Below are 70008 nucleotides of genomic sequence, written 5' to 3'. Positions count from 1 at the left end.
GTTCTGAGTCTCACAGTGCCCGACTGCAGGCCCTGAGCCCCTTGCTTTGGCATCATGAGGGCTTTTAGCTTTTCCTTTCCTTAAACATTCCCAAGACTCTCTCCAGTTTATGGGCTATCCCTTCTCACATCATGGAAGAAAACCCACACCTGGCCAAGAGTGGTTGGATTGCTCAGCTGCGGAAGAAAGAGGCACGGCTGGAAAGGGGGAAACAAGGAAGGGGCAGGGGATGTTCCCAGCACAGTGCTGGCCAGTCATGGGACAGGAACAAGGAGAGCAGGTGGGAAAGGGCCCAGTGATCCCTGCACAGGTATTTCCACCTCCATCACGGTGGCCTTTCCCTGCCCTGTCCTGAGCTCTGGGCAGACACATCTGCCTTTCCTTCTGGGTCACTGCTCCAGTTTGGAGCCAGTCCAGGAGCTCCCCAGAATGCCTGCTGGGGACTGGAGAGGTCCTGGGAGCTGAGTGCCACGGCAAGGACAGACCTGGCCCATGCTGGCCAGCCTGCTAGAGTTGTTGGAAGAGGGACCAGAGGCATGGAGGGGTGCTGAGGGCTGGGGGGCTGCTCTGGTCCTGGTGCTATCTGCCACAGCCCTGCCCCAGCTGCCAGCGAGTGGGAACAGAGGAAGGTGCAGGTACAGCAGGGCAGGGGGGGCAGGTGCAGCCTGGCTGTGGCCCTGACAGGCCTGGGAGGAGGTGGTGCGAGGACACAGGGGCTGTTCCCTGAGATCTGTGGGCTGGAACTGCAAGGAACACCCTGGCCTGACATGCACAGACACCAGCTTGCCCAGTCAGTCCCTTGGCACACAGCAAGAGTTTTGTGCTCCCAAATGAGCCAAATGTTTTTTACATGAGTTGGTTCTACCCAGCACTCACTCCTGCAGCTGGACTGGATCACAAACTGAATACATTTGCTGTGTCCTCACAGCAGGGGATAAGCTCAGGTTGCAGGATTCATCAGAGAGAACTACATGTGGCAAACACCCATTTTGTTTCCTGGTCCTTCTCATCATCCCTCAGTGTTCTGTCCTCCAGAGCAGGACTGCTCCATCTCTGGCAGCTATGGGATGGAAAATATCATCTCCAGGGAATGCTTTCAGACTCAATCCCAAGTGAAATAATTCAAAACCCTGAAAGAGAGTCCCTCAGGAGCCAAGAGATCAGAGCCCTGCCAAGGAGGTGGCATGGGTGTTTCTGAAGAATAAATCTTAGTGGTAGCACACTGGGTACCTTGTTACCAGGCAGAGTGATAAATTAGGCAGCTCACGGAAGAGCTACAGAAATTATGAGGTAGGAGGAGGATCTATCTAATAAGCAGGGATTACATTACTGAAATCAGCAGGGCTTGGCTGAATGGCAGGTGATGAGGGAGAAGGAACCATACAGGGAAGGGGAGGGATGAGAGAGAGCAGATGATTTACAGGGACTCACGCTGGGCATTGCTGTTTCCAGCAAAGGGCGGCAGTGACTGTCTTTGCTCCATGGCCCAAGAAGGCCACATGAGGGAGAAGGAAGGGAGAAGAAAAGCACCTTGGCTGGTGCTCAGGGGGAGCTGAATTGGCCTGAACACATGGCTGCCCTGAACACACACATGGCCATTCCCTCTCTGAAGGCTACGACCGTGCAGGATGAGCAGCTCAGAGCAGGTGAGGTGGGGCTGGGAGGCTGCACACCTGCAATGGCATCTGGTCACAAACAGTCCTTGCTGGCCCGTGAGGAAGCACAGGAGCTGTCCTGCAGCAGGGAATGGGCTGTGCAGCATGTGGCCCATCTCCTTGGGCAGCCAAGCCACCCAGCCAGGGAGTTCTGGAGTGGCCCACGCAGCTGGTGAAGGGCATTTTAAAAAGCACAGAATATGTTGATGGAACATTTCTAATCCAGCCTCCTGATACTAATGTGGCAGCAGGCCATGCAGCAGAGGAGCTGTGTCCAAGGTGCTCAGCTCTGCACTCCTTGGTAGGTATGTCCCACTTCTTCCCATTTCAGATTTCCCCCAGCGCTTTGGGGACTCTTCCAGCATGGAGCGAGCAGGGCACTGGCAGTGGGAGTCACAGAGGGCAGGTGGCAGGGAGCAGAGGCCAGGTGGTCTCCTGGCTGTCCTGTTATATGTTTGTCCTTGGCTGACTGGCTGCATGTGTCCTGATGGCTCAGAATGAGCTCCCTGCAGCCAACTGTGCAGTGCATGGCAGCAGCAGGACAGGCCATGCTTGAGTCACAGCTGCCCTCGGTGTGAAGCTGCAGCCACAGAGCTGGGGCTGCTCTCTGTGTGATGCACCCTCTGTCTGCAGCCCCTGCCACCTCTGCCAGCCTCCAGCCCTGGGCATCATGCCCTCATCAGGGCTGGGATCGGACAGTGGGACTTCTGAAACTGGGATCAAAGTCACTCTGTGACCACGGGTGGCCTCTGTCTTCCTCCCTGCCTCAGTTTCCCTCATGACACACTCAGATACTTTGCAAATCTGGGACAGCTTCCCTGTGGATGCTGTCTTCCCCTTTCTGAGTATCACCACCGTTTAGCCCAGGATGGAGACGGCCAACTAACACCGTGTTCAGCACAGACTTGGCATGTCATCCTGTTGTGCAATCAGCAAAGGGCTGCCCGTGCAAACCCTGGTCCTCATTCTGTAAGAACCGAGATTAGAGTGGGAGATTATCTCCTGATCCTGAGCAGATAGAGCCACTCACCCACTGACAGACGGGGCAGGGGCTGCAGTGCCCTTGCCACGGAGGGAGCGGCCAGTCCCTGCTCAGAGAGATCGGGGGCACCCGGGAGGGCACCGGGGCTCGGACCCGAGCCTGCAGGGAGGGACGGGGCTGCTCAGGTGTCACCGAGCCTGCAGGGAGGGACGGGGCTGCTCGGGTCTGACCGAGCCTGCAGGGAGGGACGGGGCTGTTTAGGTGTGACCGAGCCTGCAGGGAGGGACGGGGCTGCTCGGGAGCTCGGACCAGAGCCTGCAGGGAGGGACGGGGCTGCTCAGGTGTCACCGAGCCTGCAGGGAGGGACGGGGCTGTTTAGGTGTGACCGAGCCTGCAGGGAGGGACGGGGCTGCTCGGGAGCTCAGACCAGAGCCTGCAGGGAGGGACGGGGCTGCTCGGCGGCTCGGACCTTGAGCTGCAGCCCCCTGAGCCCGGTCGGGCTCGGTGCAGCCCCGCTGCCAGGGCCGTGTCCGGGGGCGCTGGCTGGGCTCAGGGTGAGCAGGGCGCCACAGCCTCTGGGTGCCTCCATCTGCATCTCCCCAAGGAAAGACAAGGCTGGGCCTCCGCAGCACCACAGGGATCTGGGCTGATGGAAGGAAAAGCTGGGGGGAGGAGGGGGAGCCCCAGAACTGCAAGGGGAGGTTTAGAGGGAACAGATCGGTAATTCAGTTGTTCAACAATGGACAGAAAATTTCCTGGTTTCAGTATTTTCCTGACTTTCCTAAGGACTTGTTTGTCCCAACAGCGACAGAAGAAACCAAAGATCCTGATGCTCCTGCATTCCCCATTTTGCCATAGCTACTCTGATTGCTGGAACCATGGGAGCCAGGGTGTTAAGCACCTTTGAGTGTGCAAAGGCAGATTTCAGGAGCTGGTGGGACCTCGAGGGACCATCTGTGTCACCTGTGAGTGCCCCTTTCTCACCTCTGCTAGCACACACCTCTCAGGCTGACTGGCTTTCCTCTGGCTCCACTTTCAGGACTACACCCTGGATAAACCTCGTTCCACAGCATATTTGTGGTACACGCATTTTTCTAAGTCCAAAGCTGTCCCTTTTTATAGCAACTGTGAACAGCACATCAGTGAAACAGTGGGTTTGGTGCCTGAGCAGCTTGCCCAGTGATGTCTTCTTCCACCTTTGTAATTTTAGGTCAAAGAAATGAATGCAGGTTCCCAGACTGGGCCGTTTAGATCACTGGAGCTGCTACTAACAACCATCAGAATTACCAATGATTCTAAACCTGAAGCTGTTTCTATGAATGAGAAAATGGTTTGACAGAGTGGAATGCCACTGCAAAACATCTTGAGTGCCTTCTTTGACTGGAGTTTAAATGTCATTGCACTTTTACTGGGTTTTTTTGCTATTCAGTATATATTTACAAACTTTATTCATTCCCTGAAGGATGTAGAGCACTGTGTGCATTAATCCACTTCTTTTCAAGGTGTTTCATTGCTTCTGTTGACAAGTAAATAATGAGGAGGAATTATGGGAGGTTAGTCTATGAAGTTTGCTGAAAAATATATTTCTAGTGTTTGTAAAAGCCAGGAAATTGAGGTGATAATCTCTGGAATTTAGTCCTTAGATTCTCAGGCCAGAGACTGTCCTGCAGGGACCACATCCTGGCTCCCAGCTGGGCCCAGTTCTTTACAAAGAATTCCAGTTGCAGGGTAAAGCCTTCCAAGAGAAGTGTCCTGTGATATTCCTTCACAAATTACTACAAAAGGAAATTACTGCCCCTGTTAAAATACACCCTTTTCATGGCACTCAATGAATCTAATTCCAGATTCTCTTCAATGGATCTTTTTAAGGCTTTGATAGATTAGAGAGCCCTTTCCTGTTAGAGGGCTCCTGCTCTGATCGGTGCTTGTGAATGACAACAGGAGCATGGAACCAGAAGGGACAGCTTGGGCCATCAAATCCCATTTCCCTGCAATTGCTGGCAATGATGTTATAAAGTCCATTTCAAACTCAATCTTAAAACTAATTGCGTACCTTGCCCCCAACGCTCCTCTCAGGAATCTGTTCCAGAACAACATTTCTCCCACTGTTAGAAACCATCTGATTTCCAGCCAAAAGTTATTTGTGCCAACTCATACCTCTTTGGTTTTGTGCCAGTACAGACTATTATCTGAGGCCATTTTCCTCCTTTCTTGGTGCTCATCTGCTTGTGCATTTAGAGAGCAGGGACATGCTCTCCAGCTCCCTTCTCACTTGGCCAGATATACCCAGGCCCCCTCAGATGGGCTCTGCAGTCTGAAGATGTCCTCGGAGTGCTCCTCTCCCAGTTTCTGTTCCTGGAGCAAAGGTGTGAGAATACAGGAGCAGAAAATCCCATGTCTAAGCAGTGAGCGTGCCAGCACTCAGTCATCTCAGCCTCGGAGTGGAGTTCTGCTTCCCCCCATGGGCCAGGCCATTAGCCTTTGCACAGCTCCAGCTGGCCAGCAGCACCTCTGAAAGGGCTTCCCAGCCCATTGTGCCTCACACATGGCTCTAACGGGAGCCTGGTCACCAGCACGGGCAGTCAGAGCCTGGCAGCTGGTGCAGGGAAGGGTTCTCAGCTGCCAACCATGATTTACTGTCACGTGTCCCCATAACCAAGATTCTGGGACCAATCTCAGCACTGCTGTCCCTGTGGAGATGAGAGCACCACAGGCATATTGCCCAGGTGGGGTAGCCATAAGTCACTCCAAGTGACTGAACTTAGAAAAAACTGCATGCAAGGGGTGGCTGCTCCATGGTTGCCTAGATTCCTTTCCCTTTGTCAAAATCAACTGATCGTGATCCCTGCCAAAATGGGGGGCATGAACTAGGTGATCTACCCAACCAACCCACCCAGGGAATTCTCAGTTGGCCTTGCTAGATTGGCCTCTGCTGCCTGCCTGGAAGTGCTCCCATTGCTAATTGATGTGCCTTGGAGAGGCAGGTATGTAGGGTAAATACAGAGGCCTTTAAGAGCAGAACTGTCAAATAAAGTGTTACACTCCATCAGCTCCTATTGCATCCATGGCTGAACAGCACTAGCCAGCATTGGATAACACTCAGATCTGCTCATGGATGCATTTGACATCCACGCAGGAGAAATACACACTCTGTGATGAATCAGGAGCCGGAGCCCAGCAGCAGGCATTTAAGGATGAACCATTTGTTTTAGAGGGCTTCACATTCTGGTTATAAAATTTCCTCTGGGCTGGAAGCTGGTGCCCAAGAAGAAATTGTCTCTGTATTCTGTGTGGTTTGCTGTAAATCCTGTTGGTCTCCTGTGCAGCACGTCACAGGAGCTGGAGCCACAGGGATGTCAGGCTGGGGCATTCTGCTAAGCACTGCAGTTTGGGTGTGTTATCAGTGTCAGAAAGACCAAAGCACTGTGACTTCATTAAATAGAGTCTAGTTTGAGGTTTATCTTATTTTTGAAACTGAAAACTATTTGGGTTTTGGCTTGGGCTGAGTTAGGGTTTTTTGACATTGGGAAACTCAAGAGCAGGCTTGTGGCTGCCAGCAGGCTCTCAGTGGGTTCTCCAGTGTGGAATAAACACATCTCCATGTATGAGAAGGATTCATCTCTCTCAAGGTAAATCCACACATACCAGAACAGTTACACGAGAGGCCCTGTGTATGTGCTAAGCAGAGCAGCCAAGTGAAGCTGCTCTGCAGGGCCTCCTGGGAGCGTCCGTCTGTCCCCAGCCCTGACCCACAGTGCACGCGCTGGGATTCTCATTCAAGGTTCAAGCCTGATTTCCGAGTTTCAGCAGCCTTGCTGTGGGCTGGGGCAGCCCAGGACAGGCAGCGCGTTCCCCTGCTCAGTGCCTGAGGGATGCCCGAGGCCAGGAGCTCCTGCAGTGCCGGCGGGGACGGGCAGCGCGCGAGCGGGGACGCGAGGCCGCGCTCCTGTCAGCTCCGGTTAGTCCCCAAACGTTCACATTACTGTAATGCAGCTGAAAAGGAATCCACGAGTTACAGAAAATGATTTACGGGACACAAGACACTGCATTTCAGAGGTCTCATGTGTGCCATAAAAAATATATTATGAAGGAATTATCTCCATTGGAACTGGAGCTACACAGGGAGAACGCATGTCCAGCTGAGAGCAGCATTGAGCTTTTGTTCATTATGGGAAACATTGGTGCTTTTCCTCCTTTTTTTATGAGTACATTTCTCAGCTCTGGGTAGCTACCTAACATTGGCACTTAACTTTTTCCAAATGTTGCTTTTACAATGAGACCAAGCGTAGCTGGGACCCCAAAGGTGCATTGCTCTGTGGAGCTGGCAGTCCTGAGGGATTTAGGTCAGGTGAAGAATAAAGTTAGGGCTCTGAATTTTAGGAAAGCAAACTGCCAGCTCTTCAAGGAGTTGGTCAATGAGACCCCTGGGAAACTGCCCTGAGGGACAAGGAGCAGAGCAGAGCTGGAAAGTCTTTAAGGGCGCTTTCCATAGAGCACAAGAGCTCGTGATCCCCAGGCACAAGAAATCAGGCAACGAAGGCAGAAATCTGACATGGGTGAGGTGGGACCTGCTGGTCAAACTCAAGGGGAGGAAGGAAATGCACAGGCAGTGGAAACAGGAAGAGGTATCATGGGAAAAGTACAGGGAAACTGCCCAGTTGTGTAGGGATGGAAGCAGGAAGGCCAAGGCTGGAGCTGAGCTTGGCAAGGGACATACAGAATAACAAGAAGGGCCTCCACAGTTATGTCAGCTGAAAAGGGAGGTCAAAGAGAGCAGTGACAGGACAAGGGGAAATGGCTTCACACTTGCAGAGGACAAGGTTAGATTGGATATATGGATATGGAAGAAATTCTTCCCTGTGAGGGTGGTGAGGCCCTGGCACAGGTGCCCAGAGAAGCTGTGGCTCTCCCTGGATCCCTGGAAGTGTTCCAGGCCAGGCTGGACGGGGCTTGGAGCAGCCTGGGATGGTGGAAGATGTCCCTGGCCATGGCAAGGGCTGGACTCTATGACCTTGAAGAATCTCACAATTCAAAACATTCCATTATTCTGTGTCCCCTGTGCAACAGTAAGGTTTGGAGATGGGTTTCCTCTTTAAAACCTGGGCAATTCCTGGGCTTCCCCTGGAAAACCTAGGCCACAGCTCACAGCTGGGGCAGCAAGAGGAAGCTCTGCCAGCTCTCTCCCATCCAGCCTCACCCAGAACATCTCTGTACAGTCCAGTAGTTCCCCAGACTGGTGAGTGGAGAACTGTCACTGCCTCCAAATTCTCGTCCTGCTCACAGGCAGGAGTTACACGGCATTCACAGATGCACAAGGCTGGAGACACAGTCTGCATTCTCCCAGTGCTGGCTCAGGAGTGCACCTGTGGCCCTTGTAGGTGTGAACATGGAGCTGCTCTGCAGCTTTTGCCACTGGGGTCAGGCGCTGGCTCTTTCTGGGATCTGCTGCTCCCAGGTAGTGCTGGCAGGTGCACAGGGTTACAATGCTGCTTGTTCACCTGTGAGGGTTTTAGCACATGGCCGTGTTCCTCAATTCATCTCTGTGCATGGCACTGCCAGCCTTGTTCTGCTGTGGGGCAGGATGCCAAGGGCTGTGACATGCCCCAATATTCCAGGGCAACACTCATGATGGAGAAACACTGAGAGACCCCAGACGAGACATTGGAGAAAGCTGAGAGACAATAATGCATTCCTTCCCCTCACAAAACACATCCTAATGCCAAACCTGAGAACTGGAGGTGGGAAGTGACAAAACGTGGAGCTGGAAAGAGGTGACGGCTGCTCCAGAAAACTGTGAGGAGGGAGGCTGTTAGCCCCAACCTGCTCCACCAAAGCTGGGGACCGAGTTCCTGGAAGAGCATCGTGCAAGGGTGTAATTGGCCTCATCTACCAGTGCAGCTCCTGGCACCCAAACTATGAACCCTCCATGCTCCAAATTAAGTTCCTGCCTGCCCCTGCCCACAGTCTGCCACCTCTCCTCAGGATCCCAAGGGAAAGCAGGCTGCCCTGAGAAACTGTCCCAGATCCCCATAAGGCCAGAACCAAGGGACCTGGGCCCTGCTGTGTGGGGCTGTCCCAGAGGATCTGTCTCTTGGCAGCTGCAGGCTGTGTGCAGGAGCCATGGGCTGGGCACAGAATAGACTTCGGGGAGGTGAAGGGGAGCAGGCCAGAACATGGGGCTAAGGAGCTGTGGCGTGGTGATTTTTGCAGGGAAAGGAGGAGGATTTGTAGGGTACAGCTGACACTGGCCCTGTTTCTGGGGCGCTGCGCCGAGTGCTGGCACGGGCGGATGCGGCATGGCGGGTGGGTCTGGGCGCAGATGGGGCGGGCGGTGTGGGGCAGCCGGGAGCTGTCCGCGGCGAGCAGCGCGGGACCGCGGCAGCGGGGCCTGCCCGGCCCGGGGCTCCCCGGGCTCCCGGCCGCTGTCCGCGGTGCTGCCCGGCCCGGGGCTCCCCGGGCTCCCGGCCGCTGTCCGCGGTGCTGCCCGACCCGGGGCTCCCGGGGCTCCCCGGGCTCCCGGCCGCTGTCCGCGGTGCTGCCCGGCCCGGGGCTCCCGGGGCTCCCCGGGCTCCCGGCCGCTGTCCGCGGTGCTGCCCGGCCGCTGCTCCGCGCCGCCGCCGCCGCCGCTGCCGCCCGGCCCGGCCCGGCCCGGCGCGCTCCCCGCGCTCCCCGCGCTCCCCGCGCTCTCGGCGGCGGCGGCGGCGGGGGCGGGCCGGGCCCTCCCTGCGCCGGGAACGCGCTCCCGCCTCCCACCCGGCACAAAGTTTCGCGGCAGGAACTCGGGCGGCAACAGTGCGGAGCCGGTGGCACCGGAGCGCGGCCGCGCGGAGCCCCAGCGCCCCGGTACCCGGCGGGGGCCGGCGGCGACCGTGCCATGCGGGCCCCCCCCCCCACCGGCGGCGGCGGGGCGGGCGGGCAGCGGCGCCCCATGCGGCTGGGGCGGCCGGGCGGCGGCTGACACCATGTGCGCCCGGTGCCCGGGGCGAGGAGCGGGGAGCAGCCATGTCCCCCCCCGCCCAGCCGGGGGTGCCGGGCGGGCGCGGCTCTAAGGGGCCCCCGGCGCGGAAGCTCCTCTGCATGTGCAGCCTCTCCCTGTGCCTCACCTACCTGTGCTACAGCCTGATGGGGGGCACCGGCCCGGCCGCCCTGCGCTCCCCCGCCGCGCTGCCTGGCTCGGCGGCCCCCGCGGCCCCGCGCTCGCCCACCGCCTTCCCCGCCACGGTGGCCCCGCGCTCCGCCGGCAGCCCCGCGGGCAGCCCCGGCGCCCCGGGCCCCTCAGCCGCTCCGCCGCGGGCCTCCAACGGCAGCCGGGAAGGGGCGGCGGACACCTGGCTGCGGACGCAGCTGGCCCCCGGGGAGGTGATCACGGCGCAGAGCGGAGCCTTCGAGAGGGACCCGCAGGAGTCGAGCACCACGGACGAGGAGCTGAGCCGGGCCGGCAGCCCGGGCAGCCGCGGCGGCAGCAGCAGCACCACGCCGGACTACGGGGAGAAGCGGCTGCCGCAAGCCCTCATCATCGGGGTGAAGAAGGGGGGGACGCGGGCGCTGCTGGAGGCCATCCGGGCGCACCCCGACGTGCGGGCCGTGGGCACCGAGCCCCACTTCTTCGACAGGAACTACGAGAAGGGGCTGGAGTGGTACAGGTGAGGGCGGGGGGCTGCGGGCGCGATCCGCGGCCGGGGGCGGGAGGAACGCGTGTCCGTGCGGGGCGGGGGAAGCTCCGCGCGGTGCCGGGGGTCCCGGGTGCCCCCGGTGGGAGCCGGGGCGAGCTCCGGGACCCCGCGGGGCTGGGGCGGGCGGGTCGCCGGGGCCGCGCCTGGCAGCGGTGGCGATGGAAAACGCGCTGTTCTGGTGGGAAAGCAGGAAATCCCTGATTACATCCTCTCGGCTGCTCCGAGTGTGTGAGCATACCGTAGCAGTTCAGCTGCAGTTGGTGTAAAATACGCCTAAATAGGTTGGTAATTAATAATTACTGAAATAAACAAGATCGCAAGTTATTCCAGGTGCTGCTAGGGCTGAAGGATGCTGCCTTCATGGGAGCACAGGCTTTGCTTCACAAATAGGGTCTACTCTTTATTCAACAAGTTCCACGTTAGGAAGTTTTTTTCCATTGACAAGATCTAATTCTGTTTGTGAAGAAGTCTCTAAATACTGTTGAGTGGCGCTGGGTAGCATTTTAAAGGAATTTTATGCTAAAAGTCATGGTTATTAGAAAACACTGGACTGCAGTAAGGAAGTGCTAAATGTCTTGACAGGTTTAGGAAATCAGTGGATTGTGATGGCTCAGTGTTTTTCTCTCTCTTTAAAAATTTCGGAGCAGAATTCAGCACATCAGTAGAACTTAAAAACTCCCAGTAGCTCTGTAGTTCATTGTTCAAAGCAAACCATACTGGTTCTTGATAAAAAGGGGTCTGTGGCTGAGCTGGTGAAGTTCGTGTTGTATGGCAGCTTCTTAGTTGCTCTGCAAATGAAGCCAAAAATGAGAGGCTGCAGGCAAGTTACTGCCTGGATTATCTGGTCCCTTGTCATTAAAATAAAGTACATGGTCTGCATATCAGGGGTATTTAAAGGTGAGAAACTCCAGGCAGTCTTCTGTGGGGATTGTGGAAGGAAAGTCTTTGTAACGCTTGGTGTGGCATCCACTTGGCTCTGGTGAAATGCTGTGGGATTTTCTGGAGGGATTTCTTGAAAGTGGACATCAGCACTGAGAAAGTGAGGTTGTCCCTGAGAGTGTTTTTGGTTTGCTGCTCTGATGGGGGGAAGGACTAAAGGACTGGATATGGTTATTGTGTTTATAGATATAATTTCAGACACAGTATTTTATTGTATTGAATTTTCTTGGAGGAAAGGCTTAACCTTGAAAAATAAGTTTAGAAAACTGGCTAGAAGAGGATAGAAAGTGGCACATAAAAAAAGTTTGTTTTTGTTTAAAACAGGCAGAAGAAGATCAAGCACTGAATATGATGAGCAGTTGCTTTTTAGTCTTTAAAGTTGTGCTACTAGAAAAGGGCTAGTGAGTGGGTGTAGCTCCTCTCGTGGAGTAAGAGGCACGCACAGGTTTCCATTTGCAGAATGCAGTTTGGTATTTCCTATCCCTGCAGCAGCTCTCTGGGATGAGCTGCTCATTTCAAGCCCTGGAGCTCTGCTGCTGGGGCAGGAGAGGAGGGAGAACAGGTTGGGGCACCCGTGGTGTGTGAGGGTCTGGGCAGAGCAGGCTGTGGGATGGGTAAAGCATTGGCTGGTGCTCTGTGCCGTGTCAGCCCTGGCCCCCTGGCCTGCAGTTATCTTCACACCTGCCCAACACAAACAGGTGCTTCTTCCCCCCTCCTTCAAGAGCGTTCAGCCTTGCAGGGGCAGGACATTGCTGGTGCTCTGTGCCTCAGCAGCAGCCACAGCTTCTCTGGTGCTGCACTGGTGCCAGGCTGTCGTCATGAACTGGCCTTTAGTGCCATACAAGCACAAACCAAGAACAGAATGGGGAAAGCTCACCATCCATTCCAGCAGCTGCTTCTTCCTGACCTCTGAGATTACCTGATTGAGTGCACTAGGGAGGCTGACAGCCCATAGCTGTGTCCCAGGTAGAGTAATTACAGATTTTATTCCTGTCCACAGAAATGTCAATGTTTTTTTAGCAAAGAAGCAACTATTGAAGTCACCTCCTTATGGTGACTTCTTCATTACACACTGTGAGCTTTTAACACGGTCAGACTTTTTCTTACATAGTGAAAAGGGGAATGGCAGACCTTCAGGGTTCCTTGCTTAGTTGTTCAGTCGCCAGATTACCTCCCAGCCCCGAGGAGCTGGAGGAAAGGGAAACGCCTTCTCCACCTTGGTTTCTCCTGTAAAATGGAGCCGGCACCAGGGCATTGCCATTTCTTTGTGTGTACTCCATGCTGCATTACCTGTGTCTTTGCTGCCTTGAGATTGAGAAGCCCTAAACGCTCTGGATGTCTGGTCCAGGATCACTCTCAGTGGCCTGAGCTGCTGCAAGCACGGGCCAAGGGGTGCCAGCTCTGTGCTGCTGGGGACAGGGTGGCATGGCAGGATGGCAGTTCCACACTGCTTGCTCTGTTTATCCCTGGGAACCTGTAGGGAAAGCTGAAGGTTTGTATGCTGTCTCTGATCTCTTTAGCTCAGTTCATGTGGCAATTGCAAACACAGGTCTTTCCACACACAAACTGGTGCAAACTGGGCCAAGATTAGTTTTGGTTAGTATCTGTAATGCTGGCAGGGTTGTTTGTGTGGCTGCAGTTTATGATTCTATCCATCCTAATGCTGGGCTCTCTGAAGGACAAGGTCCATGGTACAGCTTTCCTTAAACAAGATCCAGTCTTCCTCTGCTGTTCCTTTGTAAGCCATTGTCTTTAACTTGCTCCTTCCCTCCCCAGGATGTGCCAGTTTCCTGCAGGAGCTGCTGCTGATTTTAGCCAGTGTCCAAGTGTCCCCCTGCTCTCTCATGTGCTCAGGCCCAGTGATCTCCACCTGTCCCCCACGGCCAGGCTGGACTGCAGGCATTTGCTCTCTCCAGTGTGATGCTCATGCCTCAGTGGGCACATCCCATGCCACGAGCTCTGCCCTGAGCTATCCTGCATTTGGAAAAGCACTAAAAGCCTTTCTCAGAGCACAGAAAGGATGGCAGAATGACAGAGAGGCCTCTGAGACCAGGGAATGGAGATTACATCCATAAATGCTCATTACAAGCACAGGCACAGCATTTGGGACATGTCTGATTTCCCTGCCTGGGCGTGTATCAAGGGCACACAATCGTGTAGGGATGTTGTGGATGTTGCAGACTGCCTGCAGTGTCCAACACCGGGACAGGTTTGTCTCCTTGTGCTGCTAGGGGCCTTGGCTCAGTCTCAGAGAGGAGAGAACCCGGGGAGGTGTGCAGGGGAGCCCTGCAGTCGGTGCAGTGCCAGTGGCTCTGTGTGACTGGGGAAGGAGGGGAGGTGATCCTGTCTGCAGGGTCAGTGGCCACACTGCCCTGCGCCTGTGGGTTTGCCTGTGCAGATCCAACACCTCGGGATGCTCAGATGCTGCTGGTGACTGCTCTGGGGGTTTCGGAAGAGAAACGCTGCAGGTGGCTGTGTGAGGGGAGTGGGAGCTCCAAGCCATGGTGGGGGGCTTTAGTTGTGTCTTTCTGCTGGTGCAAATGACCCACACAGGACACCTCATCACCTGGGCACCCTTGAGGTTTTCTGAGCTGAGTGGAACAGCCCAGTGCTCCCAGGCACCATCCCCAGCTGTCTGCAGGTTCAGCATGGCGAGTGGGTTAAGTTCTGTCACGTTACACTGTCAAGGCTATCTTGACATCCTACCTTTAGCAGAAAAACTGGGGATTTGTAACAATATTTTGAAAACAAACTTGTGGTTTTAACACGAATATGATTTCCATAACACAAAAAGGACACCTGATAGTGGTGAGTTGAAATTGAGTTTTAAGGTTTGCTGATTGGAAGAGTTGAATTCTGTGTGTACATGCACATTGCTTTACTCCTTGCTTCCTCCTCGGTGGAACCCTCATGGAGAGGCTGCAGCAATATCTGTGATTAGATCACATTCCCCTCTCTGCCCTGGTCTCCAGCGCTGAGTGCTTGGACGGGGTGCAGCTGTGTGCGTGGAGTGGCCCCACTGCAGGAGCAGTCACCGTGACAGGCAGTGGAGTGGCTTGCATGTCTAATGCTATTTGCACTGCTTGTCTGGGTTTTTTGGAGTGTTCTCCCGAGCAGTCAGGCCTGCGTGTTATTGGTGAGCTGCTGGCCTCATACAAATAATGAATAATGCCATGACAGGGAGCTCTTCCCTCAGTAATAAACACGTGCTCACGAGTGAGCGGCTCCGTGCAGCTGCTGGCCGTGGCTCTGGCTCTCCCAGCCCCGTCCCTGGGGATGCTGAGTTCCTCTGTATGGGGGAGGTGGCTGTTGTGTGTTGTTATTTCTGCCACGGGCTCTGCTCCCCCTGGGGCCATCTCACCTTCCTTCCTGTGCTGACCTGGTGGCTGGGGCAGTGGGGCCAGCCCTGCATGCCTGGGGATGATCCAGCCTTGGCTTTTGCTGCCGTGGCTGCTGGCAGGAATTGTGTCCAGGGATGTGTGCGGGGACCCTTCTTCAGGGTCCCCTAACAGCTGTTGGGCAGCAATAGCCTGGGGCCATTTCAGCCTCATCCCACACAGTGTCACCTCGCTGTGAGCTGTACCTTGCTGTGAGCTGTAATTGTGTTGCTGGCTAATGCCTGTGCTGTTCTGATCAGCTCAGGGCATTCAGGAAATCAAACCCTTTCCATCAGCACTGTGAGCCTGTGGGAACACCTACAATGGGGTGGGATGGACTGGGGTCTGCTGCTGCCCACAGGCACAGCTGCAGAGCCTGGGATGTAGGTGGGAATACCTACAATGGAAGGATGGACTGGGGTCTGCTGCTGCCCACAGGCACAGCTGCAGAGCCTGGGAACTGCTGTGTTTCTCTGCAAAAGGCCTTCCCAGAGTGTTGTACCCACTGCACTTCTGGTAACTTAGGGAAAGTGTATTGATTTTGTTTCTGGGCCCTGCTGTGAGTTGGCTTTTGCTGAAATGTAGTGACTCAGCTGCCTCTCTCCTCTGTGGATCCCGTGTATTGGACTTTGCTGACATTTGGGTCAGCTCTGGGCTGGGGACTGCGAGCAGGGGTCAGGCTTTGTGCTGGTTGGCTCCCATGTTTCCCCCATCCTGGGGACTGATGAGAGGCCATTCCAGCAGCAGGCATGGATTTTCTTCTGCATCCTGCAGCTACTGCAGTGAATCTGCTGTGTGAATCTGCTGTGTGCTCAGGGTCTCCTGGCTCTGCCCCTGCCTTGTGTGCTGTGCCAGGGGAACCCACCCTGCACCCTTCCTGGGCAGCAGTTGTCTCCCTCCTTTCTGCTCTGTTTTAGCTCAAGGAATGGGATGAAGGAATGAATTGTGTCTATTTGCAGTGTTTTATCACCTGATGGTGGTTATCCACATGCTGCTCAGTTGTAGCCATGGGAATGGCAGCTGCTCTCAGCACCTGCAGCCCCTGTGTGCTGCTCTGGCTCTTCCTGCAAAGAGAGTGAGAGAAGTGCCAGTGCCAACACTGTCAGGGGGGCTCTGGAGCACCCGCTCTGCAGGGCTTGTCACTACTTCTGCCTCCATGTGGAAGGCATTTGTGGTGGACTGTGAGCACAGGGTGCTGAGAGAAAGGTGGAGCGAGGGGGGGAGGCACAGGGCGCTCTCTGTGCCCCTTGGCAGCCCCCAGGCCCGGCCCCTCTGCCTTGGCAGGGAGGTGTCCGGCCCTGTTCCCTCAGATGGATGGGGTGGGTGACCAGGGTGACGTCCCAGCAAGCCCAGCTGGGCCTCTGCCCTGCTCCCTCTCTCTCCCAGGGTGTGTGAGGAGCCGGGAGCAGGGGCAGCCACAGCTCTCCTGGCAGGGCTATGGACACAGGGCTCAGCACACCAGCCACACATGCTCCGAGGGATGCCTCTTCCAAAGACTGTGGGAACATCCCTTGGAGCGTGCAGGAAACCAGCGCACGTCACCAGCCCTGAAATCACTGAAGTGTTGCACTGTAGTCTCAAGAACATCCTTTCTCTAGGATTTTGCTCAATTACCCACTTTGTAAACAGGCTGGTGCTTTGGTGCTAATGGTTTAAGTGTTGTCTGGGATGTCAAAATCTGTGAGCTTCGCTCTCTCTGTGAGTGCACTACTGCTCGTGCATGTAGAGCTCCAGAAAACTCAAAAACAGGCCTGGGGAAAAGCAGCCCCTTGGAGAAGCAAAAGGGGAAGTGTTGGGTGGTCGTGTTCTCTGGTTTAAATGATGAACCTGACCCCTGCCTGCTCCCTGGCTAGCAAGGCTCACTCTGCTCTGCGCCAAGCCCGGACTGGCAGAGAGGGAACAACAACTTCTCAAAGAACTTTATAGGCAAAGGCTTTAGATTTTCAAAGTCAAAATTCCAACACAAATTTGTGACACCTTGTATTGACGAAGGTCAGAGTCTTTTTCTTTTCATGGGTTTCTTTTACCTCTTCTTTTCATGGGGACTCCTTTTCTCTGAGTCATTATTTCATGCAGTTCAGCAGAAATTTTATTGCTTTGGGGGCTGGGCTGGTTCATGTGGGACATTTCTCACTGCTCAGACTGTGATACACAGAGGTAATTTCTTTCAAATGATTTTTGCTTGAAGGGTTTCAATGAATTGTGAAGGGTGTGAGGCTATGAGCATGAATGAATGGCTGAAACATTTGTATGGAGTCCAGGTGAGGAACCTCCATGATCAAACTTTCCAGAGCACCCAGTGTGGATACTGTAATTTCACTGCTGTGTGCATGTGAGCAGGAGCTCATTTTAGGCTTTTAATCCCCTCTTAAATGAGTATTATTTAGGGTTGTATGAGGTTTAAATTGGTTTCCCCTATATTTGAAGAAGTTTAAAGGAACCCCAGAATTACAAGAGTCTGTTCAATCACAGTGAGAAATTCCTGTTTAGATCAAGGTATCAGTCAGGGGCATGGGGGAGCGGCTGGGCAGGACTGGGCCCTGACCCTGCCAAGGGCAGCTCCTCTCCCTGGCACGGCCAAGCTGCTGCCCAGACTCTGCTCCATGATGGCGCACGGGCACTGCTCCCCCATTTGTTATTTAGGTAGCTGCAGTTTCCAAGCTGAAGGAGAATCTTGAAAGCTGACTGTAGAAGGCTGGGGAAAAATTCATATTTATGAAAAAAGAGAAGAAAAAAGCCAAAAACAGCTCTCAGAAAAACCCTCCAACCTTTTTTTCCAAAGTTTCCCATTTCCCTCCCCAGTGTTAAAACACCAATTTAGTAAATGTTGCAAGGCACAGTATTTCCCCCCTTGTCATATTATACATCCAGGCATCAAGGATGGATCATAAACTTGCTCTTTATGGCTTTAACATTTCAATTGCTAGTCACATTTTATGTAAATTAAGGTATTTACCTTGACAAGCTCTCCTGTGAAGTACGGTACTTCTTTACAGAATATATTTGGCAATATAAACAGGCCAAATGCTGGGGGTGGATGCAAAATTCACAATTGATTTTTACAGCTAAGTAGGATCCTCCCAAAATATACTGGAGTTGTCTGCTCCAATCTTGTCAGTTCCTGGAGAAACTGAGGCAGGGGGACCTGGGGGAAGAGGAAATAGCAAAGGGACATCAGTTATAGCCACCGACCTACTAAACAGAACTAGCTCTGGATAAAAATAACTCCATCTGCCAGACTTTATTTTGTATTACAGAGATTGCTATAACACATTTCAAGCCAAAATCTGATTTCCATTCCCTTCAGAGCCAGGCTGGACTGGACTTGGCCCCCTCCTTTATTAGCAGTAATTATTTTGGATCCGAGCAGAGCAGCACTGCTGTGATAGCCCAGATCTGCAGTTCTCCTTTGTTTTGAGTGTATTTCCTTTCATCTTGCATTGAGATGTGGACACTAATATATTTAGTATTAGTGCTCATCCACATCTGCAAATAACTTTATTTCAGCCCCAGCTCTGCCCTCTCTGTATTTGCTCTTGATGGACACTCGTATAATTAAGCTGAGCCGTGAGCACCTCATGGGAGGCCAACGTCAGCATCAGGCCTGGGTGTGAAACCATGGCTGGACTGCACAGCCCCAGCAGGAGTGAGCAAACCCACCCAGCCTGAGTGAAGCCAGCATGGGGCCGTGCCCCAGCCCCTTTGAGGCTGCTCCAGGTGCCTCTGTGCCCCGGGAGGCTCAGCTGCTGCCCACCCCTGCGCCCCAGACATGTGGGAAGGGGTCACCTCCAACCCAGCCCTGGGTGGAAGGTGCTGCCTCACCTGTGCAGGTGACAAACTGTCAATTACTCAGCCCTGGTCCTGCTTGTTCAACAACAAACTGAGCGTTTTCCATCCCAAGTGCTGACTCAAGAAATGCTGGTGGCAGACCTATGGATCCTAAAGTCGTTGCTACTGGAGGTCTTTAACTGGCTGTTGGTTCATCCCTCCTTGTCTGTTCCCCAGGGAGTGCCAGCATCGATCCCACAGTGCCCCTCCCCTGCACCGTCAGCACTCACAACCTTCAAGCTCATTTTAGGGCTCTTTATTTGTACCCTTTTAATTCCTGAATTACCAGTCACCACCTCTGCTTCATGCTCTGTGGCACTGGAGCTTGCGGAGCCAGAGGGTGCACTGAGGAGCACTGGTACATCAGGAAAGGGCTCTGGGTACCCCAGCAAAGGGCTCTGCCTCCTCTGCATGAGCTGTTCACCCTGCACAGAAAGGCAAATCCACAGTCTGCATGATCTGGAGGGGCTCTGGGGCACCAGGCCGTGTGGTGGGGATGGTGATTTCACAGCGTCAGGGAGGTGTTGCAGCCATGGGTGCTGCTGGTGCTGAGCTGTGCCGCAGAAAAGAGGATGTTACATCTGCCAGGGGCCTGGCCACAAAGGGATGGCACTCAGCAGTGTCCCTGCTCTTGGTCCTTGTTAATGGCTCCCCCAGAGAAATGGGAATCTGGCCGAACGAGCACAATCCAGGGCACCCAGGCACCTGCTTCAGTCGCTGTGGTAACCGTGTGTGTGACCTCCCGGGAGCTGGGGCTGCAGGGCAAGCCCAAGGGGCTGGTGCTGTGTGGAGGGCAGAGACCCCACGGCTGCACAGCCCCTGGGATGGGGCAGGGGGGCAGAGACCCCACGGCTGCACAGCCCCTGGGATGGGGCAGGAGGGCAGAGACCCCATGGCTGCACAGCCCCTGGGATGGGGCAGGAGGGCAGAGACCCCACGGCTGCACAGCCCCTGGGATGGGGCAGGAGGGCAGAGACCCCACGGCTGCACAGCCCCTGGGATGGGGCAGGAGGGCAGAGACCCCATGGCTGCACAGCCCCTGGGATGGGGCAGGAGGGCAGAGACCCCACGGCTGCACAGCCCCTGGGATGGGGCAGGGGGGCAGAGACCCCATGGCTGCACAGCCCCTGGGATGGGGCAGGGGGGCAGAGACCCCATGGCTGCACAGCCCCTGGGATGGGGCAGCTGTTGTTTGGCTGCTCATCCTGTGCTGCCCGTGTGGGGAAGAGGCTGCAGCAGCTCTGTTGCTGGGTCTGCTGCACACGCTGGGATCTGGAATGATAAGGGCTCCTTACTCAGCTCAAAATCATCTAGACCCTCCCCAAAAAATCGAAACACTGGAAAAATGCCTGAGGCAACAACTTCATTGGTAAACTAAAGCATCTTGCTGAGAATTTCATAGACCCAGCAAATCATAATGCAATTTCCTATGCAAAAAGGGCTTATCTCTATCTAAATATTATTCTGCACTGTTACTCATTGTAGGGAAGTTATTGCTCTCCTAGGTTAACTGATTGAACTTTGGAAATAGAGCTGCAAGCTTATTGTACAGACGGGAGCTTGACTTTTATTGCTCCTAAATTGTAGTGATACTATTAGATGTGAGTAAAACATACACTCCATTAGAAAATATTTAAGTTTGGTACCACTTTAAAATTAAAAAAGATTAAAAGAAGCATTTCTGCAGTCTAGCCCACCATGAAATTGGAGTCTATTTGGTATGTGAAATGTGTGATACAAATAGCCTAACAATTAATGACAAAGGAAGAGCTGGGATGGATTTATGGCTTAAAGTACCCTGGATTTCACAAGGCTGGAGTGGCAGCAAGGGAAATGTGTTATTAGATCATTACAGGCTTTTCTGCTAGAGCCACTGCTGCTAAAGTTACGGCAAGGTGTTTTATTATTACTCTGTTCCCACATAATACTCTGGAGCACTCTTGTCTCGGGATATGGTTGTCTCAGTGGGAGGCAATCCATGTCTCTGCTGCAGATGGGTTCCTTTGGAAAACCTTATCAGGAACTCCTCAGCCATTTGTTTGCAGTAGGCAGTGGTGAAGTGCTTTCATGGCCAGGCTGTGTAAGGAGCTTGCTGATTAGTGTGCACGTTCAGAGCTGCTGGCTGTCAGGGGTAATGGGTCTGGGGGCTCCGGCTGCTGAGGGCCCCATGGCCCTGTGGTGGGTCTGTCCCTGCTGCCCAGTTCAGGGTCCTTCCCCGGTGCTCTGCACGGCTTTGCCCAGTGCAGCTCCCCCGTGACCCCGATTCACTTTTTCCAATGCTTGGGGTGTGTTGCAAGCTCTTTGCTGTGCCCAAAGGGTAAGGATTTGGGATGCTGGTGTAGGGACGAAGGGAGGGCTTTGCAGAGAGGTGGATTTCACTGGTGCCTCTGTCTTCAGTGAGCCTGGGGAGAGCTGAGCCCCCAGTTACCCCAAGGCTGGGGGGACACCCTCATCCTGCAGCGCTGCTGCTGCTGCTGTTGGGGAGGGTCTCAGCTGCACCCTTCCCCTCCCACATGTGGCTGTTGGTGTCCAGGAGGGACCCAGGCACTGCATGTCCCCACCAGCACACCCAGCAGCCGTGTTGTGCCTTGGGCTCTCTCTCGGGGTGGGAAAATAGACTGAGGTAGGACTGGTGTTTTGGGTGCCTTCTGGGTGCAGATCCAGGGCTGTGGTGCCAGATGAACATTGTATGGCCCTTGGGAGTATAAACTGCGCTTCTAATCCAGCTTTCTCACCTTGCACTTTGTATGAGAGTCATTTTGTACAGGTGCCTCTGTGCTGGAGCATGCAGTGCAGGTTACGTATCTCCTTCTTCATTAATGGGATTTATATCCTTGGTGCTCCTCACTGGATGACTTAGTATTGTAATGAAGAACATGAGTGCTGCCTTAATTAAAATGTAACCCCCATATTAATATATATGTTGCTGCTGAAAATTGAAATTCACTGAAAACTGAGTTTAAAAGCTTGTGGCAGGTGTAACTGGTGGCACTGAAAGGGGAGGTGATTTGGGGGGCCCCAGCTCGGCAGCCCAGCCAGGCAGTGCCGTGCTCAGCCATGGCAGGGCTGGGGTCAGAGCTGCCTCCACAGCCCCCAGAGCAGGCAGGCAGGTGCCTGCCCCACTGCCTGGCACTGGGGACACCACAACTGTCCCAGGGCTGTGCGCTGCCGCCTGCCCCGCGCCCGGCGTGAGTGGGAGCCTGTGCCAGTCCTGGTGCTCTCTCCCAGGATGTTCTCTTTTACCAGGGAGGTGCAGAGCAGCTTAATGAACCAGAGAATTTGTTCCATAATATAACTTAAAAAAATCTTGTGAATGCAAACATTCCAAGCCTGTCTCCGAGCTGTGCATGCATTGCCATTGGCATATGATCAGTTATGAAGATATTTTGCATTCAAGGGTTTGCGGTTTCTAGGTCCATGAATATTCAGGCTCCAGCTCGCCCTTTTTGTCTGTGTTCCACACCTACCCTTTCCATTCCTTTGCGCCTTTTTTTTTTCCAGTGGATTCAATTAGTTCTATTTGCTGCTTTAGCAATAAAACAATTCCCTCTGTGGCATTAAAATGAGTTTCTTTCATTATTTCATTTGGCTTCTTGTTATATGTGGAAGGAAGGTAGGGAGCTGTGCTCTGTGCCCCAGCTCACAGGGGCTGCCAAGCCCTGGAGGACATAAGATGTACTTGGGGCAGCATTAGGAATTAATGAAGGGCACTGCTGGTGCAGAGCCGCCGGAGCTGCACTGACAGAGCCACATTCAGAGCCACCAGGAAAATCTGACCTGTCCCAGAGACCTTCGGTAGGACTTTGGCACCCGAGTCACTGCAGTCTTCAGAGTGCTGTGCTCCTGATCATGCTTGGGTTGCTGGGTCTGGTCGGTTCTCATATGGCCTTTGCAGTACCTGTTGGTAATGAAACACAGGGACCTCAGCTCCTCTTTGGCTTAGATGAGGCACAAGTCAATGTGAGCTGACACACCAGTGGAACCAGCAGGGAGGTTTGTGGAAGCAGTGCGGGTGGTGCCTGGCAGCAGGGGCTGAAGCTGGTCAAGGGTCCGGTCCCATTTCCTCCCTAAGGAGAGCCGAGTGCAGTGTGAGGAAAGCACAGGGGCACTGTGAGAGCCAGGACAGCAGGGGATGGAGTGGGCAGTGTGTACAAAGAATCACACCTGGTGCCAGAACACTCTGGTCTGGCTACTCTTGGAGTGCCCTTTCAGGGGGCTGCAGTGGCATTGGGAGTGTGCGGTGCGGACAGACCATAAATCATTCGTTTCGCACTGTGCTAAACACAAATCCTATTAGTGCACTGAGGAGCATCTGAGTAGAGAAAAGAAAAAGGCAAGATAGAAAGAGGAAACGAGATTTAAATCTAATTGTTTTTCTGCCTGTGTTTCACCACTGTTTGTATGGGGCATGATGAAATGCGGCAGAGGGGAGCCACACAGGTGGGAGTGGGATCCAGCGCTGTTCCTGCTCTGCTGCCCGGGACAGCTGACGCAGGTGCTGAAGGTCAATGAGAGGAGATGTGGCTTTGTGTATTCAAAATTATTTTTTTAATTACTTTTCCTCCTCTTTCTGTGACTGAGGAGGGTTAAAGCAGTTGTGCTGATTCCAGTTGCTTTTTCATTCTGAAGTTAAATCTAGAACCAAATGAGAATTTCCAGGCTGGCAGAGGCGCTGCAGACCCTGGGGTCTGACAAACACCCACATTTCTGGAAAAAGAGGTTTGTGCCTTTCCTTTCCCCACAGAAAGGCTCACGCCCTTCTGGAGAGCGAGTGGCCACTGGTGCTGGCTGCCTCCAGATGGAACTGCAGATTCAGGCAGGATGGGTGGCTGCCAGTGCGACGGGTCAGTGACAGCAGATTTCAGAGGGGCAAAGTAAAGGAGCTGAACAAGGAAAGGTGTCTATTAGGGATGGAAAGCCATTTTAAAAGGAAGCAAAATTAGAGCATGCAGTAGGGTAAGTAGGACTGCAAAGTTCTGTAATTAATCACACTGTTGGAACTTTTAAAGGAAATAAATGTGATAAAAGGATTTGTCCAAATAGATTACAGGCAAATTAGGAAAAAAAAAAAAAGGGTGGGGTCATCATGGCCATGGAAATTGTGCTCTTCAGAAATCTTCAATCATCCTCACAATCAATTCTGCATTTCTTTAACAGCACGGTCTTGGATTAACTGCTGCCTGCATCCAGACATTAAATGAAATATCGAGTATTTGTCTCTCAACAATACACTTGGAAATTGTTTATTTCCCTACTTGTCCTTTGCAATGTATTTCAGTCCTGTGACCCAAGCTGAAATCCAACCTGCCCGAGGTGCCCAGCACTTGGTCCTGCTGGCTCCCGCCCCAAGGATCTGCAGCATGGGAGGGTTTTCTCATAAACCACTTGTTTGTTTGTGCAGACGATTACACCGGCTTTGCTATACAACAGTGTGTTTCTCTGCAGCAAACAATCTGCTTTATGGGTTTTCCTAGGAAAATATCAGCTCGCTATGCTCACTAATATGATTCAATTGTGCTGTGTTATCTGACCTTTAAGGAACTTGCAATCTATAATGACATGGTTCTACAGCAGAGCCACTAGTAAAAGCCCTGGCTCCTGGGGAATTCCGGCTGCAAATAAGTGAGGCCCGGCTACAGAAGCAGTAACGAGGCACTTTAACCCCTTGGCTGCTGGCCTGCGGGGGCGGGTCGCCATCCCCCTGGCGAGGCGCTGCAGGGATGTGTGTGTGGGCAGCTGGAGGGGGAGCGCGGCTCTGTCTGGGTCTGCTCCCATCCAGGAGCACCCGGAGCTGGCGCCTCTCGCCCCGTCCCCAGAGGGCACGGTGGGAAACGGGACAGGGAGGGGACCCGCTGTGTGCCAGCAGAGCCGCGGTGTTGGCTGTGCTGAGTGGGCAGGAGAGGCTCCCCCGCGCCCCGTTCCTGGCTGGGCAGGAGAGGCTCCCCCACACCCCCTTCCCGTGCTCAGCCCTGGGTAGGGGCTGTGCCCACCATGGGCTGTGTCTGCCATGGGCTGTGCTTGCCACGGGCTGTGTCTGCTACAGGCTGTGCCCACCACGGGCTGTGTCTGCCATGGGCTGTGCCCGCCTTGGGCTGTGCCTGCCATGGGCTGTGCCCGCCACGGGCTGTGCCCGCCATGGGCTGTGCCCGCCATGGGCTGTGCCTGCTACAGGCTGTGCCCGCCATAGGCTGTGCCTGCCATGGGCTGTGCCCGCCATGGGCTGTGCCTGCCACGGGCTGTGTCTGCCATGGGCTGTGTCTGCCATGGGCTGTGCCCGCCACGGGCTGTGCCCGCCATGGGCTGTGCCTGCCATGGGCTGTGCCTGCCACGGGCTGTGCCCGCCATGGGCTGTGCCTGCCATGGGCTGTGCCTGCCACGGGCTGTGCCCGCCATGGGCTGTGCCTGCCACGGGCTGTGTCTGCTACAGGCTGTGCCCATCATGGGCTGTGCCTGCCATGGGCTGTGCCCGCCATGGGCTGTGCCCGCCATGGGCTGTGCCTGCCATGGGCTGTGCCCGCCATGGGCTGTGCCCATCATGGGCTGTGCCTGCCATGGGCTGTGCCCGCCATGGGCTGTGCCCATCATGGGCTGTGCCTGCTACAGGTTGTGCCTGCTACAGGCTGTGCCCGCTGCCTTGGTGCACGGTGCCATGGAAATGATTAATGCTGCTGTCATTGCCACCCACCCACCACTCCCGTCTGTCCACTGCGGGCACCCTGCCACTTGTGGGGGCACCAGCAAGCTCCGCTGCAGATGGGGACCCCACGTGTGTCCCCTTGTCCTCCTGGTGGCATGGGGGGTCACGTCACTGCCAGCGCTGGCTGTGTGCTGCTGCTGGAGAGTGTGGGACTGTCCTGATCTGGCATAACGTGGCCTCTGGCCCCCATGCTCCCTTCTGGCCTGCCAGGGTCCCAGGGCAACGTGACACTGCAACCCATTGGCCTCATGGCACAGTGGAAGTTCAGGAGGCAAACTGTTATGTGCCTACATCATCCTTTAGCTCTGGCTGTTCTTTTCCCTCTTGGAATTTTTCTGCATGGTGCTATGGGGAGGTCTGTAGGTCTTGGTCTCAACCAAGACTGGAGTGACCCCCAGATCGTAGATCAAACAGCCTGGTCTTCTCAGGAAGGGCAATGTCAGCCACCAGCTCCTGCTGCTGGTCCCTTCCCTGCACCTCTCAGGCTGGAGCAGGACATGGTGCTGTTGAGGAGGCCTTGGGAAGCCTCAGGGTGTCTGTCCACTGTGCTCTGGCTGTATTTTCAGCCCACTAATCAGTGTCTGATCCCTCTGATTGCTTCTGTCTGACCTCCCTCCACGGCTGGAATGCTTTACCTAAGAGGCATTTCAGGGATTTTATTCAGCGGAGTGAAAGATGGGGGATAGTTGGGAATCTGTCAGACCCAGGAAACTGGCAAGAGATAGGGAACTTGAGCACAGAAACAAACACTCTGGAGATTCACAGAAAGATTTGGGTTGGAAAGGACGTTGAAGATCATCCTGTTCCAACCCTCCTTCCGCCCAGGTGCGGGGTGGTGTGGCTGGAGCACTTGCTGGCAAAGACTGAGACCAAAAGACTTTGAAGGATCGGTTTATCAGAAACTAAGGACAGCCTGTGCCAAATTCTAGGTGCTGGGTTTTAAGAAAGTTTCCTCAGTCTGCTGCACCAGCTTTTGGCAGAAATCTTTGTGAAACGACTTTTCCACTGAGGAACAGGAGATCAGAGAACTGTTCCCTTTAACACTTGAGTGTGCATGAACTTGCAGGGATATTGTTTGAAGCTCTGCTACCCTTGTTAAAGGTCACTTTTTGATCCCATCAAATACCCTCTTTACCTGGAGATAAGATTTAAAAATGGAAGACGAAAGAGAAAGGGCTTAAGGAAGAAGGAGAAGCGGGGAGCTGGCTGAGCAGCCCGCGCCTGGCTGGCAGCGGGGGGGAGATTAAAGCGGGCGCTGGCACAGCCGGGAAAGGGCTCTGCAGGGTGGGATGGAGGGAAGCAGAGGGGCTGGGGCATCTCCAGGGCTGTGGGGCAGCCCTTGGCATGTCTGGAGCCAGGAGAACTGCCCAGCCCGTGCTGCTGGTGCTCCCTTGCCCTGCCAGAGCCTGCTGCTGCCACCGCCACAGCGCAGAGAAAGGAAACCGCGCTGGGCCAAGGTCGTGGCTGAGGTCAATAAATTATACATGACAATTAATCTTAGAAACCTGTGATTCGGGGGAGAAAGGCGAGGACACTGCGGATCCTGAGCCGGGCTGGCAGGCGGATGCCTTGGCTCCATGTCAGCCCGGGGAAGTCAGTGAAAAACAAGTCTGTGCTGGGATGCTGGGAGCCGGTGTGAGTCACTCAGCACGGCTGGCACACTCTGGGTGCCCTTCCCGGCTGGCAGGGGCTGCTGGCTCTCACCCCTGCCTCGGGGCTGCTCCCACGTCCCCGTGGAGTGGCTGGGCTGTGGTCCCAGGGTGTTTCCTGTGGGAGCTACTCAGCCGTCACGCAGACCATGAGCCCTCCATGCTGGGGTTCAGCGATTGTTTGCGTGGCACAATCAATTCCCATTTGAGATATTTTAGAATGTATAACTGTCTCCTTGAGACTACAGCATTCAGCAGGTGGTAACACTCAAAGCGTTTTTTTTTAATCTGTAGTAAGGATTTACAAAGGAAACCTTGACTTTTAGATTGATTTTTAAATAAGCATATATTTAGCTGTTAGTGCTTGAAGTACATATTGGATTATATTCTTCTGCAAACAGAATATTCTAATTGATCTCGCTAATAAATAATGAAAGCCAGCCCTGCTACATATAATTCAAGGTTACAATGCATTTTGTATCAGCAGCACTGGGGAGTTTTTTAATGCTTAAAAGATTATTTCTTTTGAATAAGGAAAAAAATGGGGGTGTGTGTGAGACTAAATGCTGTGTTTTTCTATAGAATTTCCTTTTGTTGTTTTCTAAACTGTAGTTAGCAAGTGTCACTGCTTGAGACCCTCCTATACATATAAAGCTAAACCTAAAAGCCTATCCCTCTCCCCAGTGGCTGCCCTCAGGAGGGGCAGCAGCCAGGGATGTGCAGCTCAGCCCTGGCTGCCTGCAGCTGGCCCTGTGGCTGCCTGGTGGGTGAGGTGAGGGCAGGAACCCCCTCCCACGCCGTGTCGTGGTACAGGAGACGATGGCACATCCACAGGAAGCCCTGGGAGGAGCATGGTGCTGGCCCTGGCACCTGGGAGCAGCTGGAGATGGGTGTTGATGTTCAGCCTGGCATTGATAAGCTCCTGGCTGGGGTGAGAGCAGCTTCGGGAGCTGCTGGGGTCACCCCGGGCGCACAGGGCTGGCCCTGGGGCTGGGCTGGGAGCTGGGAGCTGTGAGCTGTGATCTGTGAGCTGTGGGCTGGGCATGGCCGCGGCTCCTGGCAGGCTGCAGGGCACCTCGCTGCCCACTGCTGCCCACTGCAGCCCTGCTCTGGGCCCGTGGCCGGGGACAGCCGGGCTGTCTGCAGCTGGGGCGCTCAGGCCGTGCGTTATTGTGGTTTGCAGATGTGCTGCGGGTTCTCGGAGTGCAGAGCAGGCACTAATCACCCAGTGACACTGCAATTACCATGGCGGACAGGCACTTATTTGGCATTTAAGTTGCAATTAGGGGAAATATCTGTTTCTTCCCCATTCACAGAAGTTGTAAGTTGCAGCTGGCCAGCTTTGACCTGGTGTGTTTGTGCAGCTCAGCTGCATTGGCTTTGCCACAGGGCACAGAGCTCTTGTGTGCAGTGGAGGTGGCGCCTGCTGTCACAGGGACATTCACAGCAGCTGTCCCCACGCCATACCACAGCTCCGGGGTGGCAGCAGTGGCTGGAGCAGTGGAGAAGGCAGGGCACCTAGCCCAGGGTCATGCCATCCCACAGGCCCCACGGGTCAGGGACACAGGACAGTATTGCTCTCTATTTCAGTATTGCTCTCTATTTCAGTATTGCTCTCCATTTCAGTATTGCTCTCTATTTCCTACAGTATTTCTCCAATATCAGATGCCCTCAGCCTGAGGACCAGGACAGGGGCCAGCCAGGCGCCCAGTGGGGACTGGCAAAGGATGAAGCTGTCTGGCTTTGCATCCCACTGGCTGCTGGAGGGACAGCAAGGTCTCCGGGGCTAGGGCAGTGTCCCAGCTGGCCACTCAGGGCTGAGTGGATGCAAAGGGCTCCATTCTGTTCCCCGCCTGTGAGACCAGCTCCTCCCTCCCGAGGAGAACCCTGCGTGCCTCGTGCTGGGGCCTGCCACTCCATTCCCCACTGGGGACAGGGCAGGGAGCCGTGGTGGCTGCTGAGCCTCGTGCTGCCTCTCTGCTCCTGCTGCAAGAAGCCATTTGCTTGTGGAGTCAAGGGTGGTGCAGGAGGATGAGCCAGTGTAGGTCTTCCAAGCAAGAGGAGACATTCCTGTCATCCTTTTCCCATAGGCAGCTGGCAATCACTCTCCCACCAGCTGGAGTGACAACATGATTGGCCAGGAGAAGCAGCACAATATTAAAGAGCTGCTGACACCTCATGGGAAATTCACTTTAAAATATTTTATTTAGGTGTGTGTCTGTGGATTTTTCTGCTTCTCCTCTCCTTGCTCCACACCCCAGGGAGCACTCTCTGGGGAGCAGGCACTGTAGTGAATGGGGTCTCGTAGATCTCACTGGGGAGAGGACAGGGACACAGAGCCAAGCCCATGGGGTGTCTGGGAGCCTCATGCCATGTCCCGTGCCTCCAGGGCTGCCCAGCACTCCCAGGGGCGGGAGCAGACTGACATGGAGCTGCAGAGCCCTGTGGGCTGCGTGGGCTGCGTGGGAGCACAGAAACACAGGGTCATGGCATGAGGACAGATGGACCCTGCTGGGACTGGCCAGGATGAAGGGCTGCTGCTGGTGGCTGTTTATTAGCAAAGCTTCTCATGGTTTTGCCTTTTGTCTGTTATAGGAAATCATGATAAATATGGATGTGAGTGCACAGGGAGATGGGATGGTTAATTAGAGGGGAGTCCTGGGAGTGGGATCTCCTGGGCTGTAATTGCACCCTGGGGAGGGAACTGGTCCTGTAGGGACCCCCACACGCTGCCAGGCTGTGGGACCTGGGGCTATGGACTTCCCTCTCCACGGATCTAATTGTACCTGCCTCACAGGCTTGTTGTGTGTGTTGGAGTTAATTAACGCTCATAAAGCCACTCAGCATCTTTGGAGAAGAGCAAAGGTACTGTAGCTGCTGTTAGGGTTTACTAGGCAATGCAATTAGTTTAATTTCAGAGAGCTATCAGGCAGCCAGCCCTCTCCACAGCCCCTGTGCTGTCCCTGTCTGCCCACTGCCACAGACAGGTTCACAGAGAGCCAGCTCGTGCTGTCTGCCAGGGAGAGACAGCAGCACTCTTTGTCTGCTCCTCCTGAGCACCTCTTCCCCCCTGCCCCATCCCTGCTTCCTGCGCGATCCCAGCTGTCACTCTTTGTCCTGTTAATGGCCTGATGTCATTGTGACCCGTGGCTCTGGTCACAGCAGCCACCAGTGCTGTCATGAACAGTTGAAGAATAAAAGTCATCCCATTTATCCTCAGCTGTTTACCTCACCGTGGGCTCTGGTGATGTCATTCCCTCTTCTCCAGATACAAATGTCTCTGGTGACACCCCCACACTACAGCCCCAACTACTGGGAGCCCAGATGAAGGATGTGAATCCAAACTAGCCTTTGCTCTGATGTCAGTCTCCTTTTGTTTGTGCTGCTTCTGGCCAGCAGATGTGTTGGACAAGCTCTGTCTCAGGCTAGGTGCAAGCTCTTTTAGTGTTGGAATGTTGCTGTGTCCCAGAGACTTGGAAAAAACAGAGCATTAAATCCTTCTGTCACGGGAGGAGGCAGGCGTGGCTCAGCCAGCCTCGCATGTCTGCAGGATGAGGTGGGGTAGAGGCTGTATTTTTATATATCTATATGTATGTACGTGTGTCTCTGTGTGTCTGTATACATTTATTGGGTTAAGAACTTGAGGACCATCTGTTCCAGCTTTTGGGGGAAGCTAAAGCCATTTCTGGCATATGCTGAGGCTGGAGGTGATTAATCACTGAGGGCTCGGAGGTTTGCTGCCATGGAGAGGGGTTTGCTCTGCTCCACCACCCCATGACCTGAAGCCAGGGCGACCTTGGCCCCCTCACCCTCCCTGGCCATGGGCAGCAGGGGCACTGGTGGCTGGCAATGTCCCCTCCATGTGTTTTGCCACAGGACCACGCAGTTCCCAGCCCTCGGGGAGGGAGAGCTGCAGCCTCTGAGTTCAGCCTGAAGCACTTAGACTGGTCACTTCTTTCCAGGCTGCCTCAGGGAAAATGTCTGGCATCAACTTTTGTGCCCCATCTCTGCACAAACCATTCTTTGTCACCAGCTCTTTTTTCCTGCTGAGACATGAAAACTGAGACCTGTCGCCTTTCTCTTTGCCTTTGCAGCAGATGAAGATGTCAGGAGCCTGACTGGCTGTTGAAGAGATCTGCCATTACCTTTTTCCTCCTCCAATTTTTGAAATCATTTCATAGGAATCCAATTTTCTCTTTCATATTCACTTCTGCAAACAGATTTGAAAAACTCTTTGTTAGTCAGAATCATCTCTGAAATGTACTGCTGTATTTCTTTTTGCTATTCTAATTAGCCTTTTAACTCAGCACTGCTTGTATTTATAGCTGGCTAATCCTCCCTCTCCAGGCCCCATCCTCCTCCATAGTGGAACATTTCCACTGTTTAGAAGCCATTTCCTCTTTCCTGTTTTCTGTTTCCCAGTTCCTTTGCTGTGTCTGTTTCAATGCTCCAGCTCTTGACTGAGCTCCCTGATCAGAGGCAGGGTCCCCTTTGCTGCAGCACCTTTCCTGGAGCGAGATTCAGCTCCAGGCTGGCACAAGCCTTTGAGCAGCTGCCTTGATTCTCTCCTTCAAGATTATTTCAAGACCATCTATTTTAGCTCCTCAGCTCCCACCATCCTCTCCTGCAAAATGGGCAGCCCAGGGTGGGCACGGATGGAGATGCGATTGCCTTGCCCTGCCAGGTGGGCAAAGCGCCTCTGGCACGTTTTGGTCATGTCCTGCCATCCTGGGCAGTGCCAGAGTGGGACCCCTGAGTTCTGACCTGCCTGGGTTCCTCCCCTCAGACCAGTTCCTGCATCTGTGCAAAGGGGGCAATGGAACCAGATTTTTGTCCTCATCCATCATCCTAATTAATCACCATAGTGTAGAATACATTTTTACTTTTTGATGCTTTTATGTACTTAGGAGCCAGGAGGAATTGTTTTGCTGGAGTGTTTCAGTAAAACCCTTCAGCTTAGCATTGGGGAGCATCACAGTTTGCCCAGGGTTGAGGGGGGGTAAATACAGACTTATCCCCCAAAGCCAGGGGAGAGAGAGAGCACCCCCTAAGAACCCCTTCTGCTGTGCGCCTCTAACCCTTGACTTAGGAGCAATTCCCTTGCTAATGCTTTAGCTCTGCATTTATGAAGCTTAAGATAACTCAGAGCTCTTCTGGAGCAGCGCCAAATGCTGGCATAAAATATCAAAATGTCTTGTATGGTACAGAGCTTTATCTGTGGGCTGGAGCTGTGGGGCTTTCCCTTTATGTGGCCCTCCTGCCAGAACTCCTCAGAGTGGGCTTTCAAAGAGCAAATACGCAGGAGATCTGCTGGCTTAGCACAATTCCTAAATGCAGATAAGGCTTAGAGCCTCACACCAGGTAGGAAGATTCCAGCATCAGTTAAATGGGCTTGATTGTGCAAATCTCTGGCTGTGGCAGGGAGAGATGGGGAGCGCGGACAGATGGTCTGGCACAGGCAGCACAGGGCCAAGGCAGCACAGGTCTGGATAAGGCACCCTGGCCAAAAGACCTGGGGCTCCCAGCTCCCCATCCCTCTGGGGCTGGAGCCACCTTGGAGGCCACTGTTTCCCACTCCCTCAGCATGTCATCTTCCCCTGGGGCAGTCTCAAACTGCCCCCGTGAACAGCGGCCGCAGAAGTGTAAATCACTGAGGCTGAGGAGGATCCTGTGCCCAGAGCAGCCCTGGCACAGGGAGTGGGGCTCGGGGCAGCCCCTGGGGAGCTGTGGGGACTGGGGTGTGTGGGGCGAGCTCCTCTGCACCCAAAGCCCAGCCAGGACCCTGCCCATCAGACCTGGGGAGAAGGGGCTCCCTCTCCACACTGGGGAGCTGCAGCCCCAGGCCCATTCCAACGTGGCAGCTCCTCCGGGGAGGAAGGAGAAGGTCAGGGAAGGGGAGGGCGTTGGAATACGAGGCAGCACTGAGGGCAGGGTGAGGAGATTGTGTATGTCAGGGGCTTGGATGAAAAGTAGGGGAAATCAGGACTTTGTTCCTAATACCATGTTTTAAAATGTGCAAATCTGTTACTACTCAGTTATTTGCACCACATAAAATATTAGTTCTTGTCAAGATATATCTTTCCTGTGCATAAACTGTGTAGTTTGATGCCATGGTTTTTCTTATTCAGCCTCTCTGCTCCTGAAAATTCATCTACATTTTATCATTTGCTCAATTTTCATGTTTGTATGGCATTTCTGAGATAATCATGGCATCAACCCTCTGCCTTGGGAATCTCAAAGCCCTGGTGGGGAAGAGTGGCTCGTAGTGCCCCCAGTCACAGATCTGCCCTGGCATCAGCATCCACATAGCAGGGTTTGGTACTGCTGGATGGGGAGGGCAGATGTGGGAGGGAGCAGCTTCCCAGGGACGCAGGGATTTGTTCCAGGAGTGGTGCAGAGAGGCTCAAACGTGGGCTGTGGCCAGAGGCTCCCTGGGCACCAGGGCACAGTCCTCAGCAGCCTCGGGCTGAGGACAAAGCATCATTTTCAGGTTGAAAAATTGTTGCATGTAGCACTGGGTCACAGCATAGGAAAATATTAAAAGAGGTGAAGCAAGAAATCCCCCTAGGAGCATATTTAGCCACCAGGATTGGACATGGCTGCCTCGATGGCTGTCACAGGCATCTTCAATTCCAGCTTCTTGGTGTGGAGGCCCCAGTCTCCCTCATCCAGCCTCCATCAGATCTGGAATCTCAGTGCCCTGCACCTGCCTTTGGGATATCACATGGAGCTGGAAGAGATGGCTCAGGCTGCTCCCAACCCTGCCCCAGCCTCCCCACATTTGCCTCTCAGTCCTTCCCCCAAGCTGGCATTCCCTCAGCTGGTGTTCCAGGCTCACAGCCTCCTCAAGACCTTGCAGTAAAACTTCACACATCATTTATCACGAGATGTATTAATGGTACAAACAATCTCTTAGCTTCCTTTTATCTCAGCAGGCCCACCATGTGCTTTGCCCATGACTATTAGCAGCACAGATGACAGTTTAGGCAGTGAATGGATGTTTTCTAGCTCCTTTTCCTTACCCCCCTGTATTAGTGGGGGTTCTACTACCAGGCTAATGTGAGAATAGATGAGGAGGTTTATAGCATACAGGGGGTTAAAGTCCTGTGTGTCATTGGGGTTAAAGTCTTGTGTGTCATTATGCACAGACCAAGATTTCTGTCTCCTGGTCCAGTTGGTGCTTTTTAAGCATCATAAATCTGTCTTCTTGCTGCTGGAGCCAGCAAGAAATCACACCTCACTGTGTCAGTCTCCAGTTGGTCTCTTGTCCTGATTTAAGCAAAACCATGCAACTGGTGATACTGTATGGGAATGCAAACGTTAACGCCTCATCTGCGATGCTGCTGGTGGTTCTGCAATCATTAATCTAATGAAACTGGTAATAACTCTTGGGGATGTGGTTCTGGGTGAAATCTCAACTCAGCTAGAGACACGCTGTGCAGCCTGTCCGTTCAGGCAGTGATTTGTCATCTGCAGGATGGAGGCGCCTGGAATGAAACTCGATGCTGCTTCTTGGTGGGGAGCAGGCTGGGAAGGGTTGTTGGTGGAGCTGCACACTCAGCACTGCACCAGCAGCCCGGGCTGCCCCAGGACAGGGATGGGCAGGGGTGGCCTTCGAGAGAGAACCTATAAAGCCTGAAGTCTCCTTGTCAAACCTGACACTTGGAGCCAGGTGTGGCAGCACCTCTGCAGCAGCGTGAGATGTTCCTCCAGGTGGTTTCGCTGTCAGAGGCCAAGGGGAAATGCAGGTGCTCATTCCCACTCTCGGCAAGGAGCTGAGAAAGAGCAGCCAGCAGACAGGCAGAGGTTTCTGCTGCCAGGAAAGGGGCTTCCAGTAATTGGCCCCCTTTGCAAGTAAGCCTTGGAAGGGTTTACTCCTGCCTGGGGGTGATGCACCCTGGTGTCCATGGTGGCACCTTGGCACTGCTCAGTCAGGGACGTACCCCACACCAGGGGTGTCTGTCTGAGTGTGATGGGGGCCAGCAAGGGCCCGAGCTGCCCCTGCAAAACCCAGGGACACAGAGCCACAGCCGTGCTCTGTTAAACCACACACCATTTTGTTGTCTTTATGGCTGGAGGCTTTCATGAGAACATGCAGTTTTTGTCTGCGCTCCAGCAAGAGGAAGAAGGATGCTTATAATCTGGTGCTGGAGAAATTGGCTGAGAATCAGAGCTCTGTGCCAGCCCCCTTTGCTCTCCCAGAATCTGCAGCAGAGATGCCTGGGAGCTTTTCTTAACCGTTCTTTTTGCCACAAAAAAAAAAAGCTGCTAAGTCAAAACCTAAACAGTTTGCAAACTAAAGTTGATTTTGATGAACCTTCGGATTTTAAAGTGTTTGGGGGAAAAGTTCCATTGTTGACAGAACACCTTCTCTCAGCTGTGCTGGTGAACAGGCTGGAAAATGAGTCAGAATGTGAAGGTTTAATTGCTTCAGGCCTAGCATGTAAAAAACCCCAAAATTAATAGGGCTGAATTCTTGGAAGACTACATTTCCATAGACACCAAATAATTTACTGAGAGATGATAAGATGTTGGTCTTTCATTCACACAGGAAGAGCATTTTATATTTTAAAATCTCTTCAGGGAAAGAGAACCATTCCTGGCTTGTCTGTGAGCAGGAATTCCTTCCAGATAGGCCCTAAGAGGTGTTTGTGTGAGCCGGGCAGGCTCTGAGAGGGACCAGGGCTGATTTTGGGATGGCAGCCCTGTGTGCCCAGGGGTCCCACTCCCCAGCACACCCTGGCCAGGAGCCTTGCCCAGGGACACCCTCCCAGGCAGCCACTGTGGGTGTGGGGAGACTCTTGCTGTGCAGAGATCCAGCTCCCTTGTGCTGTGCTTTGCCTTCCCTCTCTGCCCAGGCTGGCACGGGGTGGGTGACTGTGCCAGCTCTGGGAGCTCCCCATGAGATCTGCCCAGCACTGAGCCCTGCTTTAGCTGCTGCCTCCTCAGAGGCCTCCCAGGATGATGCTGGTTATCCCGCTGGTTTTATGCACTTCCGAGGGGGCAGAGGGAGGAAAGTTTATGGCTGCATTTATGAGGAGCTTGAGATTATCTGCATACGCTAGAAAAATCACAGAGGCTATATAAAAAAGGGAAAGTGCCATCCCTCGGCAAGCGGAGTGAATTGGTATTAGCCTGCAGTCAAAGAGGATCTTAAATTATTGTTGTCTTTTTGTATTGCTGTACAGTAGTTTAAAGATAAAAGCCATCTGGGAAGAGTTGAGATAAGTTGTGGGGGGAGCCAGCCGAGCCCAGAGCGCAGAGTCAGACGCTGACTGCAGCGTGCTGGAATGAACCCGCTGCCTGCCAGGGCTTGTGCTGCACCTCCCTGGGCTCAGGGCCATGAAGCTGCAACACCCAGGGCTAAATCCTACCTGAGTGCTTCAGCCTCCTCCCCACAGCTGCCTCTGCGGGTCCTGCTAACTGCACCTGCCCGTTGCAGACACCTGCCCATGAAGCAGCTCTGGCTATAAATGCGCTTGCTGTCCTTGCTGTGTATTATCCCTGCTCTTTCCCCAAAACAGAAGCTGCACGCCCTGAGCTGGCTTGTCCCTATGTCCCTGTTGCCTGTGACATCTTCTCCATCACTGGCATCACAGATTAGGGGAGGTGTTTGTTCCTTCTCTCCCAGTGCTGGGGCGTGTGGCTGGGCATGTGGTGAGTCTGGCTGTGCTTGGGCACGGGGGACACGGCTGAGGTCTCACCCAGTGGAGGAAGGGGGACTGCAGGGCTCCATCCCAGCTGATTCTGGGGATGCAAGTGAGGCCCTTGCCTGGCCCAGTGCTGACTGCAGCAAGGCTAACAGAGTGAGAAGCCCTCAAATCAGCTGGCCCCTGACTGGGTTGGTAATTTAAACATGAGTTTATTAGAAATAATTAATTTAGCCTGCAGCAGAATGGCGCAGGTAGAGCAGCAGGAGGTGGCATGTGTTGGGAAGGGGAGATGGTGGCACTCCTTGTGCTGAGGAGCCAGGAGTGCCAGCCTCATTGGCAGCCCTGCTCCCCTCTCCCCTGCTGCTGCCACCCATGGCTCAGTCCCACAGGATGGTCTGGGAGCATTGCTCCAGGCTGGGGTCACTGCCTGAACATACCAGTGGCATTTTGGACCTTTCCTGGGAGGAGGGAGGAGGAGGTTTCTGGCAGTTTTACGCCATGCAGGGAGTGTGTTGGGCCCCAGGAATGCCAAAGCCATTCCACACGGCCAGGTGTGATGGCAGCCTGCAGAGAGTGGTGAGCAGGAGCAGCACACTGCTGGAGAATCTCCCTGCTGGGGCTGTTGGGAAGGCAGCAGGAGCACCCAGGGCTCCTCTGCCAGGGGCAAAGCCTGGGTGACAGCAGTGCTGGCTGCTGAGCCCCTTGCAGCTGGGCAATGGGGCACGGGGAGCACAGGGCTGGGCTCGGTCATGGCGCCAAGCCAGAGCACTCTGCTTTGCAGACCTGCCCAGGAGGGAGAGCCAGGGAGCAGCCCCAGCACAGTGCTGGGCTGGTGATGGGCACAGGGGGCACGATCTGTGCTGCCTGTTGGGCTGAGGGCTGGAAATCAGCCCTCCTGGCAAGCATGGAGGCATTACTGTAATCTAGTCTGCAGGAGATAAAAGCTCAACGAGCTTTGTGGAGTCAGACAAGGATAAGCACTGACAAAGTCTGGAATGTTTTTGCAAATGATAATGGCTCTCCTTAATAAAATGCCAATCACAACAGTGGGCAGGGCTGAAAGCAGCGGCAGCAGAGGCCTCATGGCCACCCCAGCCTGGGAGCAGCCGGGTGGCAGGGGCTGTAGCTGGCCATAACACTGATCTGGCAGCCCGAGGCTTGCCCAGCTCCACCTCAGGCAGCAGCACTCACCAACCCCAGCACCTCACCAGGGCCCATTGCCACCCTCCATCAGCTGGGAGCAGCAGCCCACCCCAGGGGCAGTGCCAGGACTGACCCTGCTGCTGCTGCTGCTGCCATGTGAGGGACAGTGCTGAGAGGGACTTCTGACCTGTGCCAGCCCTGCTGGGACTGAGTCACTGCACCTGCGGGGCTGGAGCACAGCTCAAATCCAACAGGACAGGCGCAGAGCAAGGGAGCCTGAGAAACTATTGCTGATTCCCCAACGGCCTCAAAATATGTCTTTGTGTGGTGCTGCTTTTTGAATTGCTGCATTCACACAGCAGCTTGAGGGGAGTGATAAGGCTCATGAATATGGAAATTTTTCTCAGATGGGGGAAGAGGGTTTGCTGGGACCTGGGGTGCTTTCCTGAAGCGCTCCTATCCTGCCTTTCTTGGAGCACAGGGAACTGATGTCTGAAGCAGCCCCGAGTGCTCACATCCACCCTGGCTCTTGAGCCAGCACTGTGCTGGACCAGGGGCCCAGGGAAGAGTGTGGGGCAGCTCTGTGAGGATAACATTACCTGTGCCTGTGTACAGAGAGCCAGTTTTCCAGCAGCCACGGTGGGGCTGGGCTGCACGCCGTGCTCTGCAGAACAGGCTCCTTCAGCTCAGCACACAGTGTCCCTGCCGGCGCACAGCCCAGCATCCTGCTCTGTGCCTGCTGCAAATGGCTTTGAGCGCTCCTCTCCTTGCTAATCCCCCTGCCAGCTCGAGGCTAAACTTCCCCTTGCTCCCTGCAGCCATCTGCATGCAGCCAGAGCCTATGGCTCAGGATGGACAGCAGGAGCCCTGCTGCAGGTGGGGCTCTGTGTGCCCCAGCCACGCTCTGTGGCAGCATGACTTGGTGTGTCCTGGAAACCCCCACCAGTGCTGGCCTGGGTCAGTTCTGCCCAGGTCCTCAGATGGCTCCAGGGCTCAGTGCCAGGAGCCCCCAGTGCCACAGGGCTCAGCATCCCAGTCCCTGGAGCCCTTCAGCACTGGGTGCCCCCAGTCTGAGCTGTGGGGGACAGTGCCCACCACTGGGCATGGGGCTCAGCACGGGTGCTTGCTGCACTGCTGCTGTCCATTGGGCATGGGGCTCAGCACGGGTGCTTGCTGCACTGCTGCTGTCCCCTCCTTTGGGCATGGGGCTCAGCACGGGTGCTTGCTGCACTGCTGCTGTCCATTGGGTATGGGGCTCAGCACGGGTGCTTGCTGCACTGCTGCTGTCCATTGGACATGGGGCTCAGCACGGGTGCTTGCTGCACTGCTGCTGTCCCCAGCCGTGGCTCCAGCCTGCTCTGCACACTTCCACTGGTTATTGATCGCTCTAAAAATCTTTAAAGATTAACTTCTGGGAACAAATATGACATCTTTATGGAGAGCCAGAACAAGCTGCTTTAACATTCGGGTGGCTGCCTTGCTGCACAGAGACATCTGTTTGCAGCAGGACACGCAGAGCAAATGATCTGTCAGCGTTCAGGGGGCGTCCTACGAGCAGCTGCTCCCCTTGATGGCAGGCACAGGTAACCTTGCCATCCGTGCAGCTGCATGACTTGCACTCGTCACACTTGTTACTACACCAAGCTCCTGGCATGTGCTGTGAAGCCAGCCAGTGTTTTCACTGTGCTCAGCCTCCAGCAGAAAGCCAGGTAGGGCATGGCCTTCCAGAAGCTTGGAGGAGGGAGCAGCTGGCAGCAGCTGAATACATCCCAATCCTTTGGATTAACTTCTTTGCCACAGCTCGAGAGAGCTTTTCTTGTGGCCACAATGCAGAGCACACCTGGGAGCAGGGGACTCTGGCACCACGGTGCAGGACACTGGAGTCTCCACAGGGTTCTGCTGCAGGAGGATAACCTGCTGCAAAGAAATAACTGTCCTGGTGCAAAGCCCAGCCTGGGGCAGGGCAGCAGACTGTGTGAATGAAGGCACCTTTACCCAGAGCAGTGAATTGTCATTAGAAATCACTCAATGATTTATGTCAGGAAGAGCAAGTCACATAGTAGGTCATCCTGCTCCTCTCACTAGCCATCATTTGTGCATTCCCTCTGGGATATTTGCCAGGGATCTCTGATCCACCTCATGCTGTGGAGTTTTCCCCCTTTCCCTGGGATGGCAATTCCCTGACCAACATGTTTGCTTCCAGAAAACTTTCTCCAATATTCAGTCTGCGTTTTCCTTATGTTAATTTCTTGCCTTTACAGCATCTGATTAATAACTCTGTCTATGCCACTAGAATATTTTGCAGGCCCTTGCCATTGATGCGGGGACACTTAATAGAAGAGAGGTGTCTGTAGGTCTAATTGCTAAATGAGGCGGTGAGGAACGTTCTCTGTTCCCTGGGTTCTGCAGGAGCAGCAGATGTTTCTGTGGTCTGACTGTGTCACAGTTATGATCCCCCGGGCTGGCTCCAGCTTTCTGGTCACCCTTGTGTTCCCTTCCGCAGGCTCCTTGTCCCAGGGAGTGCTGCTTCCACAATGCAATCCAGAAATGGGACAGGGTTTCTATATGGGTTCTTACTGACTTGCAAATTAGGGTAAAAACCCACAGGGAAGATGCCCAACCGTGAGTGCCTGGGGGTCCAGGTTCCTTGGCCCCACTGTCCAGGTGTGTGTGCGTTTGGCAGTCCCCACCTGTTGTTGAATCCGTCAGTTCTCTCTCTGTTTCCCCAGCTCTGGGTGTTGTTTTTGCTCCCCAGCACGTGGCAGTTCCTCCTCCACACACACATAATGCTGTGCATCCCCTAGCAGGAGCTGAAGTCCAGCCCAGTGTGCGTTTCCCAGTTAGCCCAGTTTCCCTGTGGCACTGCTGAGGCCGATGTCCCTGTGCAGCCCGGGGTGCCAGCTGGGCAATGCTGGGCCTGGGGATCAGTGTGTCTCCTGCTGCTGCCCAGGCATCTCCTCCATGCAGCAGATGCAGGAGCTCAGTTCCCCTCCTCGCCTGAGACTTTGCCAGCCTCAAAGTAAAAGGAGGCTCCAAAAGGTCTCCTGACCCCCCGCAAGGCTCCCCAGCTTCTTGAGTGGAAGGAAAGGATCCATTAATGTTTGGCTTCATTTCTGTTTATCAAAGAGAAAAAAGCTTTTGTCAAGCATCAAAGTGGCGATTCAGGACACAAAGCAACTGCTTTGCCGTGGGCTCCTGAGGAACCTGAGGAAGGAAAACACTTGTTCAAAATTCCCCACTAAACTGGTGAATCTGAAAACCCCAATTTGTTAAAAGAAGAGGATCAAGAAATTCCCTGTCTGCTGTAAGCCTCTCTGGAGTCTGGAGCTGTATCCAGGTCTGAAATCCTGGGCAAAGAGGATACCAGCCTTGCACCCTGAGGGGATTTGGGACTCCAGGCTGGAGCTGGAGCTGGAGCCAGCTGTGCACAGAGCCCTCAGACCAGAAAGCCCCAAACTGGCTGAAGCAGCTGCAAGGGAAATGTAAAATAAACATGTGGCCTGAAGTCCGGATGTGCAGTTTATTTTAAAACCTAATAACTCCAGATAATTGATAGTGGAGTGCAGTACTTTCCATGCGTTGGATTACGAGCGTCTGTCGCTCACCAGAAGCTGTAACCTTGAGCTATGAGACATTATTGGCAGTATTTAACACAAATCTGTTTTCCATCATTGTCAAATCCCACTTCAACATGCACCACAGGAAGAAAGCCGAATACTAAATTGATTTCTCTAATGGGAAGTGTTCTTCAGGAGATACCGACCCGTGTGGAGATGCATTAATAGGATTACAATGGAACCTTTTTATTTTGCGTTATTTTTAATGGAGATTTCCTATTCTGACACACCTGTGAGATGCTGCTCGGCCGCAGACATGGCAAGGCAAGGCAGGGCAGTGTACCGCGAGGGGAGCGTCTGTCTCTGGAGATGCAGCTCCTGAGCTACAGTGGGACTGTAACTGCGGTGGCTCTGCCAAGCTGCGGCTGCCGGGAGCAGCCTGGAAACAGCAGCATTCACCAAACACCAAGGGAGAGCTCACCAGGCACTGCAGACTGGGAGCAGGTGCTGCATCCTGCTGGCACCTGACAGCGCCCAGGACATCCCTTCCTCTCCTGACCCAGCAGCCCTTGGGAGGGCCTGGAGAAGCATCTGGAGAGAAGCAGAGGAAAAGGAGCCCAGCCCCAGCATGGAGCTGGGTGTGGAAGCCAGGGGCCCAGCACCAGCCTGGCCCAGGCAGCCAGTGGCCAGAGCAGTGGTATTGGCAGCACTGGCCACCACCGTCCCCACAGGCTCCAGGTGATCAGCCTGGGGATAGCTGGTGCCAAGCAGGCAGGAGGAAGGTTTGCCTTCTCCAGGAGAGTGGGAGCTCTGTAAGCGACAAGGTAATTACCTTGCTTCAGCGTAAGCTGATTGACAGGGAGCTAATTGACATTTTAAAAGTTACTGTTTGTTCTGTCCGGGCTGGAGAGAGCCCCATGAACTTCTCTCACTTCCTCCTGCTGACACTGCCTGAGCTGAGGCTTGGCTGGGAGTCCCAAGCCTGGGCAATTGAAACCTCACAGACCCTTCTGGGGTCTGTCCAGTGGGATGAGGAGCTGGGAGCTGCACCCACCCCGCAGGGCTGGGGGCTGTGCCTCAGCCCTTGAAGAGCAGGTTCACCTGGCAGCTGCTGACTCTGACATAGCTGGGCGCATGACAGTGCCACATTAAAATGTCTGTGTCAGAGCTGTGGGCCACTGCAAGGTTGTTTACAAGTCTGACAGGCAAAGCTGAACCTTTCCGTGTGATTTGCTGAGGACTGATGTCTGTAAATACCGAGGGGACGTGCAGGAGGCGCGATGGGTAACGGGGCCGTGCAGGGCAGAGCTCCGCAGGCAGAGGGTTCGCTCCTCACAGCTGCCTGCAGGGCTGGATGCTGCTGCCAGCTGGGTGGGCAGCAGGGGCTGGGCTGGGCTGCACCCAGGGATGCTGTTCAGGCAGGAAGAGCCACCAACCAGTTGACAAACAAGGCTTTATAGAGTGACAGGGGCACATTACATGTTTCCAAAGGCAGTATGGTATGCTCTGGAGCTAATTTGAAGGAAGGTTTTGGATTCAGAGACAATGCCGCTCTGGCATACCCTGACATAAGTGATGCTGTTGCCGTGGCAACTCCCCAAATCTTCTCTTCTGCTCTCAAAACCCACCTGGGTCTCCAGCTGCCCTGGGAGTGCTCAGGGCTGGTGCTGCACACCCTCTCCCCGGGCAGCTGCCTTTGGCTTTGGTCAGCAAGGCTCATCCTGCTGGTCCTGTGGCTCCAGCCCATCAGGCACCTGCACTGCTTTGCTGCAGCTGCCCCACTTCTCTGCTGCCTGTGCAGCACTGGGCCCTGGGTAGGTATAAACAAGCTGCCACTGTGATGGATAAGAAAATCACAGCGTCAGTTAGAGCAGATTATAGCTTTTTTCTCCCCTGACAGGAAGGAGATGTCTCTCCATACAAGCCTGAGGTTGCTCAGGGCAGCCACAACCTTCATCCGTCACTGCTGGTCCCCAAGCACTCCTCAGCCAGAGATGCATTTGGTGGGAAATGCATCCACGTGGGCTGAAGCTTTTAAGGTGATCGGAGCTGATGCAGACCTTGCTGCCCTGAGCTCTGTCTCAGGCAGGAAACTTGTCCTGCTGCCTGCAAAGAAGCATGGCCCGTCCTTTCAAGCTGCAAAAGGCACAGCAAATATGGAGAGTCTGGAAAAGTCCCAGGTGACAGTGGGAAAAGTGACTTGGCCCCAGCCAGCATGTGTGGCCAGACTGGCTGCAGCTCTCGAGCCCATGCAGCTGGGATGCAATGTGAGCACCTGCCCGTGCTGTGGGCAGCCGTGATAGATTCGGACTGAGCATCACCTTAGGGAGCCAGAGGAGCTGGGTCTGCCTTAAAGCAAGGTGTTCATGACCAGTCAGATATCACAGAAACATCTAATGGCATTACTTGTGATGCTGAGAGTGTTGGGTCTGCTTCAGCTTTGTCCTGTGCTCAGCACAACCATGAAAGGCAGAGCTGCCAAGTGTCCCGGGTGGTAGAGCCCCTCGAGGACATGGGGGTCACACAGGAGCAGCAGCTGGGACTGGGTTGGGGTGATTGTTTCCGGCAATGTGAGCAGGTTTCCCTGGAGGCTGGTGCCCTCCTGGCAGAAGCTGCAGGTGCAGATACGCAGTGCTGGCGGCACAGCACACCCGTGCCAGGGACATCCCTCCCCACGGTGTCCCGGCGACACTGGGGCCCCTGGGCTCCGGGGGATGCTCTCCTCGCTGGGTGCGAGCCCTCCGAGGGGCACAGGCCGTGCAGCATTCGCTGCGAGTGCAGCGGAGTGCATCGCCTGTCAAGCGGCATCGACCCGGCTCTGTCTTACCTGAACGAGCCGTGGCCCCGAGCAAGTGCCAGGAAGACATTCCACTTAACAAGCGCAATTAGGGCTGTGACACAGCGGCAGGAAAGGAGCTCGGCAGCGGTGATTAATGTTCTCACACCTCTGTGTGCTGCAGTGGGGCTGCACGCCTGCCTCTGGTGCAGGACGGCCGACCCTAGCCCTGCTTACACCTGTTTGCTGGAACCTTTCAAACACAGAGGAGAAACGTTTCCTCTAGGAAAGTCTGTGGAAATGCAGCGCTTGCTGCTGGAACCGGACCTGTCCCTGGCAGCCAGGAGCCAGGGCAGGCGTGCCGTGGTGCTGCCCTGCAGTGACAGTGCGGGAGTGGCACTGGGGTGTGTGTGCCACAGTGGCTGCCTGTGGCAGGACAGGCTGGTGGCACACGGTGCCACTGTCAGCTGGAATGGAGCCACTCACGTTACAGAACTGTTTCCTGCTGAGGCTGTGCCCGTTTTCTTTCCATGTAACCTGGGGCTTCCTCAGCTCCTTCCAGCCGTGCCGTCCCAGTGCTGCTAGCCCCGTGTCTCTGCAGGCTGTGCTTGTGGTCCCCACCTGCTGCTGGTGAGTGCCGGAGATTTCCTTGTCTCTTCGCTAATGGATGTGGGCATTAACATGATTATTTTGCATAGTAATTGGTGGCGTGTGTAGCAAGGAGATCACCATGTGAGGAATGAGAAGTGGAGAGGTTTAGGGAAGCAGGATGCTTGGGGGTTGAGGCAGGGTGTTTGAGTGCCACGAATGGGTGCTCTGTGGCCAGGAACCTGCCCACTGCGAGGAGCCTGCTTGCCGTGCTGCCCTGGCTGGGCTGTGGCTGCCCTGGCTGGGCTGTGGCTGCCCTGGCTGGGCTGGGGCTGCCCTGGCTGGGGCTGTGGCTGCCCTGGCTGGGCTGGGGCTGCCCTGGCTGGGCCGTGGCTGCCCTGGCTGGGCTGTGGCTGCCCTGGCTGGGCTGGGGCTGCCCTGGCTGGGCTGTGGCTGCCCTGGCTGGGCTGTGGCTGCCCTGGCTTGGCTGTGGCTGCACTGGCTTGGCCATGGCTGCCCTGGCTGGGCTGGGGCTGCCCTGGCTGGGCTGGGGCTGCCCTGGCTGGGGCTGTGGCTGCCCTGGCTGGGCTGTGGCTGCCCTGGCTGGGCTGTGGCTGCCCTGGCTGGGCTGGGGCTGCCCTGGCTGGGCTGTGGCTGCCCTGGCAGCCGCTGCAGTCGGGGTGCCAGCCCCGTGGTGGCAGGTGCCCAGTGCGCCGGGTGGCATCCGCCACAGGCAGTGGCGGGCGGAAGCTTTCCCTCCCACGGCACCATACGGAGAGGCTTCTGTCACTGTGCCACTGCAGAGAGAGGAATTTAAAAGTGTGACAAGGCAGGTTCCTCTGAACTGCCTCCAAATACCCGCCTAAGAATAGCATCTCCCTCCAGAAGGGTGGCTGGCTCCGGGCTCTCGGCTCCATCCCTCCTCCTGTCAGCCTGCGGGCTGTGACCAGCTGCTGGCATCGATGTCTGAGGGGCAGGGTGGGATTTGGGAGTCACACAGACTGCACGGATCTTCTGCAACAGAAATCTGCACTCCACCTGCACAAAAGCGGGAGTCGTGGATTTATTCTCCAGCTCCTTCCCCTGCTAATAGCAGGCCCTCTGCTCTGCCTGTGATGTCTGGGCACAGCAGCTTTACCAGTGATAAACCTGGCTCAGTGAAGCCAGACCTTGTGTCAAACACAGCAATATTCCCCAAGCACAGCCCCAGCAGTGCACAGCCTAATGCAGCTCAGGGGGTTAGGCAGTGGAGCCCCTGTGTCCTGTCAGCTGAGAGACAGCAAATCCGGTGCATGTGGCACGGGAAAGGGGGAAAGAAGCTGGCAGGGGTTTCCTCCCTGTGTGCCTTCCACTGCAGACATTTACCTTTGAAGCAATGTGCTGGAAGGTTTCCTTGCTGATTAAAGCCCAGCATTAGTATGCAGATGAAAACATGAATCAGCCTAGATGAGGCTTTCTGGGCAGTAGTGGAAGTCAAGGATTTAATCTAGCCTGATCTTGGACATGGTTTAAACTCTTCAAAACAAGAGCACATAACCTGCTGAAAAGGTTTCATTTCAAGAAACCTCCCTGCCAAGAAGCTCCAGCAGCCTCTGTTTGCCTTTGCAGTGATGGCTGGCAGAGGTGAAGGGCCTGGCATTAGTCCCTGCACCCCGTGCTGCTGCAGCAGTCCCCAGCTGCTGCCAGGACAGATCCTGGCGCCCCTCTGTGCCCCTGGGCTGTGCTGCTTCACTCCAGCCCCTGGCTGAACCTGTTCGTCTGAAATGCAGTGGTGTGAGCCTTCAGCCAGCTCCAACTGAGCCACCACAACCCTCTCCCAGGACTGTGGTGATGAGCAAGTGAGCTTACTGCTGCTGCTCAGGGACCTTGAGACCTCTCTTCTGTTTGCCTTCTATTGCTTGTGGGAAAGCCCTGCTTCATGCTCTCCCTGTACCTTTGCAGGACCCCCACAGCTGTTTATGGGACCAGGACAGCTCCAGCCATGCTGGAGTTCTGAACCTCATCCTTTCAAGCTGTAGTATTTATTCATAAGAAACTAATTGTCATCTCTGTGCCAGGTTCTGGAATTTCTTCTGCCAAATCCTGCATACATCCCTTTGATAGAGAGGCCAAAGCAGTGGAAGTGCCAGCTAAGTCACAAGTTTTGATGAGAATTTGCAGAAGCTCAGATTGCCTTGAGAGTCTCCAAACCCAAAGAGAATTCATGGGCTGCAAAGTCAATGAACTGCCCCCGCTGAGGGCACTTGGGGTAGGCAGCGGTGATAATGTGTTTGGTGGCCACAGCTCACAGGAGCAGCTCACAGCCAGGGTGGGGCAGAGAGAGGGGCCCCTCCTCACTGCCCATGGCCCCAAAGGTTCCTTGGCCAGGCTTCGGTGTGGCAGGGGTCCTGCCTTGCTCCCGGGGAGCCGTGGGGAGCATGGGCTGCCCTCAGCAGCTCCTGGGATGGCGCGTGGGCACAGCAGACCCCAGGCCCAGCACAGTCAGGCTGTTCGGGGCAGCAGGAGGGGGCAGGCAGAGAGGGAATGTCTCTGGACAGAAGACAGGCTGGCTCGATCAGCAAGCACTTAATTAGTCTCTGTGTAAAGCCTCCATCCACAGCAGCTGTACACAGGAGCTGTGAGGACAGGAAGAATCCTTCAGCAAGAACAAGCAGCGAGACTGTGGCTTCCCAGACCTTCCCTCCAGAGTTAGAAAGCCTTCACACCAGGAGCACAGCCAAGAACTGCTGGCAATGCCAGGCAGCCGAGCACAGCCCTCGCTGCTCCATCCTTGTGCATAAATTACCTCCGGGCTCTGAGCTAAACAAAGGGCCCTGAAATAATTCTGCATTTTAATAAAGTCAGCATTTGTGCCACTGTCGTCCTTACAGAAAGAGAATTTGCATTTCCTGCTGCCAGCTCACCCCACACAGCCCGCTGGCACTGAGGCCAGAGCACTCGCCTGTGTTCACACCAAGGACAATGTTAGATTTTGTTTCTTAATCACGGTGACACGGGGTAGAGCCTCCCAAAGCCCCAGACTAGAGAGCACACCAGCATCTCCAGAGCCCTCCAGTGTTCAAGGGTGTCTGAAAGCAGCGCTCTCCACAACACTTGCTCTGGTGGCTGTGCATCTCCTTGTGTCCCCCTGGATCCCCTGGCAGCAGCAGCTCCTGCCCCACAGCTCTGAGAGCTGGTGCTTGCACTGCTGGTCTGCGTTCCTGGGAAATCTGGAAAGAAACAAACCACAGTTTCTCCTCCCAAAGGGAAGGGATCCCCTGGGCTTAGAGTCTGCCAGCAGCTGTGCCTCCAGCAGGCAGCATGCACTGAGCAGGTGAGCAGCGTCAGCATTCTGTGCAGGTGCTGATGGTGCTGGGCAGGTGCTTCCCCAGGCAGGCAGAGCAGAGCTGTGTCTTCCTTCCCTGTGATGGGCCTGTCACCCCTCTCATTGCCCTTCTCAGCCCCCTGTGCTGCACACACAGGCCAGGGGGGCTTGTCCGGCCTGAAGCACTCTGCCTTTGCACTTGGAGCTGGGGCCAAAGCTCCAGAGTGTGTCCTGCTGAGGGCTGTGAGGCTGCTGCAGCAGAGGGGCCCTTGCCTGCTCCAGGGTTTACTGTGAGGGTCCCCAGCCCACCAGCGCTGGGTTGCTATGGGCTGAGCAAAACCCTGGCTGCAGCAGCCCCCGTGCATCCCTGCAGGGCCCCCCTGGGCCCCCCTGCCAGCTCTGAGTTCCATCCCACTCCCCTCTGCTGGAGCCAAGCCCTGCTGTGGGGGATAGCTGCGATCACAGCTCTCAGCGTGTTCAATTACTGCTGGTTAATGATGATTAATTTACAATTAGGGGCCTCTAAAGGGTAGTGTGTCTGTTAAATAAATATTGATCTTTCATTTGTGGCCACAGATATATTGCCCCAGTTATGCGAAGCACTGCAGCAGCAAAGCCCGGCTCTCCCAGAGAGGCTCCCTGCAGAACCCGAGCTCGCAGGGCTCTTGGGGACTGGGGGCTGCCCAGTGCAGGGGACTGGCCTTGCCTCATCTCGGGATCCTGGGCTCCCAGGGCTGGACAAGGATCACGATATCTGGGGTGTTTCAGTGCTGACTGGACGTGCTCAGTCCCGTTGGTCCCGTTCCCATTTGCAGAAGGGGTGTGGGAATGGGGATGCTGGAGCTGGTGCTTCCCTCTTGCATGACCCTTAATTGGCCTTGTAAAGTAAACAAATTGTCCAGAGGCTCCACTAGCAGCCTGACGACAAACTCCTCACTGAACATAGAATGTGTTTTCCACCCCATCCCAGCCATGCTCTGGAGTCTCTGGCCAGCGTGGCCATGCCACTGCCCACACATGCATGCCACACTGTGGGCTACCTGACTTCTGTCTGTCTGAGCCCACTGTCCAAGAGGTATTTTTCTAAAAATCCCTCATCAATTACTTGTAGCCATACAGCTCTTGCCCTTTCCTGAGGCATTGACCTTAAATAAACAAAGGCCATTTCAACTATTTGCCAGAGCCACCCAGTCCTGAATGCTGGAGCTCAGCAGGGATTTCTGCAGGAGGGTAGCACTCTTCTTTCTCACCTGTGATTCTTTTCCACATGCAGATGAGGTAGAAACACCATCCCACCCCACCTCCAGCTGTGTCCCAGGAGTCCCTGAGTGAGCCCTGCTCCTTCTCCCTAGCACATTCCCAATCACTGTTCCCTCATCTCCCTTCCCCTCTGCAGTGCATTCCTTGGAAGCAGTCTCACCAGGAGAACACTCTCTGGCTTTCTCTTTTATTTGAGGCATGTGTTTGGAACAGTGCTTTTGTTCCAAATGAACACGTTGATTCATTCAGAAGTGCAGTTTCTGTTTTTGAATCAGCAGAGCTGTTTATGCTCATAGTGTCCATAAAACTGTTATTTTAGTCCTGACACTGATGCTTATGAATAAAATTTAGATCTCATTCAGAAGAACATTAGCTGTAGCTATTTGGCTTCTTGTTAAAGCATTAATTTTTATTGAGACCACATTGCCAAGCAGCTCCTTCTGCATTTTGCAGCAACCAAGTACCTCAAAGTGGAGACTTGGGTAGGACCAGATTGCAGCATGTGTCCCCCAGCCCCCTGGCTCCAGCCACTCCATCTGCAGATGCTGGATGATGGTGGGAACCTCCCAGTTCCCCAGGTGAGCAGGGCACCATTCTCAGGGCAGATGCTGGGGTCTGCCAGAGGCCTCAGGAGCTGACGCAGCAGTGCTTGCTCGTGCTGGGTGGATGTTGGATGTTCTGGTGCCAATTAGCTCTCCTATGTATTTATTGCACCTTTTTGCTCGAAGCAAGCTGTTAAATGTCAGAAACACTTTAGCATTTTAGCAGAAAGATAATTTTTAATAGATTCCACCTACAAAAAGGAGCTGACTGGCAGAATATTAAACTCAGGGAGATTTATTTTTACTCTGTGCCTCCAAACAGCTTGAGATAACCATTTTTGCATGGCTCCTTGCTGATTAATGCTGCTGTCTCTTGCCTGTCCTCCTCACTCGGTGCTGTGGCAGCTGTGGTCTCTCACATCCCATTAACCTTGTCTGCAGAAGGGATACCTGGCCAAAGCGAAGAATTAGCCCTTGTAATTAGGAATGTAAACATCTCACACTGCCTGCTAACATCCACACGTCCTTCCCTGCCTGCTACCAGTGCTTGTTAGGGCAGGATACCCCCAGACAGGCTATTCCTATCATCAGCTTCCCTCGTACCAGCTTTCAATAATTTCTAGTTGAAGAAAAGCCCAAATAAAGCCCAAATCAAACCCAAAGTAGCTTTAGTTCTTCAGGGACTAAGGTGGATGTTCTGTCAGTGCTGGTTTTGCTCTCAAAAAGTGCACTGGCATCTGGTGGGGTTTGCTGGGACTGTGGAGTCTTTCCTCTTCCTCAGCAGAGCTGATGGATGCCTAGGATTCATGGCTGGCACTGGCCAAGCAATTGTTGTTAGTGGTGGTGATGTTTTGTCCTGGGCACTGTAGCTGGTGGCACAGCACCAGGCCAGCTGCAGGGATGGCACCTGACACCTCTGCCTGTGGTCCAGGTTTGATTTTTGGGTGAAGCTGTATCAGTCTGTTCTCAGTATGAGCAGTGACTCCCTAGTGCAGGATGGAGCAAATGAGTCATTGTTCATAATACAGCAGCTTCTGAAAATTCAGGTGACTTTATTTGTTTCTCGGTGATATAATGAGCTGTTTTGAGTGATGCTAGATTTAATGGCTAAATCAATGTGTGTGTTTAGTGTTAGCCTTTATTTTAGCACTAAGTGACATGAGATAAGCAGACTTAGAGAGTGTTAATTGGTTTGTGTTTAGCATTTACACTAATCAGACTGTGCAGTGCTGCCCAGAGCTCTTCAACACTAGTGATTCTGTTTATCCAAACCAGGAATTGTTTACTCTATTGACTGGAGTGGCATCAGGCTGTTTTTTCACTCACTTGGATGTTACACTACATGTGTGAATTAACAGAGAGCCCTGGCTAACCCTGAGTGCTGCTGCACACAGCGTGTGGGGAAAGGTGGCTGAGCAAACCCTGCTGAGACAGAATGCAGCAGGGCCCCTGTGCAGGCACAGCAGGACCAGCAGGGCAGCCCCCCTGCCTTCGTGCTCCTGCCCTCACTGTGAGCAGGGAGGGAGGCAGAGGAGGCTCTGCTCCCCATCCCAGATGGAGCTCCCATCACTGTGAGCAGGGCAGGAGGCAGAGGAGGCTCTGCTCCCCATCCCAGATGGAGCTCCCATCACTGTGAGCAGGGAGGGAGGCAGAGGAGGCTGTGCCCCCTGTCCCAGATGGAGCTCCCATCACTGTGAGCAGGGAGGGAGGCAGAGGAGGCTCTGCTCCCCATCCCAGATGGAGCTCCCATCACTGTGAGCAGGGAGGGAGGCAGAGGAGGCTCTGCCCCCCATCCCAGATGGAGCTCCCATCACTGTGAGCAGGGCAGGAGGCAGAGGAGGCTGTGCCCCCTGTCCCAGATGGAGCTCCCATCACTGTGAGCAGGGAGGGAGGCAGAGGAGGCTGTGCCCCCTGTCCCAGATGGAGCTCCCATCACTGTGAGCAGGGCAGGAGGCAGAGGAGGCTGTGCCCCCTGTCCCAGATGGAGCTCCCATCACTGTGAGCAGGGAGGGAGGCAGAGGAGGCTCTGCTCCCCATCCCAGATGGAGCTCCCATCACTGTGAGCAGGGAGGGAGGCAGAGGAGGCTGTGCCCCCTGTCCCAGATGGAGCTCCCATCACTGTGAGCAGGGCAGGAGGCAGAGGAGGCTCTGCTCCCCATCCCAGATGGAGCTCCCATCACTGTGAGCAGGGAGGGAGGCAGAGGAGGCTGTGCCCCCTGTCCCAGATGGAGCTCCCATCACTGTGAGCAGGGAGGGAGGCAGAGGAGGCTCTGCTCCCCATCCCAGATGGAGCTCCCATCACTGTGAGCAGGGAGGGAGGCAGAGGAGGCTCTGCCCCCCATCCCAGATGGAGCTCCCATCACTGTGAGCAGGGCAGGAGGCAGAGGAGGCTGTGCCCCCTGTCCCAGATGGAGCTCCCATCACTGTGAGCAGGGAGGGAGGCAGAGGAGGCTCTGCTCCCCATCCCAGATGGAGCTCCCATCACTGTGAGCAGGGAGGGAGGCAGAGGAGGCTCTGCCCCCCATCCCAGATGGAGCTCCCATCACTGTGAGCAGGGCAGGAGGCAGAGGAGGCTCTGCCCCCTGCCCCAGCCCCCTGCCAGATGGAGCTCCCATCACTGTGAGCAGGGCAGGAGGCAGAGGAGGCTGTGCCCCCTGTCCCAGATGGAGCTCCCATCACTGTGAGCAGGGCAGGAGGCAGAGGAGGCTGTGCCCCCTGTCCCAGATGGAGCTCCCATCACTGTGAGCAGGGAGGGAGGCAGAGGAGGCTGTGCTCCCCATCCCAGCCCCCTGCCAGATGGAGCTCCCATCGCCCCATTCCTGCATGGAGCCACTCAGCAGCAGGATCACAACACTCTCTTCCTATGGACCCGCACTGGAGAGCTGTGACACTGGGGTTGTGGGCTGAGATGTGGGGCTGTGCTGCCCAGAGAGGGGAACCCCCAGGTCTGCTGGGCACTGGGGATGTGCCAGGACCCTCCTCCGCAGTTGTGGCTGGGCTGCCTGGCCTGGGCTCACATCCATCCTCTACTGATGGGAGCAGATGTCTGGGCAGGAGCCCACCAGCGCATCCCAGGAGCCAGCAACAGCACACTGGCCAGCCAGCAACACACAGCATGGCTGCCTTCAAAATGGCTTGAAAATTGCCTCACCATTGCTCTGTTCCCATCACCTGGCTGGTTTTATTAGAGTTGGTTTTGGATCATTTAATTTTTATCTAAACATTCACTTCCCAGCTGAGCTCTTGGAGAGCTCTGGCTCCCTGGCTGCTGCTGAGCCCCTGGAAATGGAACTGCCTGTAGGATGTGCTGACAGCCCTTGCTGCTGCTGGGAGCTGCCTCCTGAGCTATCCCTGGCCCTTCCCTGTGCAGTTCCAGTGCTCACTTTGCTCTGGGGCCCTGGCTCCTGCAGGGGTAGGTATGGCTCACCTGTGAGAGCCCACGGTGCGCTTCCCCAGCAGGGATGCCCTGGGTAAGAGAGGTCAGGCAGGCCACAGGCTGCTCCTGCTCCAGGCTGCTCTAGGCTGCGCTGGGAGGCACAGCAAGATGAATTCCCTTTTATTTTGCCAAGTGCTGTTTTACTGATTTCTGCCAACCAGCCCCAAACTGGGTTGCGGTGCCCCTCAAGTGCCACCCCTGGGGATTCTGGAGAGAACCCAGAGTCACCATTATCTGCAGGGGCACGGTGACAGTCCCTGGGATGGACGTTAAATCACTGTGTGAGGGCAAGCAGAGGGATGTCACTGGGGCTCAGGGAGGAAGCTCTGCGGTACCGTTTGCACTGACTGTGTGATCCGAGTCAGAATGAGAATCATAAATCTTGATTATTCTCTGTCTCAGCTGATTTGAACCAAATGCCTTGGACAGGGATATAGTTCACATCTCGCTGAAAACTGCAAAAAAACTGATTAAATGTACAAACTGATATCAATAGCACTCTATCTCTGTTAATGCCCAAACTGTCAGAGTTTGGGGAGAGGATCCTGTGTGGGCGGGCTCTGTCCCAGCCCAGATCAGCTTCCTGAGGGCTTTCAGGGCAGCTTTCTCCTCACTGTTACTTATTTTGGTACTTCGTTCCTGCAATTCTGGCTGTTATTATGATGCTGTCAATTACAGATGGCATCTCTGATTCTGATTGCACTTTGCTTACAATTAAGCATCCTATAGAAAAATGGAAATGCTGGGTCATTAACATAGTGTAATAATAAGGTAAACCATTCAATTATGGAGGAAAAACCACTTTGAATAATAAGGATATTGTATGCCTAAAAGACATTCAGATGCCAGTGTATTACCATTCTTGCATACATAATAAATGAACTTAAACCCAAAAATAATCAACAGAAGCAAATAATAAATAGCTGTGCCCTCGGCAGCAGCCTGGCTGGCATCACTCCCTCCAGGGGCAGAAGAGCAGCTCTGGGGTGGGAATGGGCAAGTCCTGGATCTGTGCAGTCCTTGGCAGTTGTTTTGGGAGATGCCCTGGCCACTGCAGGACTTGTCTGATGCTGGAACTGATGTGGTTCCCACTTGCATGGGGAGGAGGCAGAGGAGGGGCTGGGGCACTGGTGTGCACTGCTGCCTGCAATGGCAAGGGGAGCACTGGGGCTCTGCCCAGGCAACCGCAGGGCTCCAGAGGCTGGATGCAAGCACTGGTCCTCTGCAGAATAAGCAGTGGGATATCGTGCTTTGGGCAGTTGAGAGGCTCATGCAGCTGGGAAGATCTCACCACTCAGTGTCTCTGTGGAGGGATTTGGAGCTGGCTTTGCTAGGAGAGCAAAGAGAGAGCCCGTGACCTCCCCACCTGCCCCTTCAGCTGCTCTGCCTGCAGCACCGATGGCTTGCATGGATCCATCTCATTGACAGCTAAAAAGGAACAGGAAACTGCAGGTGTGAAGGTGCAGAGGGTCATGCTCCTGCCACCACCTCTGACCTGCCTGGGGCTCCTGTGGCAGCCTTGATGGTGGATTTGTGTCCGGCCTCTTTGTGCTGGTCCCTCTGCCGTGCCCGGCTGCCAGCGGCGCTGGAGCTCAGCACGGGGTGTGAACGATTACTGCTGTTTTCAGCCTCTTTGGCAGTATCGCTACTCCATAACAATTCCCAGCCTTTTAGCTGTTGATGGCTTACCTATTACACTGGCACTGCGTTAGGATAACATCCAGATACATCTGAAGAATAGAATTTATTTACTCTTTTCCCTGAAAAGCTTTTAGTATGATACAGCTGTGGTGCTTTCACTTAGGCAGCCATTATTGCCAGGGTGTTTTTCCTGGTAGAATTAAATTTTCCAGAAGATGAAAAAGGACTCCTCAGGATATGCAGCTCCAAACCACTATATTTTAATATTTTATTTCCCTGGTCTTCTCTGGGAAGGGCCCATCCCATCTTTGGGAAACCGGAGTGATTTGGCCACCCAGTTGAGTCTGATCAGTGTTGGATGTCAGCTGCACGGTGTGCACAGAGCTCTCCCCATGAGCTGTGGCTTTCCCACATCCAACTGGCTGTTCCAGGTACTGCAGCCTGCAATGCAAACAGCATCTGTTATTGACAGAGATCTGAAACTTCCACGGCACCACTCAGCAGCCGTCAGAGCCGCCCGGGCGGGAGCAGCCCCGGGCGGGAGCAGCCCCGGAGCAGGCCCGGGCGGGAGTAGCCCCGAGTGGGAGCACGCCTGGGCGAGAGCAGTCCTGAGCGGGAGCAGCTCCGAGTGGGAGCAGGCCCGGGCGGGAGCAGGCCCGGGTGGGAGCAGCCCCGAGCGGGAGCAGACCCGGGCGGGAGCAGCCCCGAGCGGGAGCAGTCCCGAGCGGGAGCAGCTCCGAGCGGGAGCAGGCCCGGGCGGGAGCAGCCCCGGGCGGGAGCAGCCCCGGGCGGGAGCAGGCCCGGGCGGGAGCAGCCCCGGGCGGGAGCAGCCCCGGGCGGGAGCAGCCCCGAGCGGGAGCAGGCCCGGGCGGGAGCAGCCCCGGGCGGGAGCAGGCCCGGGCGGGAGCAGCCCCGGGCGGGAGCAGCCCCGGGCGGGAGCAGGCCCGGGCGGGAGCAGCCCCGGGCGGGAGCAGCCCCGGGCGGGAGCAGCTCCGAGCGGGAGCAGGCCCGGGTGGGAGCAGCCCCGGGCGGGAGCAGCCCCGGGTGGGAGCACGCCTGGGCGGGAGCAGCCCCGGGCGGGAGAGCTCCTGCACGGGTGTCCCTGTGGGCTCCTGGTGCTCTGCTTGGGGCTGGTGCTGGGGGCTTGTCCTGCTGCACGTTGGTATTGATCGCCCAGACAGGAATCCCAAGGGGGTGGGAAGGGAGTGTGTGTGATGGCTGCGGCCAGCAAGGTGCACTGGGCTGCATGTTTCAGAGAGGTTTCTGTCCTGCAGAGATTGAGTGTGCATCAGCATTTCATGTAGCTCTGCCCCATACCTGAGCACTGGCATGGGGCAAGAAAAAAACAGTGGGAAGTGAGTGAACTGGCACCGAGAGGACTTGAACTCCTGTGCTGAAGGGAAATCTGGACTGGGAGCAGACTAGTTGGACTTGAACATCCTCAGTAAGAGGAGGCAGGCCCCACCCCTGCCTGCCCGTGAGTCCTGTGCTATAACTGTGACTAATACAGTAACTAAATCCAGCAGACAACACGGAGATTCCCAGTGAATAGGATCATGGCCTTCTGTAGGGAATGATAGTGAGACTTCATAAAAATAATTTTGACAGCAGAGGGGCTAGAAATATGCATTTCCAACCTTTCTCACAACCTGTTCCATACATGCTGACCAACAATAAATCTTGCACTAAAATTGGAGAGATTGGGCCAAATTTATCCCTGGTCAAACAATGTCAGGCACTTCCCCATCAGGAACCCCACGGCACTAACCTGAGCCTATCCAATTTGTGTGAGAGCTGTACAGGCAAGGGATTTGGGCACAAGGCAGCAGCCATGTCCCAGAGGAGATCCACTTGAGGGAAGAACAGAAGAAAGCAAGATTTAGCATTAGGATCATAATTTCAGATTACATTGTGCAAGTATCAACAGTCTATACTCATGAGAGCCTTGGGGAACACAATGCTGCAGCAGCTCTCCCAGCTAGCCTGATCAGTGAGGGTTGGTTTTAATTGCAGCTGAATGGATCTAACCTTGTGATGTCTGTTCACAAAGCACTGCCAGATTAATATAGGTTCCATAGTTGCTTCTGCTAAAGGACTTTAATGGATCAGCTTAGTACTCTGCTCCATGATTATAGCATTCCTACCCACCTATCATGCCTGAGCCAGATGGTCCCAGAGAAATCAAAGCATATTTATATTTTTGTCTGCTATTCAGCCACCTGCCCACTGATTTTGTTGCATAGTGGTAGGAGGAGAGGAGACTTCCTGGGTGCAGTTTGCTCCCCCAGCCCTTTCCCAACCCCGGTATCTGCCCCACCTTCTAAAAGACCCCAGAGGAGCCACAGGCCAAGGAGGCTTGCCCGGCCCTCTGGAGGGCAGCCACTCTCCTGGGCAGCAGCGTGGCTCCGACTCCTGGCACGGAGACAGCTGTTCCCAGGGCGCTGGGGGATGTTTCCAGTTCCATTGGTGATGAGAGCCATTAAGAAGGTACAAGTACTAAAGAGATCTTGAGCGATGCCTATAAAACCTTTGAATCCTTGACAGAATCAATAGCAGGTCTCAGGAGTAACTTATCCAGGCCAACTTAAGCACATGCCAATGAGCCGTTAAAGATTTTGCATTTCGTGGAGACACAGAAGCCCTTTCATTGGGATTGTTGGGCTCTAGACTAGGCGATATTGTGAAAAATCACGTTAGTAATGGGCTGTGCTCCGAAGGCACTTTCCTCCGTGTCTGGGGGTGCGGCTGCAGGGGTGCCCCTGAGTGCAGCCTCCCTGCGGGCACCGCTGCGGAGCCGAGCCCTGCCGGATTGGGCAGCACCGACCCCTCCGCACGGCAGGGGACAGGGAGCGAGGGAGGGAGCCGGGCAGCTGTGCCCGTGGGATGGAGGCCCTGGGGGTGGCGGCTGGGATGCGGCGGGAGCAGCGGGCACGCAGCCCCTGGAGGTGGATGGCCCCGGTGCCGGGTCCCGAGCCGCCCCAGCGGGCAGGAGCAGCGGGTGGATGGCCCCGGTGCCGTCCCGAGCCGCCCCAGCGGGCACGCAGCCCCTGGAGGTGGATGCCCCCGGTGCGGGGTTCTGAGATGCCCCAGCGGGCACGCAGCCCCTGGAGGTGGATGCCCCCGATGCGGGGTTCCGAGATGCCCCAGCGGGCACGCAGGCAGCCCCTGGACGTGGATGCCCCCGGTGCCCCAGCCCCGCCGGGCGCTGCCCCCTGCGCGCTTGCCGCCTCCCGGGTACCTTTGCTATTGACACGGATTCCAATTTGGCATCTCGGTTGCCAAGGCAACCCCAAGCTGCCATTCTCTGATCAGCTCAGCTCTCAGCTAGTCAACACGCGTTAGCACCTGCGTTGGTATGGCAACCCGGGACCGCGCTCCAGCCGGCCGTGCTGCGGACGGACGGACGGACGGACGGACGGACGGACGGACGGACGGACAGCTCCAGGCAGCCCTGGAGGCACTGGCAGAAGGGCTGGCCCTGCTGACGGACACTGGGACGCTCCCAAGCCCCAGCTGCTTCTCGTTCCCTGGCTGCATTGGGGTCCGGGGCTCCCACATCCTGCAGGGCTGGGGGACACTGGGGAGAAACTCAGCAGGGACACGGCTGGCACAGAGCAAGGACCCGTCCTTGCAACCCCAAACCGCCCCTCACAAGAGTGCTCTGCATGGACAGCGAATGGCTTTGGAAACTCTGGGAAGAGGGAAAGCTCCTTGTTTTGGAGAGGGAAACCAATGGTACCGGCAGCCATTTGGAGTTACAAGCCCTGCAAAAGCAGAATGCAAGTCACAGAGAGGGGTGGATCACCCCCTTCTCCCAGCCACCAGATTCCCAACCATTAAACTCTTCCAGTGAGTCTCCTGGGGATAGTTCCTTTGGCCCCCAGTCTGAACTGGCACCCGCTTTTCTGAAGGGGCTTTATAATTTGTGTTTAGTGTTTTTTAACAGACGTATGTGAGCTGTTTGAATTAGAGCAATGTGAATCTATTAGGCAGCGACAGATGCAAGTTTTTTGTCTCTTATTAGAAGGGATTGGCTTCTGAGGTTTAGTGATGTGCAAAGGATTGGACTTTGGAGAGATTAAAATTATTTTCAGCGTTAAGCACAATATTTCTGAGCTAATGCACTCACTCTTGAATATAGAGTCACAGACTGAAAAGATTATAAAACATTAAACCTATGTAAATTCAGCTGTAAATTTATGTTTGAACAAATTCAACAAGAGATTTGACTCGGGGGCTTATAGCAAATGGGTTCTGCTTTTAATGCTTACTGCGGGCTCAGTTGCAATGCCGCTCTCCCCTTGAAAGTCCCACGCCTGCTGAATTACTGGCAGGTCACAGCTGACAGCTCAAGCAATTATACTGGAATGTGTTAATAATAAAAAGAAAAAGGATTCATGTTTTTCTTTTCAGAAGACAAAAGCAGCTGTTTGCTCCACCCCAAGGAGCAACAGAGGAGAGCTCTGTGGGCAGGTGACACTTGCAGCACCTGGCCATTTCCTCTTTCCACGGCAGCTGTGCAAATCCTTGTCCTCCTCTGTGATTCCCCAAGCCCTGGGAGCTGCTATGAAGTTTTTTCTCTTTTTGAGAACATGAAAATACAGTTAACAAAGACTCTTTTTGAGTGGGATTGCAGGAAACCTGCAACATGGTGAACAAGCTGCCTACACAGAGATAAATGACAGCTGTGACTGAAGGAATAAACAAGATAATCTGGATTTAAATAAACCACAAGGGGATTTTGGCAACATGCAAATTCGCAAATTTATAAAATGTATCCTTTGAAAATAAAGAGCTTGTTTGAAACCAGCAGTTAAGAGCAATTACGAGAGCACATTTTCCCACTGAGGGTCCCTGCTCCAAGCCAGGGCGGGCGGGAGCCAGCTGTCCTGCTGGAGGCTCCCCGTGCTAGAGCAGAAACCTGGAGTGAGAGCAGCAGCCCCTGTGCAGCTCCGGGGGCACAGAGCTGCCCCTCCTCAGCCTCTGAGGAGCACTGGGGAATGAACAGGAAAGGAGAGAAATATCCAAAGCCCAAGCAAGTGCTCAGTAATATATATTGGATCATCTGCTTGGAGGACGAGGTAGTTGCTGGGTCCAAGGCCGGCATGGCAGCCCAGCTGTGGCATTGCACAGTGTAGTGATGCTGCACCACAGCTCAAGGGCACGATGCCCGTCCCGTAAGGGAGCAGAGGGTTTGTTCATGCCCGTGCCAGCAGAGCTCCTGCCAGTGGATTGTTGCCACTGCTCCCCTTTTTCAGGTGAGCAGTGATGAAGAGAGAAGAGGCGCAGGTGGGGAGGCACCAGTGGCAGAGCCATGAGTAGACGTGTCCCACTCTAACACCTCCTGCAGTGCCCTGTGCAGGCACGTCAGGCGCAGTCACTGCCTGGCCGTGCAGCTTCAGCAACCAGGCTGGCCTGGAAAGGGACACAAACACTGCAGGGAAAGCCAACATGTGTTCAGAGGGAGCAAAGCCCTGGCCCCACGCTGCAAACTGCTCTGCACCAGCCGCTGCAGGGGAGCTCTGTGCGCTGCTCTGCCTGCACACACAGAGCTGGTTAGAATTCCGTCGGCACACCCGCAATTAGGGCAGAGCACATGGCAGCAGCTCTGTGAAGGTTAACTGCTCTGAGGAGCATTCCTGCCGTGCCAGAGGCTCGGCTGCTCCAGCTTTAACACCCCTGCTATTCCCAGCAGCAGGAGCTGGCCGTGCAGTGTGCTGCTCTCTGTTTGGCAGCAGTTATTGCCTGCCACCGGCTGCACGCAGGGCACCGACCCTGGGGCTGCAGGCTAAGCCTCCTTCACCTGCACAGGGCAGCTCAGCTCCTGCCCCAGCAGGGCAGCACGTGGGGGGATTCTGAAACACTGCAGAGTTTGGGGTAAAGCTTTTCTGGATGCATGTCCCAGAGCCACAGTCATTCCGGGCTCTGCATGGCCAGGGTGTCCTGAGGACAAACTGTGGCTTCCAGCTTTATGCTTAAAACTGTGCAGCAAATGCTGAGTCTGCTTCTCCTCCTCTTTTCCTTGATCACTGCTTCCCTGTTTTCTCTCCTCAGGGCCAGCCCATCCATCTATTTGTCTTTATTGTGCACAGAGTTAAACACAGTCCTTAAATGTGGCAACACTTCCAGATTATTAGCTCTGCAATTTCTTGGCTCTTGTTTATTATGGTAACATCATCTGAAGGGGCAGTTGTAATTAACATGTTTGTTCATGCTTCTTTTATAAACCCCCAGTGTGTTTGCTTTCTACAAACCAAGCCAAAAGCCCTGGGGCATGTGGTGCTGCTGTGGGGAGCAGACACCGTGGTGGCTGCTGTCCTTGCTGCAGGCGGGTCGCTCCCCGTCCTCCCCTACCAGCTGATAGCCACGGGCTGCAGAGTGGGCACAGTGCAGTGCTGCTGGTGGCAGCACCTCCCACTTCCCCACCCCCTGCAGGACAGCACTGGGCACCCAAGGGCTCCCCCCTGATCATCTGTGGGTCTTGCTGTGATGTGCATAACCATTAAAGCTGCTTCCTTCCCACAGGGCTGTTAAATTCAGGTACTGGATTCCCCAGGGAAGCTGGTCTGTAATTCTGCAGCATCTGCAGTCCCCAGGTGCTCCTATCCCTCTTAATTTTTTTCTTAATTTTTTTCTTAAAGGAATAAATACCTCAAGATACATCATTCTGACTAATCCTTGCTCCCTTCGTGGCACTGCTACTCAAGTGGCTGATGCAAGGCAAGCATGAAGCACCAGAGTGCTCTGGACAGGAGGCAGGCTGGCAGGCACCTTGCCATTGGGGAGGCAGCTCCAGCAGGACCTGATGCCACGGGGATGGCTTTCCCTAGAGAGCCTGGCCAGCAGCATGCTGGCCCAGAGACAAGGAGCCCTGCAGGCTGCATTGCTGGTTCTCAGACAGGACTGTTCAGCAGGGAAGGTTCTGCAACGGGACAGGGGCAGCCGAGGAACGCCAGCCTCTTCACCCAAAATGCTGAGGACACTGGCAGCCCTGTGGCAGCAGCAAACCCACCCTCACTCTTGCCTTGGCAGGAGACCCTCATCAGCCCTGTTCCCAGCAGAACAAGCCTGGTGGGCTGGACGGCACCAGCAGTGAATACACAGATTACAGAGGCGTTAAAGCCAGATGATGCCTGTAGCAGTCAAATACGAGGTGACACTGACAGGCACATCTAGCGGGCTCTGCCTGTCCTCTGCTTCTGCTCCAGGCTTCAGCTGTGTTATTCCTGAAATGGGTCTTCCTGGGGCCCAGCAGTTTGACGTCAGCATTACTGTGGCTGTCGCTGCCCAAGGTGCTCTCACAGAGCCATTTCAAGCCTATCCACGTTATTTCCTCACCATATGTTTGTACTAAAAATAGTTGCAGTACAAAGGGATAATCCTGCAAGGCCATGGGCATCGCCATCCTCTGTTCTGACACGGGAGATCTGCCCAGTGCCATGGGTGCTTCCCCGGGGCAGCGACCCCGTTCCTGTCCTTGGCACTGAGGCAGGGCTGGCACTGCCCACGGCCGGGACCATGGTGAGGCTGAGTGTGGGCAGCGGGCAGGCCCCTGGCTGTGGCACAGCCTCCAGCCCCCGCGCCATCTGGTAGCACAACAGGTGTGAATGAGGCTGTGACACTCCTGCAGGGGACATCTTGTGGGTCCCTTGCAATTCAGCTTATTCTGTGATTCTGTGATCACTTAAAAGCCTCTGGCTGACTATGATAATCCTTAACTGGTGGGACTGGGACAAGAATTTACCTCTTAATTTTCTTAGACATAACTGCTATCTCGCTGCAGTTTCATTTTACAATATGGTAATATGCTATCCAGGAAAATCTTGCTACATGCTAATTTATCCAGTAGGCAAATTCCTTTTGGCTAATAAAAGTGCTTGCACAGGAAGCTCAAAACCCAGCTGCAATTAATTATTGACAGAGCATGTGAATTAGAGATAAAAGAAAAGTCATTCTTTCTCACACACAAGATAGTAAATAAATTTAATTATTGTACTAGAAGCAAGGGATCTTATTCTGTATTAAGTTTTATTAGCTGAGACATTTAAAAGCACGTCATCATAACAAAAAGGTCCTGTGTAATCCGAACTGCGGCGCTCCGTACACGGCTCTGGAGTGAATAGGCTTAATTGAGCAAATGGGAGCAGATGGCTTCTGAGCAGGCAGGTATTGTGCAGGTTTAGTGTCAATTAGCTTTGGTCTACACACGCCTATGGCAAATTGTCTGCATAATGTGTCAGCCAAGGCTGATGTTACATTTCGGGTGCCCACCATGGCCGGGGCTGAGAAGAAACAAAGACAGAAGGACTCGGGTCTGGGGGTCACACAGGAGTGACAGCATCTCTCCTCCTGCATGTCCCATCACACCTGCACTGGTGCCCACCCCTGCTTGGCCCCTCGCTAACCCCTCCTCTGCTTTTGCACAGGAACGTGATGCCCAAGACGCTGGAGGGCCAGATCACCATGGAGAAGACCCCCAGCTACTTTGTGACCAACGAGGCCCCGCGGCGCATCCACTCCATGGCCAAGGACACGAAGCTGATCGTGGTGGTGCGCAACCCCGTCACCCGCGCCATCTCGGACTACACGCAGACCCTCTCCAAAAAGCCAGAGATCCCCACCTTTGAGGTGCTGGCCTTCAAGAACAGGACCCTGGGGCTGATTGATGCCTCCTGGAGTGCTATCCGCATTGGGATTTATGCCCTGCACTTGGAAAACTGGCTCCAGTATTTTCCCCTCTCCCAGATCCTGTTTGTCAGTGGTGAGAGACTCATCACTGACCCAGCTGGGGAAATGGCCAAAGTCCAGGACTTCTTAGGCCTCAAGAGGATTGTGACAGAGAAGCATTTTTATTTTAATAAAACGAAGGGGTTTCCCTGTCTAAAGAAGCCAGAGGACAGCAGTGCTCCCCGGTGTCTGGGCAAGTCCAAGGGTCGAACTCACCCCAAAATAGACCCAGATGTCATCCACAGACTGCGGAAGTTTTACAAACCCTTCAATGTCATGTTTTACCAAATGACAGGCCAAGATTTCCAGTGGGAGCAGGAAGAAAGTGATAAGTAGAACCACAAAATCAGGAAAAAAGATTTATTGTTTTTGGGATGTAAATCATCATTTGAGACCCAAAACTCTCTTGGGGCCAGAGGCTCATCCCTGTGTGTAACAGGCTCTTGTGTTGCCAGGGCTGCAGCAGAAGTCGCCCCACGTGTGCAGTTGGAACTGTTGTGTCACCTCGGGCTGCGCTCGGGCTCTGCCCACACCAGCACTGGGGCGGGGGCAGGTGGGAGGAGGAGGCAGGGGGAGCACGGCTCCTCAGGGTCAGGGGGCACTTTGTGTCAACGTTTCGCTGCTGGTGTCCCCCTTGCAGCCAGGCAGGCAGGTCCAGACCTCCTGCCACAGCAAGCTGGCAAGAGGGTGGCTCCCAAAACCCAGCACTGGGACAAACCCATAGATTTGAGTTCTCCTGCCCTGCACTTTAGTTTTGCCCAAACAGCAGCATCAGATCTGGTAAATTCAGGCCTTGTGCACTCACATGCACACTGGTCTTCATGTGTGGAAGGAATAAAGCCAGTTATGCTGCAAAGGAACTATGTACAGGAACTTCATTTGCACCAAACATTTCAATTACTTCTTGCACTAAAACTAGAATTTACCAAGTGCCACAGACACCTGGTCTCAATTCTCCTCTGACTGATGGGTGCACCTTCCCTGTTGGAAGAGAGTTGTTCCTTCTTTGCTGAGATGCTCAGTGAGATCAGAACTGGGATCCCCCCAGGTCTCCACCCTCCTGGAAGCTGAAAGAACACTCCAGGCTCCCCAGGAGGGAGCCAGGCTCCCACTGCCCAGCCAGGCTGCCAAGGCACAGTGTGGCGCACTGTGTGGTGCCCATGCAGCACGTCCAGGCCATGCCCTGCTCCCTGCTCCATGGTTTGGAGCCAGTGCTGCCGGTGGGGACCGAGGGGAGGGGGCCTGGGACAGCCCTGGCACGGGGTCTGACAGTGAGGACCCCTGGCACTGCCATTTGTTTGCACCTTGAAAATGCAATCCCTGCTGCTTGCTGCGGACAGCTGGGGTCGCAGAACAGGGAAACAGCCTTCATCTTACTTCAGAATTACAAAAGAGCAATCAATTCCCAGGGCAAGCATTGCTCAGCGCACAAAATGTGCTTTCCAGTGGAAATGACCAAGTCACCCAAATTTGCAAATCCTGGTAGAAATTATAGACTAAACCTATATCCCTACTCGATCCCCCAGTGTCATGAGAGCTGTTTGCTGGGCCCAGCAGAGAAGAGCAGAGCTTTCACACAACTGCACAGTTCCACCTCCACTGCTGCAGGAAACCAGGCAGAGGGGGAGCAGAGGTGAAAGCAGAGCTGCTGAAATGGTCCCTCACATGGTGATTTCTCAGGGCACTCAGACACTGCTGGCAGCTCTCTTTGCTCTGATGAGGGCTAAGGCTGCCTCCAGCTTGGGGTGCAGCCACATGAGAGCCCCTCACACTGGGCAGGTCTGCGGCAGAGGTGCAGGAAGGGGTTACTGCGGGAGGACCAGGACTCAGCTCTGGTACAGCTCCCTACAGTTCCAGCTAAGCAGGTGAAATCACTGTTGCATTCACTGGGTGAGAAGCTGACCCTGCTCAGGGTTCCAGGGCCTGTCGTGTGGCTCACTATGCCATGAAATGGTGCCGGTGCCTTGGACTGGATGAGAAGAGCTGAAGCCATTTGGACCATTTACTAAGTGGCCTGTGCTGGAGGGACACTGCAAGGTCCCTGCTGACACCATGTCAGTTCCCATCAGCCTGGTCAGATGTAAAAACAGCTCCTGACATAGCACAGTTTTCACTAACCCACAAATTCCCAAATTACTACAGGAAAATTTGAAGTATATAATAAGAATAATCTTATGATGTTTCACACATTATTAAAATATCAGAACAGGTCCTACATAAAACCTGTTGTTGCAGAATTTGGTGCAAGATGCTGAATAGAGGACAAGGGGCTCCAGGCCCAGTGTCCCCCTCAGCAGAGGATGCCTGGGAATCTCTGCCTGTCACTGCAGCCCCAGCGTGGAGCAGGGTTGGGCTGGGTGCTGGGACTGGCTCTGGCTGCCTGGCACAGGGGCTCAGCTGGGGGCTGGTGGCTCCTGGGCGGGCTGGGGCCACGCTGTGCCCCTCCTCACTCCTGCCCCCACACTCACTCCTGTCATTTCTGCCATATATTCAGAGGTTTATTTTTTATACCAGACACCATCTCCAGCTCGGCAGGAGCTGATGGGTGCCCACTGGGAGAGGAGACCCTGCTGCTCTGCCCTGAGTGCTCCATGGACACCAGCCACGCAGCGTGGGGGGACAGCACCCTGCAGCCCCCCAGCCCTGTCCCCAGGCGCAGCTGTGGTGCTGCCAGTGCTGCAGTGCTGGGAGGGAGCTGGGGCATGCCAGCCACCCTGGGCTGGGGCATGGGGACGGGGCTGGGCTGGGGGGTGGTGTTATTTTGTTTTGCTCTTTGGGAATGCGCCCCATGTATGCCCCACTGCAGCTGGGGCTGGATGGGGGGATTATTTTCTATCTGGCCAGAGAGAGGCCTGCCAAATGAGAGTCAGGTTAATAACACTTTTTTTAAAAAAAAAAAACTATTCAAATGTCAGCATTAGAATACCCAGGAAATTGAATTTTGTATTTGGTTTCAATTAGCAAAGCATAAATTATATTTAATTTTATACACAGACTGAGTGATTCATTGTTCTGGAAAAGCTGGTACTTTCTGGTTCAGAGACTGGAAATGGAGAGTGGGTCTGTTCTCAATCTTATTGCTGTGCTGTCACTGCCTCCCCAGTGCGTCTCTGTCCGTCAGTGTCTCTGTACCTGAACGATGTGACTGTCCTGAACTGAACCCTGGAACCCCCAGCACTAAACAATAAATCATTGTAGCAGCTGCATTTCTTGGCTCCATTTCTCTTGCCCCCCCCAGCAGCACCAACACCCCATGGGCAGGAGCCACAGCAGGACAGCACTGGCTGCCGTGACCCCAGCCCACCTGGCTGCTGTGACCCCAGCCCACCTGGCCACCGTGACCCCAGCCCACCTGGCTCCTGTGACCCCAGCCCACCTGGCTCCTGTGACCCCAGCCCACCTGGCTGCTGTGACCCCAGCCCACCTGGCCACCGTGACCCCAGCCCACCTGGCTCCTGTGACCTCAGCCCACCTGGCTCCTGTGACCCCAGCCCACCTGGCTGCTGTGACCTCAGCCCACCTGGCTGCTGTGACCTGCCCCATAGGCCGTGGCCCCCATGGCCAAAAGGGCTGGGCAAGGCACGTGCTGCAGCCAGGACCAGAATGAGGACCAGGAGCAGAACCACCTGGGCCAGCCTGCAAGTCCTGGAGTGGGGGAGAGCTTTCCTCACTGACCTCTCAGTTTGGGGTGCACCTCCCAAGGTCACAAAGAACAAATCCCTGAGCAATACCTGGGAGATTTCACTTGCTGCTGATTAAGGATAAATCAGTGGAAAAAGAGAGGGATGAGGGAGGGCTGGCTGCCAGGGTAAGAAATTTGGAGGAAAATTTTTTAATCTTATTTTGTGTGCACAATTTCCTGCTTGTTTAAAAAAAGGTTATTCCACAGCATGGTCCTATTGTGTCATCTGATAAAAAACACAGAAAAACTTTTATCGACAAAATTAGGAAGTAGTGAACTATAAAATTGCTAATTATTTTCTAGTAAATTTACTTTTAAATAACTTTAGACACCAATTACAGGCACCATTAAGCACCATTAACACTGGGTATATTTACCAAACAAGGATGGAATACTTATTCAAATCAAGATCATTTTGGTGTAGATTCTGCTGTTTGGAAAGCAGCCCCCTCTCACCAGATATTTAAAAAGCCATCAGAAGATCCATTACACCTCAGGCTCCTAATCTTTGAGTGTTGGTGTGATGCAATTCAACCCTTGGAGGAAACACCTGTGAACAGGAGCCGCGTCCTGAGGAGCTGCCCCGGCAGCAGCGGTGCCGTGTCCTCCTGTCCCCCGGGGCAGCGGCTGGCACTCAGCTGCTCCAGCCGCCTCCCGCGCCGCCTCCATCCCTGCTCCGAGCGGGGTTAGTGCCCTCGGCGGGCCCGCTCCCAGAGCGGCGGGCCCGGTGTCGCTCCTCTGCTGCCCCGGCGCCTCCCGCTGCAGTGTGGGCCGGGATCTGCCCCGCGGAGGCAGCCTGCGCTGGGCAGTGCCCGCAGCCCTGGGCAGTGCCCGCAGCCTCAGCAGTGCCCTCAGCCCTGGGCAGTGCCCACAGCCCTGGGCAGTACCTGCAGCCCTGGGCAGTGCCCGCAGCCTCAGCAGTGCACACACCCTGCCCTGGGCAGGGCCCGCAGCCCTGGGCAGGGCCCGCAGCCCTGGGCAGTACCTGCAGCCCTGGGCAGGGCCCGCAGCCCTGGGCAGTGCCCGCAGCCTCGGCAGTGCCCGCAGCCCTGGGCAGTGCCCGCAGCCTCAGCAGTGCCCTCAGCCCTGGGCAGTGCCCGCAGCCCTGGGCAGTGCCCGCAGCCTCAGCAGTGCCTGCAGCCCTGGGCAGTGCCCATGCCCTCGGCAGTGCCCATGTCCTTGGCAGTGCCCATGCCCTCGGCAGTGCACACACCCTGCCCTGGGCAGTGCCCTCAGCCCGTGCCCTCACTGCTGCCCGGCCAGTGAGGAGCCCTGGCCACTGCCCGGTGCCGGACACTGTGGGATGAAAGCCGGCCCCTGCCTCGTGATGGGAGGTTGCCAGGCAGCTGTCAGAGAGCTGGCTGCAAAGCTGCTACCTGCTCCCACTTTCCTGCTGTCATCTTTGACATCCTCATTATTTATTAACTGCCCGGTACCCAACAGGCTGCCACTGATGCAGAGATGCTCAGATTATGCAGGTTCGATATGCTGCCTGCCTCCAAGGTCACGTCCTCCAGGATGTCTTGCAAACCAGATTGAAGAGGTACCAGCAAAGATGCAACATGTTCTGTATTGCTGATGCCAGATTTCAAACAGAGCCCTTTGAATAAGGATGACTTACTACATAGCATCATGGAATTGTTTAGGTTGGAAAAGGTCTCCAAGACCACTTAGTCCAACCATTCCCCCGGCACTGCAGAGGCCACCACTAAGCCATATCCCCAAGTGCCACATCTACATGACTTTTAAATCCCTCCAGGGACAGTGATTTCATCACTTTGCTGGGCAGCCTGTGCCAGGGCTGGACAGCCCTTTCCGTGGAGAAATTTTTTCCTAATATCCAATCTAAACTGGGCCCGATTCCTTGGTTATCTGTACGTGCTGTGTGATGGTAGTCAAGGTGATCTGGTCCTTAAGCTTCCTCAACACCAAGGTCAGACTGACAGGCCTGTAGTTCCCTGGAGGAATTCTGTGCCCTTCAAGACTCCCAAGGAAATCTCTCAGCCAGGCTCCTCAACAGCACGGAGGAGATTCTGCTGGCCCCTCCTTACTCCCCCAAGAACCCAAATGCTCTCACTTTGGGTTCTCTATGCCCAAGATGGGCTCTGGGCAGATGGTGATATCAGGCCCTGCTGCTCGCTGCTGTTCCCAGTCCTGTGTGCAGCTCGGAGCCTTCTCTGCATCAGCACCAGCAAACACAGGCCCAGAATGTCAGGTGAGAGATCCTCCACAGCTTTCGTACGCGGGACCACGGCTTTGTCTGCACACCCGAGCCCAGGGGATGGCAGGGTTGTTTATCTGGGCAGGTTGTGACCCTGCAGTGACCTGTTACAGCCTGGTCAGCAGGAATCAGCCTGACCCTGGCCACTGGCCCCTGGCCCCTGGCCCCTGGCACCGTGCTGCTGCTGGTGACCCTGCACCCTCAGTGCCGTGGCTTTGGCACCCGGTGCCGCCAGACCGCGACATCCTCGGCAGCAACAGCTGAACAATCTTTCACATCCCAGATTTCCTGGGACCCTGTGCTTGGGGCTTTTTCATTTTGTTAACCTCAGAAACTCTCCCTCTGTGAGTCACTTGCTGGGAAAAATTTATGATTAGACAATTTTTGGTGCCTTTTAAGATGCTCTTCTAACTTCTGGTACAGGAAGAAATATTTGAGGGTCACATCACAGTTACTTTGTGCCACCAACAGAGATGTTTTGAAGTATTTAGCTGCAATATAAGGATGAATACCAAATCTCAGCACTTGCCCATAAGTACTTTGTGCAAGGACAGAAGCTGACAGATGTACCCACAGATTAACAGATTTCTGCTCTCACCTCTGCTGTCCCATTGCCCCCACAGGGCCCAGAGGGAGAGTCACTGTGTGCACAGTCTTCAAGGAAATGGGAATGGAGGG

General features: G+C 54.7%; 1 protein-coding gene across 1 annotated transcript; it reads left to right on the top strand.

The window, feature by feature from the left end:
- Window positions 1–9391: 9391 nt before the first annotated feature.
- On the top strand, window positions 9392–66633 carry HS3ST4 (heparan sulfate-glucosamine 3-sulfotransferase 4). The gene is made up of 2 exons (XM_071444737.1): window positions 9392–10280; window positions 63127–66633. The coding sequence occupies exons 1-2, from the start codon at window positions 9640–9642 to the stop codon at window positions 63761–63763; spliced, it is 1278 nt and encodes a 425-aa protein (XP_071300838.1). The 5' UTR covers window positions 9392–9639; the 3' UTR covers window positions 63764–66633.
- Window positions 66634–70008: the final 3375 nt, after the last annotated feature.

Source organism: Agelaius tricolor, unplaced genomic scaffold (assembly GCF_023055355.1).
Source record: "Agelaius tricolor isolate 1412-34295 unplaced genomic scaffold, bAgeTri1.0.p SCAF_19, whole genome shotgun sequence".
NCBI lineage: Eukaryota > Metazoa > Chordata > Aves > Passeriformes > Icteridae > Agelaius > Agelaius tricolor.
This window is presented reverse-complemented; position numbering and strand designations above follow the sequence as displayed.

Coding starts and splice junctions, on each gene's coding strand:
- HS3ST4 (XM_071444737.1), top strand. CDS start 9,640: ATGTCCCCCCCCGCCCAGCCGGGGGTGCCGGGCGGGCGCGGCTCTAAG. Junction 10,281..63,126: donor AAGGGGCTGGAGTGGTACAG/GTGAGGGCGGGG, acceptor GCTTTTGCACAG/GAACGTGATGCCCAAGACGC.